Source organism: Rhinatrema bivittatum, unplaced genomic scaffold, assembly GCF_901001135.1.
Source record: "Rhinatrema bivittatum unplaced genomic scaffold, aRhiBiv1.1, whole genome shotgun sequence".
Lineage (NCBI taxonomy): Eukaryota > Metazoa > Chordata > Amphibia > Gymnophiona > Rhinatrematidae > Rhinatrema > Rhinatrema bivittatum.
Window position 1 is genome coordinate 133687 of NW_021820795.1, and position 50526 is coordinate 184212.

General features: G+C 45.2%; 1 protein-coding gene across 3 annotated transcripts; it reads left to right on the forward strand.

Annotated features, from left to right (window-relative positions):
* Positions 1-11264: 11264 nt before the first annotated feature.
* LOC115082141 (protein C-ets-2-like) lies at positions 11265-40204 on the forward strand. Of its 3 annotated transcripts, none has more exons than XM_029586402.1 (8): positions 11265-11392; positions 12576-12651; positions 15941-16057; positions 21325-21405; positions 21956-22150; positions 22903-23103; positions 24146-24267; positions 39795-40204. In XM_029586402.1, exons 2-8 carry the CDS (start codon positions 12576-12578, stop codon positions 39864-39866), a joined length of 864 nt encoding a protein of 287 aa, XP_029442262.1. In that variant the 5' UTR covers positions 11265-11392; the 3' UTR covers positions 39867-40204. The 3 variants fall into 3 exon arrangements, with proteins under 3 accessions (XP_029442262.1, XP_029442261.1, XP_029442260.1); XM_029586401.1 differs by lacking the exon at positions 39795-40204 and adding an exon at positions 26478-28039 and having other exon boundaries at positions 24149-24267; XM_029586400.1 differs by lacking the exon at positions 39795-40204 and adding an exon at positions 26478-28038.
* Positions 40205-50526: the final 10322 nt, after the last annotated feature.

Genomic DNA, 50526 nt, shown 5'->3' on the forward strand with positions numbered 1-50526 from the left:
TTGTTTAAGTCCTTCTGGTTGACTCTCAGTGATCTTGATAAGAAACCCTTTACATGTCCACCCACCACCTCAGTGCTGGGAGGCTGCAAGCTGCAATTCCCCTCTACTTCTCAAATCTCACTAATGCAGGGTCAGCATCCTACCCCACCCAATTTCTTACTCTGTGTTTAGTTAAATATCCTTCTTTCTTACATACATTTTTTGCATAAATCAGAGTATGATTATTAATTCCCAGACCAACCAATGAAAAGCTTGATGCTAGAAAACCAGGCATAGTGGTACAGGAGAAAATGAGTAAAGCAGCCTTTACTAATAGACATCAGTGCTACCGTAAGTGCCTGCTCTGTGCTATGCACGGAGTTCATCAGGTAACCAGAGACCAAGAATATGGGGGCCTCAAGATACAGAAACTGTCCTCATTGTTTTGGGGGCATCATTACCAGATTAAAAAGAACTTTTAAGCTCGCCTTGAATCCTTGCCTGTATAAATGACGTTACACTATGCCACACTTCAGAAAGCAGCTCTTTGACCCAATGCAAGTAGTAAGAAGGACATTAGCAGTAAATGTCAGGGAGTCAGATCGTCCCCAACCTGCTGGACCCTGGCTTAAGAGTGAGGTTCATTCTCGTCATTGTATTTGCAAAAATACAACAACAAGCCCTGCACCTCCAGTTCTGTAAAGGTGTACTCTGTATCCACCCCCTACCCAACACACCTTAAACACACACACACACTCACACACACACACACTCAAACAACACACACATACACACACACACACACACTCACACACACACACTCAAACAACACACACACTCACACACACACACACACACACTCAAACAACACACACACACACACACTCACACACTCAAACAACACACACACACACACATACACACACACTCACACACACACACACACACTCACACACACACACACTCAAACAAACACACACACACACACACACTCACACACTCACACTCACACACTCACCACACACACACACACTCAAACAACACACACACACACACACACACACTCACACACACACACACACACACACACACACTCAAACAGTCGGGACAGAGCAGGATATTTTCCCCTCCACCTCACCATACAAAAGAATTCTGGTGTCATTTAAATAACAGAAGCACAGACTTTCTCCACTACTGGGCACATTGTGAAATGTACAATAAGCCAAAGCGTTCAGGACATATGAGACAAATCTGCCATACCATAACAACATTAACTCTCAGGAGTCCACCTCTGAAAAGGCAGCACAGCAAACATTACACTACGACCTACCACACCAATGCACTTCCTGTAGGAGAAAGCTAATGAACGAGATTGCTACAGATCCCTAAATACCAGCAGACTATCCCAGCTTGCTCACCCTTGCAGAACCCAGAAAGACCTTTATAAAACACAGAATGGTTGACCACGAAGTACAATCAAAAACTGAAATGGAAACCCCTATGAAAGCAGACGCTGGATGCAGGACAGAACTCGACAACCCATGCTGTCTTCTCACACAGCTCTGCACGTCTCGTGAGGCCAGGGTGAGGCATGCAGAGAGAAATGCATGCGTCCCCTACAGAGAGCAAGCCGGCCTGGAGGAATCCACTGCACCCCAGCACTTCTGGAAGCCAGCCCACGGGCCCGGGTGGCCCACCCGCGCTCCGACACCTATGCAGGAATGGACTCCTTGGTTAGGAATCCTCTGGTCCTTCTCTACATCTTCTCCAGCTTCCAGATCACCACACCCTGTGCGCCTTGTGCAGAAGCACTGGCTCTATCCCCTTCAAAGAGAAAACCACCGCCCCTGTTGAGCAATGCTCGAGCAAAACTCACTGAACTTTTCTTGAACTTCCTTTGCAGGAAGAAAATAGATCTATCTCTGGAAACTTATCTATGTTAAACTAGGGGACCTGGTGGTCATGTAGAGTCCCTGGACATAGAGTTGGCTGCAGTATCCCACCTCTGTGGGTCAACCTTATTAATAGGATATTGTGCTGCTCAAACTGCTCCTTGGCTCTTCCCCTCATCTTTTCCAGTTGGGTTTTCAGGATATCCAGAATGGATATGCATGAGATATGTTTTCATATTTTGCAGGTGGTGCACGAAAATATATCTCATGCGTATTCATTAGGGAAACCAGAAAATTATATTGGTACAATCAGAGGGTATTTGCACTTTTATTGGAAAAAAACAAAACACTCAAAGGAATTGCTCTGGAATTCTTTTGGTCCTTATGTTATTAAAGGTCTCGGGATTGCACTTGAAATAAGAGGAAGCTCTTCATGCCTTGCCCCGAGGTCTGCGGAGGGGAAGGATCTCTTATTGGGGGGGACGATGGGTTCTGGCATTTACTTGTGGCAATTACTGGGAATTTAGGAGCAAAAGCGGGATAAAACAGTGGGAAATGCCTTCCCGGCTAGTGAGCTGTCCAGCTTGGAAGCCGCACATATTGAACCCAGATTTTTCTAGTGCCAAAGATCGTACGGGACTTTTCCTCGAGTCTCAGCTTCTAAGCCTCTAACGCTTACTGCAGAATCTGTGGCTTCCTGATAAAGCACCTGCTAAGTCATACTCCTGCCAGCAGACTGATTCTCAGATTTTGCATTTATTTCATGCTTCTTTTGCTGAAAACGTTTTTGGCTCTCAGCATTGCAACTTTATAACAGAGTTGCTGAATATTTTTTAGAGCGTTGTAATATTTAATGACGGCAGAAAAAGACCAAATGGTCCATCCCATCTGCCCAGCAAATTTCCTATGGTAGTAACTGCCGCTCCGTGCAGGTTACTCTCAAACCTTACGTTAAGAATAATAATACTTACAAGCAAAACCAAGCAACTATCAAACCCACAACAAAATCACTGCTAGCAACATTTTAACGGGGCGAGCAGCCTTCTTGATGATTAAGACAATGCTGCTTGAATGTCCTTTGCTTTTGGACTTGCTTCATTCCTAATGTCAGCGTGTCAGTTCCCCAAACCATAAAAGTAAGAGCCCAGCGATAGCTGTCTTAGCAATCCAATACCCCTTACCCTCACCCCCCCCCCCCCCCCCCGCCCATCCTGCCATCAAAGCAGAGAGTGATGTCGCAGTTGTGTCAAGGCTAATTGGATAAGGGTAGTAATCCCCATGCCTTCTGTTAAGAGAAGTAACTGCCGCTCCGTGCAGGTTACCCCCCATGCCTTCTGTTAAGGGCACTAATTGCCGCTCCGTGCAGGTTACCCCCTGCACCCTTTTCTTCATTGTCATCCACAAACCTTTAGGGATCCACAGTGTTTATCCTATGCCCGTTTGAATTTGTTTACTGCCTTTGTCCTCACCACCTCTTCCTGAAGGGCATTTCAGGCATCCACCACCCTCTCCGTGAAGAAATATTTCCTGACATTGGTTCTGAGTCGACCCCTTGGAGTTTCATTTTATGACCCCTAGTTCTACTGTTTCCTTTCTAACGGGAAAGGTTCGAAGTTTATGCATCGTTAAAACCTTTCAGGTATCTGAAGACCTGTATCCTATCTCCTCTGCACCTCCTCTCTTCCAGGTATTCATATTTAGATCCTTCAGCCTCTCCTAGGTTTTCTGATACTGACCCCACACCATTTTTGTTGGGTCTCCCCTACCTGCTCCGGTGCTCCACGGACCTCCTGCCTGCCAGCACGGCACGCTCCGACTCAGTCGGCCACCGGCATGGCTCCCACGCGGTCCGAGGCTCCACAATCCCAACAGTTTGCCAAGGCCATGGACCCGGCGGACCTGGAAAAGCAGAACATCACTATTCCTCAAAACAATACAATCAAGCCATATAAATCAATCAGAACAGTAAAACCATACTAAAAAATTATATATAAATATCAAAACAGATGATGAATAGAATTACCAAACACTAATAAAATATTTCAGAATAACAGATACATCACATCTAATATTTAAAACTAACAAGGATAAAAAAAATATCTTGCTCTCCATACCTGGGAACTTTAGATTTCCAATCCTCCTGAGATTGTTGTGGATTGGAGGAAAGTGTAAACATTTTAACCCCTCTCACACACATAAATAGAGGCACAGGCACACTCTGTCACAGAAACCCACATGGGCACTTACACACACACAGGCCCACTTATATATATACACACACACACACACAAAGACACCCTCACACGTACACACACCCTCACTAACACACACACACACACTCATACTCTCATACACACACATGCCCACCATCTCACTCATACTCACACCCTCTCATACACAGGCACCCTCTCATACACACACACACTCATACCCTCTCATACACACGCACACACACACTCTCATACACAGGCACCCTCTCATACACACACACACACACACACACACACACTCTCACTCATACACAGACACCCTCTCATATACACACCCACCCACTCACTCATACATACACCCTCTCATACATAGACACCCTCTCATACACACACACTCACACCCTCTCATACACACACACCCTCTCACTCATACATACACCTTCTCATACACACACACACACTCACACCCTTTCATATACACACACACACACACCCTCTCACTCATACATACACCTGCTCATCACACCCACCCTCTCATACACCCCCCCCCCCCCACACTCATACACAAGCACTCACTCTCACAGGGCTAATCTCTTGCCCTCTCACACACATTTTAGACCTCTTCTTCGGCGGCTGGTTGCATAGCAGAGCTTCTTTATCTGCCGCCAGCTCCGGGGAAAGGCCAGCGGCACAGCAGGGTTTCTTCATCTGCCACCCGCTCGGAGGAAATGTTGGCGGCACAGCATGGCCTCTTCTTCTGCCGTGGGCTCTGGGGAAAGGCTGGCGGCACCACAGGGCCTCACTTTTGCTGGTGGGGAGTAGGAACCCCTCCAGCACATTACTTATGTGCGTCGCCGCGAGACCATGGCAATGGCATCCCTCTCCCTGTTAGCACCCGGGATGGACTGGCCTCTTGCCACCCCCACCCCTCCACCCCACACACTTTAGTACGCCTCTGTGTCTCCCTGTTGTTCCACCTCTCCCATTTTCTCCCAGTCTCCTAGTTCTACCTCCAGGGACGGCCCCATTTTCACAAAGTCTGTGTTTTTGAACTTCAAAACTCAGGTCTTCGAGTGACTTCTCTGTATCCTGTTTGCAATATCAAACCACACTGCCTGATGATCATTAGTGCTCAGGTGGGCACCTACCCGGATGTTGGAGACGCTATCCCCATTAGTGAGCACTAGATCGAGGATCACACCCTCCCTCATGGGTTCCATTACCATTTGTCTGAGCAGAGCCCCCTGCAGGGCATCCACTATCTCTCTACTTCTCACAGATTCCGCCGAAGGGATCCTCCAGTTTACATTCGGTAGATTAAAATCTCCAAGCTTCACTTCTCCCTTCTTTCCCACCTTTCGGATGTCTTTGATCAGATCTCTGTCCATTTCTTCTATTTGAATCGGAGGCCTGTAAACCACACCAGTAAAAACAGATGCACCATCTTTGTTTTTTAGGACGACCCATAATGCTTCTTCTTTACCCCTTGTACCTTGCAGTTCAGATACTTGGATATTATTTTTTGATCTTTCTCTGCTTTAAACTTTCAAAAAGTAATTTAATCTCCCAAAAGGGTATCTTGTGCAGATGTTTTATGACATTTTTTCAGAACAAGTTTTTTTTAAAAAGCAAAAAAATTTTTTTTAGCTGAAGAGGAAAGTTTCATACCATATTTTATCCCCACCGGGTGATATCTCTTGTAACCTCCACCAGCCAATGTGTTTTTCTGTGAAGTTTTATGTGCGTGAATTAAAAATCTGCCATTTCATGAATATCTCCTTTCAAGGCTTCTAACTGTACATTTGCTCCTTGCAAATAGATCTCACCAACTTATTGAATGGATTAAACATATGCTGATTTATCTGTACAGCCTTTCCAATTACCAACAGTTCTCGCCAACTTCTTAATTGAGATAAACATATGCCGACTTATCTGTACAGCCTTTCCGATTCCCAACGTGGCCGCGTTTCAAATCCTACACGGATTTTTCCTCAGGGGTTGTAGATCTTTCATTACACGAAGTCAGAATCTTCCTTGTCCAACCAAACTTTAACTCATGCGGCAGTTCTATTGGTATTCTAAATTTTGTTCCACGGTGGCACAGCCATCTGTTTCTGCCCACTTAAGCCCAAAAACTCCAACTTTGCCACGATGTTTTAAACCACGATGATTCTAGTTCTTCAACCAATCTCCAAATTCTCTGATCTAACGTCATCACGTCCATTACGGAAGTTCCCTAACAAGTCCGTTCTTCCATCTCCATTGACAACATCCAGTGTTCTATCAAATCGATTCACCGCTCTTCAATCTGACGTCATCACGTTCAAAACAGCAGTTCACTAATACGTCTGACCGTCCATTTCCACTAATAGCATCTGATCTTCTATCAGGTCCATTACGGGAGTTCTCTAACAAGTCCGTTTTTCCATTTCCATTGACAGTATCCAGTCTTCTATCAAGACGATTCACCGCTCTTCAATCTGACATCATCACATTCAAAACGGCAGTTCACTAATACGTCCGGCCGTCCATTTCCACTAATAGCATCTGATCTTCTATCAGGTCCATTCATCTGGTGCAAAGCTTTTACAACTGTAATATGTACGTTCCCTACAATGTATTCAATCAAACAATGGCACTCCAATCTAACTCTTCATTCAGACCATCAGTTGCTATTAGTGGAAATGGTCTGAAAATGAAGAGTTGGATTGGAGTGCCTTAGACCTTCTGCTCTAGCCTTGCCTTGTGGCCTCTCCAGGGCTGCTCTGTCCCAATAGGTGAACTAGGTGGTTGCCTGGGCGCCAGCCATTAGGGGGCAGCAAAGAGCAGCCGTGTGGGGCCACAAGCAGCGCCCATCCTGCTCGCGGCTGAGAGAAGCAGTGGGCCGCGAGCGGTGTCTCTATTTGTGTGTGTGTGTGTGTGTGTGTGTGTGTGTGTGTGTGTGTGTGCGTGAGAGAGTAATGGTGTTAGTGGGAGAGATACTCCTGGGGGAATTCTGTGCAAAAAATGTAAAATTCTGCAAACTTTATATTGGTCAAAATAACACAAATTACATGGCATTTTAAATTAATACAGAAAAAAGTTATTACTTAAAGATGCAGAATTTTAAATATTTTGAGCAGAATTTCCCTAGAAATTCACTGTAAGAGTGTCCCTTCCACTCCCCTGGCCACTTTGCTCTCTCAGGCCCCAACTCCTCCACCTACCAGTATCTCTCCTCTCCACCTCTAGGCTCATCCCCTTCCACTCTATTGCTGTTCCTAGAGTTTGACCCCATTCTCAGTATTGCTCTTCACGCAGGCTCCCTTTGTCCCTCCCTCTCTCACACACATGCTCCCTCTCTCTAGTACACATACACACACCCTCATAACAGGCTCCCTCACTCTCTCGCACATACACATCCCCTCCTACAGGGTCCCTCTATCTTGCATACACACACACACAAGTTCCCTTTCTCTCTCACACATACATCCTCACACAGGCTACCTATGTCTCTCTCTCATGCAGCCCCTTCACACAGGCTCTGTCTCACACATACACAATCCCTTCACACAGGCTAGCACCCTCACATGCACACAATCCCTTTTTCACACACACCAGCTCCCAGTCTCTCACACACATACACACTCCTTCACAATCTCCTCATATAGGCTCCCTCTCTCTGGCACCTACACTCAAGCATCCCCCCAGCCCCCCTCTTATCTCCCATTCTCTCGCTCACACCCTCCCCTCCTCCACACCTCCTCCCCTCATATAGGCTCCCTCTCTTTGAAACCCACATTCAAGCATCTCCCCCCCCCCCCGCTCTCTTACCTCCCATGCTCTCCCTCTCTCTCTCTCACCCTCCCCTCCCCTCTCTCACATCCATTCTCTCTCACTGGGGCCTTCCATCTTCACCGTGAATGGCGCGCTGGGGCCTTCGTCTTCGCACTCTCCATTTGCAGCATGCCGGGGCCTCCTTTGCTATTTTCTGTGCAGAAATCGGCAATTCTGCTCGGGGGGGGAATTCTGCGCAAATTCTGTGCTCCGCAGTAGCGCAGAATTCCCCCAGGACTAGAGAGAGAGAGGGAGCTTGTGTAAGAGTGTGTGCAAGGAACCTAAGTGTGTGTAAGAGAGGGGGGCCTGTCCGAGTGAATGAGGTCAGGGCTGGAGCCGGGCTCTGGACCAGGGGGCAGGGAGGGCAGGCACAGGGCAGAAGGTTTGCCTGGTGCACCCAGTACCCTTGCCCCAGCCCTGGACCTCTCAGGCCTTCTATCCTGCATCTGAGAGAACAAGGGCTGGTGTTAGTCTACGCTGCTGCATGATTGTGCCCCTGACCTGGGGTGCCTGGGTGTGGGGGTCCTGGATTCAGATCTGCTGGGTCTGGGGTGCACCTGGGGACTCTTCCCTCCCCTTTACACTGACCTGCCCTGCCTGCGTTACAGCCGCCACCTTTCCTGATTTCTCTGCTTCGGTGCTGGCCACAGGCAGGGTCGCTTTTACTGGGCTAAAACAGTGCCTTACCCCACAGATCTGCCAGCCCGGTCAGGCTGTAAACCTCTGCTCCTGGGGCCTGGACTGAGCGGAGGCGACCTTAGGGCTGGGGTGGGGTTTGTAGTCACGTTTCTAATCTCCCCAGAGCTTTGCTCACGCACAATAGCAGCCGTGGCTGGACCTATGCACGTATGTAAGTTTGCTTGGAAAATTGGTGTAACTTCCACGGGTTTTAACTGCCTCCTGCAGGTGGGGCAGTTTGGGACTGGGCCCTTTCTGCCTGTCGGGGAGGCCTTTTCAGCGCGACGCACCACAAATCACGTCTCCGTGTGCTCCTCCTGCTGGGACCGATGTAATGAGCTGCGCTGGGGCCGTTAGCCGGCTTTCTTAAAACTCCCGAGGCATCTGCTTACTATCGGCTTCCCGCAATGGGAGTTAACCAGTCTTTCAGCACCGCTAAAGTTTAGCCACATTTTATTACATTGGCCCCTTAGTGTTTTAAGCACCGAGGCTTCCTGGATCTCCAGGGATGGTAGCGTTTAACCTTCTAGCACAGATAGAGGATAACTTTCAAACAACTCCGCATGGCCCCATAGAAGCGCGGTGTGAGGATCTACCACAGAATTTCCTAACCTACGCGTATCAGGTACATGCAGGTTCTAAAATACATGTACGTCTGTCCCCATCATACGCACTATGTATGCTTACGCGTGAAAACGTGCAGAGCACTGAACGCACGTACGTTTCCTGCCTATTTTAGAAATTTAGGCAAGTATATTTTACACACACCAAAAAATGCAGCTTGCATCATGTGTAAACTCCGAGTTATATGTGTTAGTTGATGTATTTTAAAACGTGTGCAGCTAATTGAAATGACCGGTTTTCTGATTCCTCCCAGTCCTTCTCCAGGTTATCAAAACCTTCCCAGTCTCCCAGCTCAAATCCCTCCAATTCACCCAGTCCTCCCATTCAACCAATAATTGTCAACAGATCCGTTTGCTATCAATCGTGTAATTAGCAGGTGCAAAATTGTGCTAGCATAAGCCTCTTAGACAATAGCATTTTAGAAATGTAACCCTGCTCTGTGTAGATGCGCGAGCTGAAGCGAGAACATGCACGTAGGTTCGATGTCTATAAAAGAGCGGGTAGATGTGGACAAGCTTTTTGCAAGCATATAAATTCTTTCAGCGTTCACCCCAGAGTCTTTGAGTCCTCGGGGTTTGGAAGTATTTACGGTTCTAGAATCGAGGATTTGGGAATATTTAGAGGTTCATTAATTAGAAGTGGACACTGATTTTGTTCCCAGACAATAATTACCCTGGGTTGTGTCAGCACTACTTAGCTGAATGTTAGGACTTAACCTGGCTAAGAGGCGGCAGCTGAAGATCCAACCCCGCTGAAAGGCAGATAACTAGATATCCGGCTACATGGTTTCCTGGCAGGCGGGCCAAGGCATTCCAGGGAGCAGCTCACGTACGGGCCGATGCAGTAAAGTACACTCAGGCTGAGCGCGCTGTTAGCCTGTGTTTGACCGCGTGTTTTCGACACGCTATTTTTACCCCTTATACAGTAAGGGGTAATAATGCGTGGAAAACGCACGGCCAACCCCCCCCCCCCCCCCCCAAAACTAATAGCGCCTGCAACAGGCAAATCCATGTTGATGGGCCTATTAGTAATACCCGCGCAATACAGAAAGTAAAATATGCAGCCAAGCCACGCATTTTACTTTCGGAAATTAGCACCTACGCAAAGGCAGGAGTTAATTTCGGCCGGCACCAGGCACGTGTACAGAAAACCAGAAGAAACTGCTGAATATATGGGCTATATTAGCTGACTACGTTTATCCAGCTAAGTGAGCTGCGCAGCAGCTGAATATGAACTTCTGTGTCTTTTCCCCATTGAGAACAATCGAATTTTTAAATTGACAAATCCGAGACAAGTTTTGCATAGGGGCAAATCTGGTGCGAATCTTTACTAAAACAGCCCCACTGTGTTCTAGCACAAGGGGCTTCCTGATCCTCCAAGGCCATCATCATCGTCGTTTATTTATAGCTCACCTTTGCAGCCAAGGAGTTCAGGACTTGTTCCATACGGAAATAATGATATGGTTCATTGTGGCAAGTGTGGGAGAGTTCACATGAGAATGCAGCCAAGTGAGATGTGCAGGGTATAAGGTACAGGCAGTGATAGTAACATAGGGAAGCAAAAGAATTGAAGAAATGTGAAGAATATCTCGCTAGATAAATGGGCAAGGAGTATCCTAGCACATGTGGAAGACACAGAAGCATAGGCTTGGTAGTATTTAGTGTCCTGGCACTGATGGTCCCAGGCTATGATCCTAGCTTTATGGTGAGGTTTATCACAAGTTGAGGTTTGCCAGCTCTGATTTCTCCTGTGTGCACCAGGTCTCTTAATGCATTCGGAACTCCTTTCCGGTTCACCCCAAATCCGGGAGGGGGGCATGTAGGGGGCTCTCTTGAGGATTTATCTCTGCGGCTGGCAGGATGCGACGTAAGCAGCCCCCCATCTCCAGTTCTGTTTTATTTATTTTTAATTTCAAAGCAATCTGAGCCTTCTCTCTCCTTGCCCTCCTGGGGGCCGATAAAAGGGTAAACCGAGCCTGATTTATGAGCTTTCCTGGCCCCCCTCGTGACGTCACGGAAACTTATTCCCAGAGTAAAGTCTGGCGGCAGGGATCGCGTCATCAGGCTGCCGTCCAATAGGAGAGCGGCCCGCTGTGTATGAAAGGGGCTGCCCGGAGGGGGGAGACCCTGAGCGGGAGCGCGCGCGGCAGCTGTCAAAGGCGGAGGAGTCCCGAGCGCAGGCAGGACCGAGGAGGTAAGAGGCTGCCCCCCCCCCCCCCGGAGCATTAATACTCTGAGTACCGGGGCAAGCTCGGGCACTCTCCTAATCCCTTCAGTCAGTGTCCCCCAGGAGCATTAATACTCTGAGTACCGGTGCAAGCTCGGGCACTCGCCTAATCCCTTCAGTCAGTGTCCCCCTCAGGAGCATTAATACTCTGAGTACCGGTGCAAGCTCGGGCACTCGCCTAATCCCGTCAGTCAGTGTCCCGGCCCAGGAGCATTAATACTCTGAGTACCGGTGCAAGCTCGGGCACTCTCCTAATCCCTTCAGTCAGTGTCCCGGCCCAGGAGCATTAATACTCTGAGTACCGGGGCAAGCTCGGGCACTCTCCTATTCCCTTCAGTCAGTGCCACCCCCCCCCCCCCCCGCCCAGGAGCATTAATACTCTGAGTACCGGGGCAAGCTCGGGCACTCTCCTATTCCCTTCAGTCAGTGCCACCCCCCCCCCCCCCCCCCGCCCAGGAGCATTAATACTCTGAGTACCGGGGCAAGCTCGGGCACTCTCCTAATCCCTTCAGTCAGTGTCCCGGCCCAGGAGCATTAATACTCTGAGTACCGGTGCAAGCTCGGGCACTCGCCTAATCCCTTCAGTGTCCCGGCCCAGGAGCATTAATACTCTGAGTACTGGTGCAAGCTCCTTCACTCTCCTAATCCCGTCAGTCAGTGCCCCCCTCCCCCTCTCCTATTGCACTTCAGGGCCCTTTTTTTATTCTTTGCAAAAAATGCAATGAGGGGAAAGGCTAATGATAGCCAGGAAGAAGAAGAAAATGAATGAAAAGATCAGGGAAAAAAAAGAATAGCAGGAGCGAGAGAATGAGAAGCTAAGAGAGAAAAAGTGAAAGCATGAAAGAGTGAGGAAAGGAAGGCAGGATGAAAAAAAAACCCGCTGTAGGCAAGAGTGAGGAAAAGGAAAGAAATAGAGACACCGGGAAAGAATTAAAAATGAAGAGTAGGAGAAAGAAAAGGGAAAGGGATGGGAAACGGTTAAAGTGAGCCACAAAAAAGCAGGGAGCGCAGGCAAGTGAATGGGAAGGGAGGGCGGAATGAAACGAGAAGGAGGAGAGGAAGCTGAGCGGCAGGAGCGGGGGGGGGGGGGAGGGAGCGCTGCTGCTGCTGCTGGGGGGGGCCTTATCTCCTCTCCTCGCTCTCCCTGCAGATGGAGCCCCCCTGCCTCCTGTACCCGGAGGACGCGGCTCTTCAGGAGGTGCCCACCCTGGAGCGGGCAGGGCTGGGTGAGTAACCCGGGCTCTCTCCCCCTCTCCTGTCTAAAACTTCCCCGCACAGGTTTCTGTTCTCCGCGCATTTCAGCTCCGCAATCACATTAAACCCTCCCCCCTCTAATGCGCTCCCTTACAGCAAATCGGCCGAGCTAGCCCCCTACTTTCCCGGGGAGAGGTCCTGCAGATATCGCTGCCCAGGCAGGATAAGCCTGGCTTAAAGCTGCAGCATGAGCAAACCATCACTTGTAGCTAATTCAGTTCTTAATTACAACAAACAGAATCATCAAGTCTGCACTTTGTTTATTTAGAAGTTTTTATACCGAGGTAGAGCAGAAACTGCCTTCACTCCGGTTAACGTTTACAACCACCTCTTGCATCTAAAGCATTGAACTGGAACTGGTTCCGAAACAGCAGCTTATTACAATCCAGATCTGCAATATAGTGAGATGCATATCTGTGCTCAAATCATGCACAGGGAATGAATAGATACTGGGTGATAATCGGAAAGGTTTCAGTGAGTGCCTGATAGTGCACTATATGTAATATAGTGCACTATATGTAATAGGTGAGATCTTTGAATGCTTGACTGGAAAAGCCAGGTTTTGAGTTCTTTCAGAGCCAGGCCCGCCTGCTTTTTAATGCTTTTTTTTAGCCCAAATCTTGGTTTCTGTTTTGAGCACAGAATATGTGGAAATATATTTATTTTGGAAAATTAATTGGCTACATAAGTACCAAACGTTTTGCTTTATCATAAATTGGAGGTGGGAGAAGGGGGATTGTATCTCCCGGAATCTCCTGTTAAAATGAATTATGTAAGATATTCCCTGATTCATTTTTTTGGCTGTATTTAGTGAGAACATAGGATATGATGGCAAAAAAACTGCCACTCCCATCCAGTCTCTGCCCATTTACTACTGCTATACCTTACAGCCTACAAAATCTCCTCCAGTTTTATCCCTCATTCCCACCTCTGCTAAGGATCCTCTGTGCCTGTCCCAGGCTTTACCCCTCACTCCCCCACAGCTAAGGATCCTCTGTGCCTGTCCCAGGCTTTACCCCTCACTCCCCCACAGCTAAGGATCCTCTGTGCCTGTCCCAGGCTTTACCCCTCACTGCCCCCACAGCTAAGGATCCTCTGTGCCTATCCCAGGCTTTACCCCTCACTCCCCCCACAGCTAAGGATCCTCTGTGCCTGTCCCAGGCTTTACCCCTCACTCCCCCCACAGCTAAGGATCCTCTGTGCCTGTCCCAGGCTTTACCCCTCACTCCCCCCACAGCTAAGGATCCTCTGTGCCTGTCCCAGGCTTTACCCCTCACTCCCCCCACAGCTAAGGATCCTCTGTGCTTATCCCAGGCTTTACCCCTCACTCCCTCACAGCTAAGGATCCTCTGTGCTTATCCCAGGCTTTACCTCTCACTCCCCCACAGCTAAGGATCCTCTGTGCTTATCCCAGGCTTTACCTCTCACTTCCTCACAGCTAAGGATCCTCTGTGCTTATCCCAGGCTTTACCTCTCACTCCCCCACAGCTAAGGATCCTCTGTGCTTATCCCAGGCTTTACCCCTCACTCCCTCACAGCTAAGGATCCTCTGTGCTTATCCCAGGCTTTACCTCTCACTCCCCCACAGCTAAGGATCCTCTGTCCTTATCCCAGGCTTTACCCCTCACTCCCCCACAGCTAAGGATCCTCTGTGCTTATCCCAGGCTTTACCTCTCACTCCCCCACAGCTAAGGATCCTCTGTGCTTATCCCAGGCTTTACCCCTCACTCCCCCACAGCTAAGGATCCTCTGTGCTTATCCCAGGCTTTACCTCTCACTCCCTCACAGCTAAGGATCCTCTGTGCTTATCCCAGGCTTTACCTCTCACTCCCTCACAGCTAAGGATCCTCTGTGCTTATCCCAGGCTTTACCCCTCACTCCCTCACAGCTAAGGATCCTCTGTGCTTATCACAGGCTTTACCCCTCACTCCCTCACACCTAAGGATCCTCTGTGCTTATCCCAGGCTTTACCCCTCACTCCCTCACACCTAAGGATCCTCTGTGCTTATCTCAGGCTTTACCTCTCACTCCCTCACAGCTAAGGATCCTCTGTGCTTATCTCAGGCTTTACCTCTCACTCCCCCACAGCTAAGGATCCTCTGTGCTTATCCCAGGCTTTACCCCTCACTCCCCCACAGCTAAGGATCCTCTGTGCTTATCTCAGGCTTTACCCCTCACTCCCCCACAGCTAAGGATCCTCTGTGCTTATCCCAGGCTTTACCCCTCACTCCCTCACACCTAAGGATCCTCTGTGCTTATCCCAGGCTTTACCCCTCACTCCCTCACACCTAAGGATCCTCTGTGCTTATCTCAGGCTTTACCTCTCACTCCCTCACAGCTAAGGATCCTCTGTGCTTATCTCAGGCTTTACCTCTCACTCCCCCACAGCTAAGGATCCTCTGTGCTTATCCCAGGCTTTACCTCTCACTCCCCCACAGCTAAGGATCCTCTGTGCTTATCCCAGGCTTTACCTCTCACTCCCCCACAGCTAAGGATCCTCTGTGCTTATCCCAGGCTTTACCCCTCACTCCCCCACAGCTAAGGATCCTCTGTGCTTATCCCAGGCTTTACCCCTCACTCCCCCACAGCTAAGGATCCTCTGTGCTTATCCCAGGCTTTACCTCTCACTCCCTCACACCTAAGGATCCTCTGTGCTTATCCCAGGCTTTACCTCTCACTCCCTCACAGCTAAGGATCCTCTGTGCTTATCCCAGGCTTTACCTCTCACTCCCCCCACAGCTAAGGATCCTCTGTGCTTATCCCAGGCTTTACCCCTCACTCCCCCACAGCTAAGGATCCTCTGTGCTTATCCCAGGCTTTACCTCTCACTCCCCCACAGCTAAGGATCCTCTGTGCTTATCCCAGGCTTTACCCCTCACTCCCCCCACAGCTAAGGATCCTCTGTGCTTATCCCAGGCTTTACCCCTCACTCCCCCACAGCTAAGGATCCTCTGTGCTTATCCCAGGCTTTACCCCTCACTCCCTCACAGCTAAGGATCCTCTGTGCCTGTCCCATGATTTGTTGAATTTCAAACCATTCCTTCCTTCACCACATTTTCTATGAGGTCTGTCCATGCCCTTGTACCATTTTTCTTCTGATTGTGCCTTTTCTCAAAACGTTTATAGCTTGCAGGTAATTGAATACTTCATTCATATCCCTCTAGGATAGAGGCGCTGAATATTACTTTATCACACAACAACCCCAATAATTGTTCTTATGTTTTCTTTGTAATCTCTTGCTTGCCTTTCTCTTGTTTGAAGATTTTGATTTTGACGATGGCGCCTGCCTCCTGGAGAAGGTGGTACCGAGAAACAGACCTTGTCTAGAGAATCTGCAGAGATTTGGGAAAGAGACTCAGCTCCAGCGCAGAGTAAAAGGTAAAACGGCAAGGCAGTGCTAGACTAAGCCGCAGTCTCCTTCCCCTCTCTCAGAGCAACTCTACCATTGTTTGCCTGAACGGCCCAAGGGGGCAGGCTGACTCAGGCCAATGCCGCCGTGCCTGTTGGGACTTGTAGTTCTAATTTACTTAAATGGACTACAAATCCTAGAGGACTGGGAGGAGATGGACCCAGAACTGGCTCAGCCTACCCTTGTTGATTTGTCCATGTGACTTCTAATTTCTGTGCCAACCCCAGCGCTGCCGAGTGGCTCCTCTTCCTGGAGGGGGGACCTTCAGGCCTGTTCTGACTTTTTCACATTCCTACTTCTATTGCATTCACTCCCTCTAGTGATCATTCCCAATGGGAGACACAGGGGGTGCAAATTCAAAAACCAGGGCTGAGGCAAGGTTTCCATCCAGGAACTGGGCCACTCGTCAGCACCAGCTAAACAGTATGCAAGCTACTGACTATCCCCCCGAGACTTTCAAAATTAGGTTGCATCTTAATAAAACTCAAAAATCAATGTATTTGAGGCAAAGACTTTAGAGAGAGGTCCTCGGGGTACAAAGATTTCCAAACGATTCCCTGCTTGTAGCTGAGATGTTTCCAGGTTTGTCTTGCTGTTTCAGAGTTTTGAACCCACAGTTTAGAAAGCTTGAGCGATCCCAGGATCTCTGACACCACATTCACATGAGCCCTTTACTAAAGCTTCTCTCAAGCCACTGTCTCACAGGAGGAACACCACTGGCATGGTCTGCTTATCTCATTGCATCTGATATGGCCACGAGAGACAGGCACAACCGCTCCCTGCAGGCAATAGGGCGAAAGCAGGGCCAGAGGACCAAGCTGTGATGGGCAGATTCTGATTGATTAGGTTAAGGCTGAGCCAGGTCTGCTTTTAACCCCGAGTTTGTCCTAGAGAAGCTGGAAGGACAAGTCCCTGGTTGCACTGACTTGGGGCCAGCAGATGCATGGTCAGCAGAGCCCTGCAGCTCTGGAGTCCAGCACAGGATTTTGGGCTGTGCCAAACAAAGCTCCAGTGCTGCTGCAGCGGATTTTGGTTGGTTTTCTTGTAACCTCTTTACGCAGTCAGAGTTGCCCCCAGTATAAATGAGCAGATAAATTGAACCAAGGGTACAGAAAATTAAATACATTTACAGGACCATAACTGAATACTGATTTAGTCTGAAATCAGAGAGCCATGCCAGGAACAGTCTGGCTCTCATAGGACAGGATTATTCTACTTTACCTCTCTGTACTCTAAGATTTGTTACCAAAAATCCACAGAGAAAAGCAATAGCAAACCCTGTGACTAGTAACTGAATTAATTGATGATTAATTTGTTATGATTAGAATAGGGGTGAGCAATTCTGGTCCTCGAGGGCTGCAAACCAGTCTGGTTTCAGGATATCCCTAATGAATATGCATTAAATAGATTTGCATACAAATCACACTCATCAAGCATTTGCATATAGTGGGAATGTAGATACCTGCATGACCTCTGGCTCTCGAATAAATCCACAGTTATGGCTCTCATTGGTCATCTCGTCTCAGAGGTGGCCAACTCTGGTCCTCAAGAGCTACAACAGGCCAGGTTTTCAAGATATCCACAATGAATATGCATGAGATAGATTTGCATACAATGGCGACAGTGCCTGCAAATCTCTCTTGCATATGCATTATAGAGATCCTGAAAACCTGGCTTGTGTGTGGCTCTTGAGGACTGGAGCTGGCCTCCCTGTCTTCAAATCCAGGGGTGAGCAATTCCGGTCCTCGAGGGCCACAAACCAGTCGGGTTTCAGGATATCCCTAATGAATATACATGAGTGATTTTGTATGCAAATCTATTTAATGCATATTCATTGTGGATATCTTGAAAACCTGGCCTGTTGTAGCTCTTGAGGACCAGAGTTGGCCACCTCTGAGACGAGATGACCAATGATAGCCATAATTGTGGATTTATTCGAGAGCCAGAGGTCATGCAGGTATCTACATTCCCACTATATGCAAATGCTTGATCCCAATGACCCATAACCCTTCCAGCAGACAGGGCCAGAACTGCTGAATTTAAAAAATAGGGAAAATCTGTGTTTTGTTCAGATCAAATAAACTAGATTATATCATGCTTGATCTCTTTTTGGCCTTATGAGCTGAGGACAGTCTTTTGGCTGAGAGCAAGAATCTGGGACAAGAGGGAGTTGGGTTAATACCAATGGGGACACATAATAAAATAGTAATGTCAGCAGGAAAAGACCAAATGGTCCTTCTAGTCTACCCAGCAATTTGCTTAAGGTAGTAAGCAATGATAATATGACCCTTCTCAAAACAATGGATGCCTTAAACGATTGGTTTAAGAACAGTAGGGTAGTTATTCATACTAAAATGATGGAGATTGTGTGTATGGGGAAGCAGGAGATATTATCATTGGACTCCAGAATAATGTGGGATGGGGTCTCTGTGAAATCTGTAACAGATGTGAGAAACTTTGGGGTCAAGCTTGACATTATTCATACAGTTGCAGGTATCTGTGCTGCTTCAGCAGGCTTTTCTATAAATTACATCTGATCAGGCAATTGCAGCCTTCCTTCGATCACCGTGCACGCAGGTCTGTATTACATACTCTAGACGTTAGCTCCATTGACGATTATAATGCCTTATAAGTAGGTTTACCATCTAAACCTTTCCACAGGTTGCACATATTGCAAAATGTAGCAGCCAGAATGGCCACAGGTAGTGCCAAAAGAGCCAATTCCATCAGTTACGTTAGCTGCCAGCAGTTGCGAGAGCTACGTTCAAGCTCTTGCACTTGCTTTTCAGGTACTGAGACATAAGGGACCCCTCTGAGGGTTTCTTACTGAGCATATACCCCCTTTGAAACGTACGAATGTCCTGCAATAGATCGGGCTGCCTACAGAAGCTCAGCAGGAGTTGAATCTGAATACCTTTTGTGAAAGGGCTAAGGCATCCCTCTCTCCAGCTCATTTGTGACGTCCGCACTAGCGACTGTGTGCAGTGTGGATTTAACTTGAAAGTCTTGTTACCTGTTTAGGTGATGTTACATATTAATTGGTTATACTTTATTTTTGATTGATTTGACAAACGTTGCGCATTATTTCAGAGAAGCAATGTAAAAATGTTTAAATACATAAAAAATAACAATTAAATCCCCTTAAATGTTTTGTTTTTCTATTTTGGCCTAGCCCTTTTCTGCTTCTCCTTTGCTCTTCCAGCTCAAATGGCTTGAGCCCCTATTAGGGGCACCATTAGGGGCAATGGTGCCATGGCTCTTCCCTCACAGCTACCTGGAGACTTTTCTCCTATGTTTATATCTTGTTTCCAACTCAGCCCAGCCGACAGAGCAAGTGTCTGCTGCCAGGGGTCATAGACTGCAGCTCCCGCTGGATCCCCACTAATAGGGACCCTACGTCTGGCCCCTGGATCCATGCGTGTGCCCCGCCACCCCCATGATGCTGGACTGGCAAGAGGAGTAGAGCAGCAGCGCCTTGCACTCACCCTCACCCTCTTTCTCTTCCGCTGGGGCACGTGCTCATGCTTTGACCCATGCACACTACTCTAGTGCTACGCAATTCAAGGCCTGAGTTGGGGCCCCGGGGGCACAGGAAGAGGAGGTCTCTCGAGGGGGGGGGGGATGTTCTGGTTCTGGTGGGATGGGAAAGGGTGAGAAGTGCTCCGCTCATCATGGTGAACCTTAAAAGCCCGAAGCGCGCCTCAATCAGGAGTTGCACGAATACGCCGGGCTGCTGCCTGCCGAGATTTTAGGAGCCGTCTGGATCCGCCCGTATTTCCCCGCAGCGCACGCGTCTTGGACCTTCTTACAAAGGGGCGGGGCGTGAGCTTGGGCTGGGAAGGGCGGTTTGAGACTTTAACCAGACATTTGCACACAAATGCTTATGCGATGCAGCGCAGCCCGAGCTCCCCTGCCCTGTAACTGTCCTTCTGCTAGAGCGGGTGTCAGTAAATAAAATGAGCCATTTCGGAGGGGTGTGGTGTGGTTGGAGGACCCAGCTGGGAACTGGTAAAAACAGGCACGGACATCAGTGTGCGTTCTCTTTAAATTTCCCCACTTATATGGTAGAAGCGGCTTTTGCGCACGACTTAAAACCTTCCGCAGAATCGGGCTATTTTGTCGCATGCGTGCATATACAGGCGTGTGCGAGAGATTAGCCAGGTCTCTGCGTGTGGGCCGACTAATGCGTGCACCGGTTTGAAAATGACCGTCCCCGTGCGAGGCTGGAGAGAGTGGGGCTCAGCCACTGGGGTGGGGGTGTCAGGAACGGGGGTGATAAAGAGTGTGAGGGGCAGCAGGGCCAGAGTTAGTGACATTTCCTTCTCCCCTATCCAGATTGTTCCCCCAAGATCCCAGAACCTCCCTCTCCCTTCCAAGGATCCTAGAGCAGCCTCCCTCCTGGTTTTCCCTTCATCCCCAACCACTCTCTGCGTCCCTCATCCCCTGCTGCTGTACCTGAGATTCTCCACCCATTTGTAGGGGTTGAGGGTTAGGGGATTAAGACCCCATCACACCGCCTGCCGTGGTTTCCCATTGCTTCCTTTAGCCCTCAGCTCCTGATCTCCCCCTGTCGTCCCCCATCCAGGAAATAGCCAGGCTTAGCGCCCGATATACGATTTCAGGGTATAACAGAGCTCTACCCCCTAAAATCAAGAAATTAAATTATATCTACAGATTTGTAGGGCCTCTAGGGATAGGGGGATATCTACAATATCTGAATGCAATCCCCTCTGAGGTGCCTAACAGGCAGAATATAAATCACATACATACTAATACACAGAAGCAAGTGGAAACCTTTATAATACAAAATACATTGACATTATGTGCAACGTGACGCAAATTTGCCTCTGCATTTTCTAACTCTTGCTGCAGAAACCCGGGGGCTGTGTATAACTGCGTTTGAAAAAGGGATTAGACACATTGATGGCAGATAAGATCAATACTGATCAAGAGTCACAGATCCCGTCCCATTCCTAAACTCAGACTCCTGGAAACTGGAAGGCTCTGCTGGGGATGGCCCGGGCTACAGGACCAGTTCTTCACGTTTCCTCTAAGCCCCTCCCTGCTTAGTCGGGATCTGGGCTCAGTGGACCTTTGCTCTACCCTAGTTTAGCAGGTCCTTCTGACTGCAAGAGGTTTATTTTTATGGATCAATGTTTTATTAATCACTGGTAGATACAATGGTAATCCCGGATCGCAGGTGTATTTTTAACTAGTGATGTTCTTTCAATTTCAGGTGCCCAGGCTTTTCCCAGCATGGTGGACTTTCTCATATCCCCGCATCCGGAATCTTCCACTTGGGCTTCGTACGAAATGGGTAAGACTGGACCCCGCTTTTAACATCACTTGCTGACCGACGCGCCACGTTCGCCCACGATTCCACTATGGTGTTGACGTGCAGTGGAAAAGCATTTGAACGTTTTCTGCCATTTTTTGTAAAAATTAAAACACTTCTTTATTAAGCGCCCTGCCCGTTCGCGCTCTATACTAACTTACTGTACGGCGCTCATCATGTCAGAATTGCAGCCTGAGCGTGGCACGTGAGTCTGTGCTTGATGCTCTTGGATAAGAAGAGAGACTGAGGGCTACCTGAGGCCCCCATGCCAAGTGAAGAGCCCGAGCTGTGTAACACGGGTGCCGCATCTTTGTTTTCAATACAAAATATCCTGGAGATATTACATTTTCAGTGGTGTTTTGAACAAATGTATTTGAGCAGGTACTGCTTAGTGGCTAAGATGTCAAGAGATGGCCCTTCCCCTACAGTACACTTTTGAAATACTTTTCTGGCCTGTATTCTTTTCTCAGGCTGGGGAAGGAGTCTTCAGATGCTGAGTAGCACTGTTAATGATCTCTTCTTCCTATGCCAGCTGCCGGCCCAGTTTCTGCTCAGGGAGACTCCCTGGGTGCCGTCCCAGCCTATGATGTGTATGGCCAGTCCTATCAGACACTGCTGGGAGCAACCGCAGGGGATCAGGAGCCACACTCATTCTCTGAGCTGTACACTGACCACCCCAATGGCAGCTATACCTGGGAACAGCAGGAGGAGCATCCTCAGCAGCCAGGTAGAGAGCCCAAGGAACCACAGTAGCCATCTGCAGTGAAGAGTCAAGGGTGAAGGGGAGAACAGATAAGTCTAGGCAGGACCAAAGGGGAGATACGGGCAGAGTTTAAATATCATACAGTATACGAGGGGTAGGCAACCCTAGTCCTTGTGGGCCAGAAACAGGTCTGGTTTTTAGGATATCTACAATGAATATGCATGAGAGATATTTGTATACATTGCCACCATTGGGTGCAAATATGCATATTCATTATGAATATCCTGAAAAGCAGACCTGTATGTGCCATTTGCGGACAGGAGGAGTTTGTCCCTGGTATATTCTGATATGTGAATTTAGAGCTGACATCCAGTAGGACTCAGGGTGTTTGAGGTTTGAGATGTTGATTTCTTGGTTATGGAGGTAAGTTTCTGGGTGTGGGGATATGCTCAGAAGCTTGAGTATTTGGGCTCATTTTTCAGATGTTCTGCCACACAGCATAGGGAAGCTCATGGTCCTCCATGAATTTGGGTGACCAGCATGCACGTATGAATTGTGGGGAAAAGAGTAGAGATGGCAGCGGGGTGGGTGAGAAATGGATGTGAAGAATGGTCAGGGATTTAAAACCCACTAAACTGGGAGAGACTTGTGTATAGACTTCCTTAGATTGGCCAAAATGGGTGCAGAGTGAGACAGAATGCAATATGTTTTAGAAGGGACGTGGCTGTAGAGCTTATATTATAAAATCTGAAGAGACCTTGGCTTCCTCCTTCCAGACACCTTTGGACCTGGAGATCCGAGCTTCTCCTGGGCCTCTGTGAATTGGGAAGCATGGAATCAGAACCCAAGGAAAGGATCCTATGCATGGGCTGACTGCATGGACTACAATTATCAGTCCTATCCTCTGTCCACCACTACCTCCAGTACTGCTCCTAGAACCAGTTCTCAGACCTGCAGACCTAGGGCTGTTCACACAGGTAAGAGCAGCTTTGTGGAACAGATTATTCCAGAAGGGGAGTTATTGGTCTGTAGTAACAAAGATGGCACTGGCACCTTTATATAATACAGTGGTTCCCAAACATGTCCTGTGGGACCCCCAGCCAGTTGAGTTTTCAGGCTATTCACAATGCACATGCATGAGATAAATGTGCATGCATTGCCTACACAGCATACAAATCTCTCATCCATATTCATGGTAGATAGCCTGAAAACCAGAGAGGATGATGTCCCTCAGGATCGGTTTGAAATCACTGGACTAAGATTTTATTGTAGCATAATCCTTTGAGGACTGGAGTCCACGGCCTCAGATTATCCGAGGCAGCAAATTCTTACAATCCAATCATAGACTGAAAGTAGCCTGTCTGCCATGTGAGGCCACTTGAATAAAGCGCACACACATCTGATCATAGTGAGTAAAGCCAATGCATGGTATTGAGAACAAGTTTCCAGGACATGGTCAGCCAATGCTAGCTTTATCCCACAGCAGGCAAGTTTGAATTCTGCTAAGAAAAGCAGAATTGCAAGTCACAGTGTGCAGGCCGCCTGTCCTGATAAAAATGGAGCCAATTGGCAACCCTAACAAATCAATTTAGGACACGAGATGTTTGCCACCATGGGCAGACAGCCAATGCTACTTTTAATCCTCTCTGAATTTATAGATTTATTTTACAAGAACTACAAATTCCTACATGCAATGGGATAAAACCATAAGACTGACTGAGCTTGTCCCTGATGACCTGCAGGCGCCTAACCAGCAGCCTAGGCATTGAAGAAAGTCAGCAGTCATGTTTCCCAAATGTTTTCAGACTTGTAGAAGAGGTTTTTCAGGAATTGTATTGGAGGATGCCCCGATTTGCATGGAAGGGGCTGAAACACAGGAGATTCCATTGAAGTTGTGGACACCTTTATGTGAAAGACACTCTACTACTCTTAGTTTCTGTGGTGCACATTGACTCCGTCGGACTGGGATTTCTGTCTCTACTCCCGATACGTCATACCTCTCATGCCTATTTCCCTCAGTAGGTTCTGGACCAATCCAACTGTGGCAATTCCTGTTGGAGCTTCTCCAGGACAAAGCCTGTCAAGCTTTTATCAGCTGGACTGGAAATGGCTGGGAGTTCAGACTCTCTGATCCTTCTGAGGTAGGTGCAGGGAGAGAAGCCACTCCCGGGTCACATGGGCAGTATCTCATCTGAATAAGATCGGGGTTGCGGGGCACAAGTCTTAAATGGTTTAAATCACACTTGTCTGATTGTTCTCTGTAATTCACGCATCTCTGATCGGTTTCCACTGGTGTTCCTCAAGGATCTACTCTTTTCAATCTGTCTTAGTCCAGTTTGTAAGTTACTGTTAGGCTTTGGTGTGAGGTACAGATTATAAGCTGACGACGACCAATTCTTTTCCCAGGTTCCATCCGACATCAAAACCACTTTAGGCCCAATATTGATCTACCCGCATTCAATTAAAATGTGGTCAACTTACACCAGGCTAACTTTGAACGTAGGGAAAACTGAGATCAGACTTAGCAGATCTAATGAACCAAGGGGACCCACCCATTTAGAATTTGAAGGCTTTTCAATTCCACTTATGAAGAAAGCAGAGAATTTAGGAATTAGCTTTGATGACCAAGTCACACATTGGGCAGAGTTCCTTCTTTAAATTAGAAATGCCTCCTCCTTTAAAACCTTTTGTTACGGCCAAATGCCTTCTGTCCAGTCCTTCAGGCCCTTCCTTGGAGGGGAGATGGATTATTGTGATTCCATTTATTTGGGTCTTTATCCACCTTGCAGGTAGCCCAAAATTTGGCAGTGCAGGTTCTTACGGGTGCACACGTTTTCATGGCACTGGTTACCAGTCAGATGGAGAAGAACTTTTAAAATATTAATGTTTATTCAAAAGGCACGAGGCGCCCCTGTATATAAGTTCTTTGTTAAAAAAAAAAAAAAAATAATAATAATAATAATTTGAGATCTGTAGGGCAGTGACTGCGTGATGCGCTTACTATTCGGATGGTGCAGCTTTCTGCAGCTTGGGCCTGATGTTTCACTGTCCCAGTCTTCCTGAGCTCTTGTGCAGAGAGGCTCCTTTTAAAACTTAAATGCATCTCTAGTCAAGCATTTTAGTGGCACATTGGATGGCTTTTTTTTTTTTTTTATAGGGTTCTGTAACTGCATACGACCTAAGGCCATGCAATATCGTGCACACAGGTTAATCCACAGTGGGACCCGCGCCCATTCCCCCTGATGCAGCAAGGGGATCAGCGCATAGCTAATAGCGCTCATCACGTGGAACTGCAATGTTGTTGAGGCAGTTCGCTAGTGCCCCTGATGTAAAACGTCACCGTATACCCAAGACATCTTGAGGTGCCCCAAGCTCTGAACAGAAAAGCAGAAAATACTTTTTCTGTGGTTCCTGTGCCTTATAGCGTCACGATACTAAGTAGGAGAAACCACAGAAAACAGCAACATGAAAAAAACAAGTCTTGACAGCTGTCAGGTGAGGAAAATGGATGCTTAATTTATGAGCGTCCGTTTTCCTAACCTGCGCCCAGTGCCAGGGACACAATAGGGACACTTAATTTATCGCTAGCACGTCCTTTTCAGCGCAGCGGCTCATTTGCCTATTGCATTGGACACCAAAGAGAAGAGAATGTGAGCGTGGTAAAAAAAAATTGGCACCTGGTTTGGACTCCCCTTTGTTTGCCTGATAGTTTTAGTATCGTGGTTTATGTTTAAGGTTTATCTGATTTGTGTACATTTAGCATTGCTTTAGTATTTTTTGTACCTTTATGTATGTTTTAGAGGCAGCCTAATTAGAATTGTGGATTGCATCTAGCAATGTTTTTTAATAAATACATTTCAGGCTCAAGAACATAAGAAATTGCCATACTTGGTCAGATCAAGGGTCCATCGAGCCCAGCATCCTGTTTCCAACATCTCTCCATATAGATTACACTCCTTATATCCTTTTCTGTTTGCCTCTCAATGGCATTTATCAGAGATTAATATGTGCTCATCAATATTTGATGTTTGAAGATAAAGGAGACCCATCAGCTTATACCAAACAGTATTCACTTCCATAAATTAAGATAACTCTGTCATTCATATCCCTCCTCATGCTCACACAGAGGCCCATTTTCAAGTTTCTTTCCTATGACTGCTCCATCACCTAAATCCCCAATGCTAGTGACAGCTCTATTTATTTCTCTATAGCAAAGTTCCCTACCAAATAACAGTTCCATTATCCAGTTCCCTATGACGTCCATTACATAGTTCTCCAAACTCTAACGTGATCATCCGTTTCCTCATGGCTCACTCGTGTCAGATCCACTCAACTAAATCTGTCCCAACAGGTGGCCAAGCGCTGGGGAAGAAGGAAGAACAAGCCAAGAATGAACTACGAGAAACTGAGTCGTGGCCTGAGGTACTACTACCATAAAAACATCATTCACAAGACAGGGGGACAGCGCTACGTCTACCGCTTTGTGTGTGACGTACAGAACCTCCTGGGGAAGACGGCAGAACAGCTGCTCCTGGAGATGGGTGTCCCAGTCCCAGGAAACTCTTAAAGCGTGTCTGAGGCCACCCATGCATGGACACATTCTCAGCATCCAGGAAAAACAGGGACAGGATTTCCACGATCACCTCATCCATGCACACCCTGAGAACACAGGGGGTCACCATCCATGGACAAGGGCCTTCTCCCAAGAACAGCAAAGCAGCAGAGCTCCGAACACAACAGGAGCAAAGAGAGAAAAAGCACTTCGTGAAGACAGAATGAAGGCTAAAGCCAGAAGTACAAGAGATCCGATCGTCCCTAAGCCATATCACAGAAACATTGACTAAGAGAGCAGATAAGGAGCCCTGGTCCATGCAGTCTGCCTGGATTCACGCCTGGTACACCACAGTTGATCTTCACAACAAGAAATCCTCTCCATGCTAATTCCAGGTTGTTCTGGTCTTCACCATCGTCTGGATTCACTGTCCTTGTATGCAACAATCATTGAGACATGCTTTGCAGGCCTAACTGGATTTAAAGACTCAGAGAATGGGATCCCCTCAGTGCGCACTCCCAGCCAGCTACCTCCAAGAGAGCAGCACTTAGCTCATGGCTCCCAGGAAGGGCTCAGAGTAACTTCACTCCAATCCTGTCCAGCTCCAGGAGACTGAGCCGGCTTTGTAATCCAGAACTTCAAACTACACCCACTTTTTACACATGCTCTTTGCCCCCAGTTATGAAAGGGACGGTGAAGGTGGAATTTGGGTTTGAAACATGCAGGCATAGATGCAAAAAAGCAAACTACGCTTGCAGTTTTCAACCCCTGCCTTACAGATGTGCTGGGCCTGCCTCCTCCGCACGGGCTGGAAAGTCGATGTCTGGTTCTCCTAACCGCATGCAGGGTGGGAAACTTTCCGACGGGCTAATGTACAATGGTTTTGGATATAAAACATTTCCATGCTTAAAACTGTGCTTTACCCACAGAAATGGATTTTAAGAAAATTGCCCACCCGCTCTGTGCTTAAGTTTCCCCACATTTGAGCAGAAGGGCGATCCCGGGAGTGGGATTAGGGAGACGTTTGCACACAAATTAGGAGGCCTAACTGTATGTGCACACGTTTGGGGGAATCATTTTCAAAGAGAACGTATACTTTCCCTTTGAGAATTGGCGCAGACGTGTGGGTATTTGACATCAAGTTTATGCTAACAAAATTACCCCCAAATACCTAACTCCCTACTTTTTGAATGACTCTGTACCTGTACCACTAGTACCTGGCACCTCCTGAGAAACCCGCGAGCAATGAAGAACTTCCACTTCTACCTCATTTTGTACTCTTTTTGTAAAAAAAAATAAAATAAAATAAAAATAAAAATTTAATCATGTGGGGTAGTGCTGGTTTGTATTAAACTATTGAAAGAGGTAAAGAGAGAGCAGTGCCAGGGTATTTGATGCCCTAGGTAAACCCCACAACCTTGCACCCCCTACCCCCACTCACCCCACACACAATTAAAAATTACGCATTTAATAACAGATTTTACATGAGAGAATATGCAAGGTTCAGTCTTTTGAGGTAAAAATATTACTTATGCCAGAAAATCCTTGGAATCCATATGGTATTAGGACTATTGTAACGCATGTTGGATGTGAGCTTGGCTTAGATTAATTTGTAATAAGCGGTCTGTAAGCCATGAGTAAACAGGATTACGATTACAATATAAGCAACTCCCATTTCAAAACAGCACTAAGTGCCAGCAACAACCATACATATAAAAAAAACAACCCGACAGCACTGCAAATATTACACCAGGCCAGTGACCGAGCCAGAACTGAATTTTTGGCTGGGCCCAAGGTTATTATGGGTGGGCTCTAAGAATATACATCTGAGCCATGGTAGCTATACTGTAATTGATAAAAACTAGCATGCACCCAGAAGAAATAACCATCAAACAAAATCAAGAAATAATGAATCATAATAAACCCATACTAATATGAATAAATATTTCAAAACATCTGATAATTAAAAAGTTATATTTCCCAAAATACCAATAAAATATTTCAAAACAGCAGAAACTTCAAACACTCAATTAAATCTGCTGAGGATTTTAAAAATTCTCCTGCCCTCGATACCTGGGCTCTTTTGATTTCCAGTCACTCATGGACTGGGAGAGGTAGGGTGGCACAAACTTTATCTTTTCTCTCTCACACACACATTCTTACATGTTCATTCTCTCATATACAGACTCTTTCTCCCTCATATGTACATAGGCTTTTTCTCTCTCTCACACGTTCATTCTCTGACACACTCCCTCTCTCATTCACATGCCCATGCAACAACTCTACCTATGAAAAGGCAGCACTGCAAATATTACACAAGGCACTGGAAAACAGAACAAGCCAGGCTGCTATAGATCACTACGCACTAGCAGAATACCTGACCTCAGTTACACATGCAAAATACATATAGAACCTCACCAAATACAGAATAAACACCAGAAAGTATAAACAGAAACATGCAGACAAAAACTGAAATGGACATCACAAGCCAGATGCTGTATACAATGGAAAAACAGAATAGCCACCATTTCTCATAAAACAATCATATTAATAAAAATATTTCAAAACAGTTGATGAAAAGATCATCCAATAATTAAAAACTCATATAAAAATATTTAAAATTGTCCCAAACACCAAGAAAATATTTCAAATCAGCAGGCACAAATAAAACCCAATAATTAAAACTAGTAAGGGTAAAAAGATTGGGCTCTCCATACTTGGGAACTTTTGATCCTAGTGACCCTAAGCCTTGTGGTTTATTTATTTGAGTATTCATATCCCGTCCTTCCGAATAGTTTAAGGCAGGTTACACAATAACATACATAGTAATCAGTCAGGGGTGAGAGGCTGTGCACAAAGTTTCTCCTCTCATGTCCACATGCTCACTAACACACTCGCACTGTCAGATGCTCACACACACTCTCATATGTGCCTCCCATACATGCACATGCTCTTTCAGATACAAACACGCTCCCACATACATGCTCTCAGATCCTCCCTGACACACCCATTCTCCCTCCCTCACACATTCCCATACAGGCTGCCCGATTCACAAGTGAGCTCTCTAATGCTTCTCCCCTCCAGAAAACAAAAAATATTTTTACTTACATTGGTGGTCAGGGAGGGAGGAAAGAGTAAACAACCAATTCACATTTAGCTGTTCCACTCATTATTTAATAAACCTCTATCATATCTCCCCTCACTCTCTTCCAAGCTGAAGAGTCCTAACCTCGTTGGCATTTCATCCCCTTTATCATTTTGGACACTCTTCTCTGTACCTTTCCTAATTCTGCTATGTCTTACTTCAGATGTGCACCCAGTACTCAAGATGAGGATGCACCATGGAGTGATACAGAGGCATTATGATATTCTCTGTTTTATTCTCCATTCCTTTCCTAATAATCCCCAGCATTCTGTTTGTGTATGATATATGAACACAAGATGAGGATGCACCATGGAGTGATACAGAGACATTATGATATTCTCTGTTTTATTCTCCATTCCTTTCCTAATAATCCCCAGCATTCTGTTTGTGTATGATATATGAACACAAGATGAGGTTGCACCATGGAGTGATACAGAGACATTATGATATTCTCTGTTTTATTCTCCATTCCTTTCCTAATAATCCCCAGCATTCTGTTTGTGTATGATATATGAACACAAGATGAGGATGCACCATGGAGTGATACAGAGACATTATGATATTCTCTGTTTTATTCTCCATTCCTTTCCTAATAATCCCCAGCATTCTGTTTGTGTATGATATATGAACACAAGATGAGGATGCACCATGGAGTGATACAGAGGCATTATGATATTCTCTGTTTTATTCTCCATTCCTTTCCTAATAATCCCCAGCATTCTGTTTGTGTATGATATATGAACACAAGATGAGGATGCACCATGGAGTGATACAGAGGCATTAGGATATTCTCTGTTTTATTCTCCATTCCTTTCCTAATAATCCCCAGCATTCTGTTTGTGTATGATATATGAACACAAGATGAGGATGCACCATGGAGTGATACAGAGGCATTATGATATTCTCTGTTTTATTCTCCATTCCTTTCCTAATAATCCCCAGCATTCTGTTTGTGTATGATATATGAACACAAGATGAGGATGCACCATGGAGTGATACAGAGACATTATGATATTCTCTGTTTTATTCTCCATTCCTTTCCTAATAATCCCCAGCATTCTGTTTGTGTATGATATATGAACACAAGATGAGGTTGCACCATGGAGTGATACAGAGACATTATGATATTCTCTGTTTTATTCTCCTTCCTTTCCTAATAATCCCCAGCATTCTGTTTGTGTATATATGAACACAAGATGAGGATGCACCATGGAGTGCTACGGAGACATTATGATATTCTCTGTTTTATTCTCCATTCCTTTCCTAATAATCCCCAGCATTCTGTTTGTGTATGATATATGAACACAAGATGAGGATGCACCATGGAGTGATACAGAGACATTATGATATTCTCTGTTTTATTCTCCATTCCTTTCCTAATAATCCCCAGCATTCTGTTTGTGTATGATATATGAACACAAGATGAGGATGCACCATGGAGTGATACAGAGGCATTATGATATTCTCTGTTTTATTCTCCATTCCTTTCCTAATAATCCCCAGCATTCTGTTTGTGTATGATATATGAACACAAGATGAGGATGCACCATGGAGTGATACAGAGGCATTAGGATATTCTCTGTTTTATTCTCCATTCCTTTCCTAATAATCCCCAGCATTCTGTTTGTGTATGATATATGAACACAAGATGAGGATGCACCATGGAGTGATACAGAGGCATTATGATATTCTCTGTTTTATTCTCCATTCCTTTCCTAATAATCCCCAGCATTCTGTTTGTGTATGATATATGAACACAAGATGAGGATGCACCATGGAGTGATACAGAGACATTATGATATTCTCTGTTTTATTCTCCATTCCTTTCCTAATAATCCCCAGCATTCTGTTTGTGTATGATATATGAACACAAGATGAGGATGCACCATGGAGTGATACAGAGGCATTATGATATTCTCTGTTTTATTCTCCATTCCTTTCCTAATAATCCCCAGCATTCTGTTTGTGTATGATATATGAACAGAAGATGAGGATGCACCATGGAGTGATACAGAAGCATTATGATATTCTCTGTTTTATTCTCCATTCCTTTCCTAATAATCCCCTGCATTCTGTTTGTGTATGATATATGAACACAAGATGAGGTCGCACCATGGAGTGATACAGAGACATTATGATATTCTCTGTTTTATTCTCCATTCCTTTCCTAATAATCCCCAGCATTCTGTTTGTGTATGATATATGAACACAAGATGAGGATGCACCATGGAGTGATACAGAGACATTATGATATTCTCTGTTTTATTCTCCATTCCTTTCCTAATAATCCCCAGCATTCTGTTTGTGTATGATATATGAACACAAGATGAGGATGCACCATGGAGTGATACAGAGACATTATGATATTCTCTGTTTTATTCTCCATTCCTTTCCTAATAATCCCCTGCATTCTGTTTGTGTATGATATATGAACACAAGATGAGGTCGCACCATGGAGTGATACAGAGGCATTATGATATTCTCTGTTTTATTCTCCATTCCTTTCCTAATAATCCCTAGCATTCTGTCTGTGTATGATATATGAACACAAGATGAGGATGCACCATGGAGTGATACAGAGGCATTATGATATTCTCTGCTTTATTCTCCAGTCCTTTCCTAATTCCATTTGCTTTCTTGGCCGCTGCACATTGAGCAGAGGATTTCAACATATTCTGCACTGACACCTAGATCCTTTTCCTGGGTGGTAACTCCTAACGTGGAGCCTTACATAGAGGTGAATTTTAAAAGCCGCCATGCACATTAAGTTAGGTGATGCGCAAAGAAGTTGGGCTCATGTGCAGGCCGAGCAGATTTTAAAAGCTGCCAAGATGCGCGCTGCTCTCCCCCGGCATGCGCAGTTCGAACATTTTTAAAAAGTGCATGTGAGTGGTCTGGGTGGAGCGAACCTGAGCTGTGCTCATCAATACCTATGCAAGCCCTGCCACATTACTTTACATCCACTATGGATGCCGCGTAAGTTACAAATGAAAGAAAACTGCAGGGGCTTAACTGGGGAAAGTAAAGGCTATCAAACCAGGAGGGAGGTTGGAGGTCTTCTTTCATAACTGGGGATGTCGTCGGCACGCGCCTTTCTTCAAATCCCCTGATTTAGGTGGCAGAAACATGATTTGCACGCATTTGCGAGCAGTGAGGCTATTTTTTATAACATGCGCGTGCGTCCCTGGGCACGGGCTGACGTATGTGAGCATGCGTGCCAGTTTGTACGTTACCATCCCCGTGTAGCTATAATTGCTGTTGTTCACTTTAAATTTCATCTGCCGTTTGGATGCCCAGTGTCCCAGTCTTGCAAGGTCCTCTTGCAGTTTCTCACAAACCTCTTGTGATTTAACAGCTTTGAATAATTTCGTATCATCCGCAAATCTGATCACCTCACTTGTCGTTCCCATATCTAGGTCATCGATGAATATGTTAAAAAGCAACAGTCCTATTACAGATCTATGGGGCACACCACTACTCACCTTTCTTCATTGAGAAAACTGAACATTTAACTCTACCGTTTTCTATCTCTTAATCGGTTCTCAATTTACAACAGAGCATCGCCTCCTATCCCATGACTTTTTAATTTCCTTTTGAGCCTCTCATGAGGGACTTTGTCAAACATTTTCTGAAAATTTAGATGCCCACCTTTATCCATGTTTATTCATAGCTTCAAAAAATGTAGCAAATTGAGATGGCAAGACTTCCCTTGGCTAAATCCATGTTGACTTTGTCCCTTTAACTATGTTTGTCTATATGTTCAGCGATTTTGTTCTTTACTTTCAGCTCAATGCACAATTAAACTCTGGAATTTGTTGCCAGAGGATGTGGTTAGTGCAGTTAGTATAGCTGTGTTTAAAAAAGGATTGGATAAGTTCTTGGAGGAGAAGTCCATTACCTGCTATTAAGTTCACTTAGAGAATAGCCACTGCCATTAGCAATGGTTACATGGAATAGACTTAGTTTTTGGGTACTTGCCAGGTTCTTATGGCCTGGATTTGCCACTGTTGGAAACAGGATGCTGGGCTTGATGGACCCTTGGTCTGACCCAGTATGGCATGTTCTTATGTTCAGCCATTTTTCCTGGCATTAACGTCAGGCTCAGCAGTCTGTGGTTTCTTGGCTCATCCTTTTTAAGAAAAGCAGCATTACATTGGCCACCCTCCAATCTTCAGTACCAGAGCTGATTTTAATGACAGATTACCAACAGTAGGTCTGCAGTTTCATTTTCCAGTTCTTTCTGCACTCTGGACTGCTACTCTTTAGTTTATCAATTTGCCCTACTACAGTTTACAGGTTCACCGAGATTTCTTTCAGTTCCTCTGAATCCTCACCTTTAAATATTACTTTTGGCGTGGGTACTGCCTTACATCTTCCTCTGTAAAACAAAACAAAGAATTAATTCAATTTCTCCACGCTGGCATTGTTCTCCCTTAGCTCCCCTTTTACCCCTTGATCATTTAAGGGTCCAACTGACTCCCTCACAGGCTTTTTGCTTTGAAGGTCCCTGAAAAGGTTTGTAAGAGTTTTTGCTTTCACAGCAAGCTTCTTTTCAAATTCTCTTTGCCTTCCTTCTCCATGCTTTGCATCTAATTTGCCATTGCTTATGACCTTCCCTTCATTTAGACCCCTCTTCCATTTTTTGAAGGATATTCTTTTGGCTATCAAAGCCTCTCTCCTGTCACCGTTTAACCACGTCCGTAATCATTCGGTCTTCCTTCCACCTTTTTTTCAATGCATGGAATACATCACGTCTGGGCCTCCAAGATGGTATTTTCAGACAACGTCCATGCTTGATGTAAACTCTTGACCTTTGCAGCTACTCCTTTCAGTTCTTTACTAAACATTTTTCTCATTTTATCCTAATCTCCCTGTTGAAAGTTAAATGCAATAGCAGTAGATTTCCTTATGTCCTCCCTCCAGTTATTAAGGAAAATTTTATTAGTATTGGCAAGTGGCATAATACCATTACCTCTTTCACCAAATTATTGTTCCACTAAGGATTAGATCTACCTTTTTTTAATTCTTGTATCAGCTGCTCCATGAAGCAGTCATTGATAGGTATGTGCATTAATTGGCACATACCTATCAATGGTTTAATTTCTTTTGGCAGTACGTGTGTATCTCATGAATGAACAGTAGACATGGAAAACCGATGGTATGCACATATGTAGGCGGCCACACACACATACGAGCATACCGTCAATTTTGCGCACCTACTCTCCATTTGCATGCGTACCGCCGAAACAAATGAATTGACCAATGAATGCACATCCCTAGTCATTTATTTCATCTTATCTCCTTAGTATGTCCTGCTGTGACATTTATCCAGTCAAAATGGGGGTAATTTAAATCATCCATTATTACTGTGTTGCTATTTTTGTTAGCATGACATCATCTGTCTGTTCATTCTGGCCAGGATCTTATGGCCTGGTTTTGGCATCTGTTGGAAACAGGATGCTGGGCTTGATGGACCCTTGGTCTGACGCAGTATGGCCTGTTCTTATGGCCAGGTGGACAGTAGTACACTCCCTTCTCACATGGAATTTCTAACCATAGATTCTGCAGTGCCTTTTGTTTCCTGTAGAATTTTTATTCTGTTTGACTCTATGCCCTCTTTAATACCTCAACCAATTTGATCCATCCTATCATTGCGTTACAATTTGTACCCTGGTAGTATAGTGTCCCACTGGTTATCCTCCTTCCACCAGGTCGCTAAGATGCCACTTATATCTACCTCTTCATCCAGCGCTATACACTAACTCTCCCATCTTATTTTTTTAGACTTCTAGCATTTGTATACAGACACTTCAAAATATGTATTTTATTTGAATTAACAAACTGCTTATCAGTTGACAGGGATAATTTGATATCTTACTCCTCTTTATTTAAAGGCACATAGGCTATTTTGGCATTTATTGCAACTTCTATATCAGGATGCCCTAACATCCCTGTTTCGTTAGTATCCTTCAAACGTACATCATTCTGAACCATCTGCTTCTGAGCAACTGTCAGCTTACCCCCATCATCAAGTTTAAAAGTTGCTCTCTCTTCTTTTTAAAGGTTAGTGCCAGTAGCCTAGGCCCATTCCACCAGAATAGACTGCCCCTTCCCCAGAATGTTCCCCAGTTCCTAACAAATCTAAAACCTACTTTCTTGGATAATTGTTTCATCCAGGTATTGAGACTCAGGAGCTCTGCCTGCCTCTGGGGTCCTGCGCATGGAACAGGGAGCATTTCTGAGAATGCAACCCTGGAGATTCCATATTTCAGTTTCCTATCTAAAATCCTAAAGGTAGCCTCTAGAACCTCGCTCCTGCATTTTCCTAGATCATTGATACCGACATGAACCATGACAGTCTGCTCTACCTAGATAGTGCATGAGGTCCACTACCTTTGCACGAGGCAGGCAAGTTACCAAACGATTCTCATACCCACCAGCCACCTTTCTAATAATTGAATCACCCACTTTAATGGCCATCCTAACCCTTCGCACCTGGGCACACAGATCACCTGGAAGGCAGATTATAGCTACAGACTTAATTAACATCTCAGAGAGATGGTGGAAGGAGGATAACCAATGGGCAGTGCTATTCCGGGGTACAAATGATATCGCAATGACAGAGAGGAGCATCTGGGAGGCAGAGTGGTGCTTTATGTCTGAGATGGCATAGAGTCCAACAGGATAAACATCTTGCATGAGACTAAATGCACAATCGAATCTTTATGGGTAGAAATCCCTTGGGTGTCGGAAGACTACAGTGATAGGAGTATACTACCGTCCACCTGGTCAAGATGGTGAGACAGACAGTGAAATGCTAAGAGAAATTAGGGAAGCTAACCAAATTGGTAGTGCGGTAATAATGGGAGATTTCAATTACCCCAGTATTGAATGGGTAAATGAAACATCAGGACATGCTAGAGAGATAAAGTTCCTGGATGGAATAAGTGACAGTTTTATGGAGCAATTGGTTCAGGAACAGACGAGAGAGAGAAATTTTAGATCCAATTCTCAGTGCAGCATAGGATTTGGTGAGAGAGTTAACGGTGGTGGGGCCACGTGGCAATAGTGAATTAATGACTGGAAGGGGGACCGTAAACAAATCCACAGCTCTAGTACTAAACTTTCAAAAGGGAAACTTTGATAAAATGAGAAAAATAGAAAAAAACTGATAGGACCAGCTACAAAGATAAAATGTGTGCAAGAGGCATGGACATTGTTAAAAAAAAAAATACCATCCTAGAAGCACAGTCCAGATGTATTCCACACATTAAGAAAGGTGGAAGGAAGGCAAAACAATTACCAGCATGGTTAAAAGGTGAGATGAAAGAGGCTATTTTAGCCAAAAGATCTTCATTAAAAAATTGGAAGAAGGATCCAACAAAAGAAAATAGGATAAAGCATAAGCGTTGGCAAGTTAAGCTTGCCAACACTTGGCTAAGAGAGAATTTGAAAAGAAGTTGGCCGTAGAGGCAAAAACTCACAGTAAAAACTTTTAAAAATATATCCGAAGCAGAAAGCCTGTGAGGGAGTCAGTTGTACCGGTAGATGATCGAAGGGTTAAAGGGCACTTAGAGAAGATAAGGCCATCGCGGAAAGATTAAATAAGTTCTTTGCTTTGGTGTTTACTGAAGAGGATGCTAGGGAGATACCTGTTCTGGAGAAGGTTTTCATGAGTAATGATTCAAATGGACTGAACCAAATCACAGTAAACATAGACTATGTGGTAGGCCTGATTGACAAACTGAAGAGTAGTAAATCACCTGGACCGGATGGTATGCACCCCAGAGTTCTGAAGGAACTAAAAAATGAAATTTCAGATCTATTAGTAAACGTTTGTAACCTATCATTAAGAACATAAGAAAATGCCATACTGGGTCAGACCAAGGGTCCATCAAGCCCAGCATCCTGTTTCCAACAGTGGCCAATCCAGGCCATAAGAACCTGGCAAGTACCCAAAAACTAAGTCTATTCCATGTAACCATTGCTAATGGCAGTGGCTATTCTCTAAGTGAACTTAATAGCAGGTAATGGACTTCTCCTCCAAGAACTTATCCAATCCTTTTTTAAACACAGCTATACTAACTGCACGAACCACATTCTCTGGCAACAAATTCCAGAGTTTAATTGTGCGCTGAGTAAAAAAGAACTTTCTCCGATTAGTTTTAAATGTGCCCCATGCTAACTTCATGGAGTGCCCCCTAGTCTTTCTATTATCCGAAAGAGTAAATAACCGATTCACATCTACCCGTTCTAGACCTCTCATGATTTTAAACACCTCTATCATATCCCTCCTCAGTCGTCTCTTCTCCAAGCTGAAAAGTCCTAACCTCTTTAGTCTTTAGTCATTAAAATCATCCATTGTACCTGAAGACTGGAGGGTGGCTAATGTAACCCCAATCTTTAAAAAGGGCTTCAGTGCCAGGAAAAATAGTAGAAAGTGTTCTAAAGATCAAAATCACAGAACATATAGGAAGACACGGTTTAATGGAACAGTCGGCATGCCTTTACCCAAGGCAAGTCTTGCCTCACAAATCTGCTTCACTTTTTTAAAGGGGTTAATAAACATTTAGATAAAGGTGAACTGGTAGCTGTAATGTATTTGGATTTTCAGTAGGAATTTGACAAAGTTCCTCATGAGAGGCTTCTAGGAAAAGTAAAAAGTCATGGGACAGGTGGCAATGTCCTTTCGTGGATTGCAAACTGGTTAAAAGACAGGAAACAGTAGGATTAAATGGGCAATTTTCTCAGTGGAAGGGAGTGGACAGTGGAGTGCCTCAGGAATCTGTACTGGGACCCATGCTTTTCAATATATTTATAAATGATCTGGAAAGAAATATGACAAGTGAGGTAATCAAATTTGCAGATACAAAATTATTCATAGTAGTTAAATCATGAGCAGATTGTGACAAATTGCAGGAAGACCTTTTGGGACTGGAAAATTGGGCATTTAAATGGCAGATGAAATTTAATGTGGACACGTGCAAGGTGATGCATATAGGGACAAATAACCCATGCTATAGTTACACAATGTTAGGTTCCATATTAGGTGCTACCACCCAGGAAATGATCTAGGCATCATAGTGGATTATACATTGAAATCATCGGCTCAGTGTGCTGTGGTAGTCAAAAAAAAGCAAACAGAATGTTAGGCATTATTAGGAAGGGAATGGTGAATAAAATGTCATAATGCCTCTGTATCGCTCCAGGGTGAGACCATACCTTGAATACTGTGTGCAATTCTGGTCGCCGCATCTCAAAAAAAGATATAGTTGCGATGGAGAAGGTACAGAGAAGGGCTACCAAAATGATAAAGGGGATGGAACAGCTCCTCTATGAGGAAAGACTAAAGAGATTAGGACTATTCAGCTTGGAGAAGAGACGGCTGAGGGGGGATATGATAGAGATGTTTAAAATCATGAGAGTTCTAGAACGGGTAGATGTGAATCGGTTATTTACTCTTTTAGATAATAGAAGGGATAGGGGCACTCCATGAAGTTAGCATGTGGCACATTTAAAACTAATCGGAGAAAGTTCTTTCTTACTCAACGCACAATTAAACTCTGGAATTTGTTGCCAGAGGATGTGGTTAGTGCAGTTAGTATAGCGGTGTTTAAAAAAGGATTGGATAAGTTCTTGGAGGAGAAGTCCATTATCTGCTATTAATCAAGTTGACTTGGAAAATAGCCACTGCTATTACTAGCATCAGTAGCATAGGATAGACTTAGTTTTTGGGTACCTGCCAAGTACTTGTAGCCTGTATTGGCCACTGTTAGATTCAGGATGCTGGGCTTGATGGACCCTTGGTCTGACCCAGTATGGCATTTTCTTATGGATCATTTCCTGCCATACCAAGATGATAGTCTCCTGTCAGGTGACCATGCTCTTCCAAAGCAGCACAAGGGCTGATTGACTGGAGTTGGGACTGCTCTAATATGTCCCTTAAGGTCTTCTCCATATTCCTGTTTCAGCTCCTCCAGGTCTGCCACTCCGGCCTCCAGCGATTGGACTCGTGCTCTGAAAGCCAGGAGCTCTTTCCATGAGTTCACACATACATCTCACCAACAGGCAGATAATCATACATGTGGCACTCATTGTAAAAGACTGAAGAGCTTCCACCTTGCTGCTGGACTGTCTGCATCTTCATTTTATTGCTAAAGATTTAAAGCTGATTAAGGAGTAGGTATGTCTCCCACTTTAAGCGGTTTTAAATTATTTGGTGCCTTTTAAATTCTATAAGGCAGATTTGAAAATGCTGTGCACCCAAAAAAGACCAAGTGAGTGTAGAAGAGCATATGTGTGAGTAAACAGTATTTTAAAACCCACTACCTACATGTGTAACACAAAGACTGCGAGAAGCTTTGCATCTAGAAAACAGGGGTGAACCGGGGTGGGGTGTTCTGGGAAGGGGCCCACAACTACGCGTATAAGTTGCTTTTTTAAAACCTGTTAAAGTGATGTGGGCCAGTCTTTTACCTGCATATATTTATTTCTGCTCAATATCAAATGTGATTATAAATGTCATAAAATGATTGGGGGAGGGGTCTGGGTAAACTGGGAGGAGCGCAGGCTGAAGAACCAGAGAGGTCGGGATGACTTAGACTGGGCAAACAGGTGGACAAATTGGCAAAACTGGTAACGTTCTTCACATGCACTTGTTTTAAAATTGTGTTCACTTGCCTGTGTAAAAGCTGACCAGTCTGAAGGAAAATACGAGAATAACCTTTGCTCATATAAATGCTGAAAATTAGGAGCACACTCAGTGTGTTTTAAATGGCGTGTGCTATATAAAATTCAGGAATGCGTGTGCCTGTATGCTTATTTTAAAGTTACCATCGATGCAACTGAATCCCCAACGTGAAGGCCTCCCCAGAGAGATCGCCATCGTGTTCTGCCTCTGCCCCCATCACTGCCCCCGTAGTCCTCGAGACCTGCAGCGCGGGAGATTCCAAAATGGCTTCTGTCTCTGGCAGATGTGTGGCACACTGCGTGTCAGGTCCCTCGCAGATTGGCGGCGAAGCAGGGGCTAGGCCCACCATCGAGCAACGGCCAGAATTCTCTCCCCCGATCAAGTGCACGCAGGGTAGACTGGGCTACTGCTCTGTAGCGGCCCAAAGGAGCCCATGGGGTTCTTACCCCTTGAAACCATGGGTAGACCTGTCCATCATTTCCCTCCATGCTGCAAAGACCACCACCAGCAAGGCCCTCCCCGTACACTTCTTCCCCACTCTGTAGTAGTCTCGACTGGCCCAAAGCCCCTGACAGTGCCTATCCTATACCACAGCAAGGCAGCAACTGGGGATCTCTGTTTGTGTCCGCCTTTGTTCATTTTTTTTTCATTTCCCTGCCGCTGAGCCCTTCAGGTAGAGTGTGTGTGTGAGTGAGTGTGAGAGAGAGAGAGTGTGAGTGTGATTGGGGGGGGGGTGTGACATATGAAATCAGGAGGAAACCACCTCTCAAGTAAACACACAAGAGAGCACTTATCTGGCTTTTCAGGCTTTCCCTTCATTAAAAATATTTTTATACCACCTGTCTACAATACTAAGCAGTTTACAATAAAGCATTCATAAACACTTCAATATAAAACATGTTAAATAATACATATGCAACTAAAATCTTACAATCAAAAGACAAGATAAAAAACAAACTAAATATTTTAAATGATCACTTGCTGCGTTTAAAACACATGTTCAGCCCCCAACCCATCAAGAAGAGAGATTACTAAAAGCTATTTTTAAAAAGTGAGCTTGAACTCTCTTACTACATTTTAACAATGGTTTACTTTTGATGCTTCCAGGTAATAAGTGCCACAGTTCAGGTCCTTGAACACAAAACAGGTGTCCATTTTTTCCAACGCTGTTCTCCCACCAAGCTCAACCAGGGGCACTAAAGGGTCTGGGAGCTACAGATGGGCTCACACTGCTGACCTAAGCCAGTGGCCTGGTCAAGAGCCAATGTCGGGCTGCTGCACCAATCCAGACTTAGCATCACTTGGAGGCAGAAAATACTGGCTTCCTGCTGCTAGCACCACCTCCTAAGTAGTGGCTGTGCTGTCACGCAGGAAAACAGTTTTATTTGTGGGGGGAAATATTACCCACTTATGGCGGGACTGGTGGAGCTGGAAGATCCAGTTTTGTGATCCTGGTTTGGCCTCAGCTCTCATAAGCGGCAGTCATCAGAACATAAGATATGCCATTCTGGGTCAGATCACAGTGGCCAATCCAAGTTGCAAGTAGCCGGCAAGTACCCAAACATTAAATAGAGCCCATGCTACTGCTGCAGGTAACAAGCAATGGCTATTCCCTATTGATTAATAGCAGTTTATAAACCTCTTCCAGTAACTTATCCACATTTTTTTTTAAACCCAGCTACACTGTCTTAACCACATCCTCTGGCAATGAATTTCAGAGCTTAATTATGCTTTGAGTGAAAAAGAATTTACTCCAATTTGTTTTAAATGTGCTACTTGCTAACTTCATGGAGTGCCCCCTAGTCCTATTATCTGAAAGAGTAAATAACCAATTCACTTTTACCCATCCAAGTACTTTCATGATTGTGTAGACCTCTATCATATCCCCCCCCCTCAGTCATCTCTTCTTTATGCTGAACAGCCCTAGCCTCATGCTCTTTATCATTTTGGTTGCCCTTCTCTGTACTTTCTCCAGTACAACTATCTTTTTTTGAGATGCGGCGACCAGAATTGTACACAGTATTCAAGGTGCGGTCTCACCATGGAGCAATACAGAGGCATTATGACATTCTCTGCTTTATTTACCATTCCCTTCCTAATAATTCCTGTTTGCTTTTTTGACTGCCATAGCACACTGAGCCAACTATTTCAATGTGTTATCCACTATGACACCCAGATCTTTTTCCTGGGTGGTAGCTCCTAATATGGAACCTAACATGTAATTACAGCATGCCTTTTTCCCTATATGCATCACCTTGTCCATTGGAACGCCTAATTTTCCAGTCTCACAAAGTGCTCCTGCAATTTATCATAATCTGCTTGTGATTTATCTAATCTGCCTAATTTTGTCTCAGCTGCAGATCTGATCACCTCATTCATCGTACCCCTTTCCAGATCATTTATAAATACATTAAAAAGCACCGATCCAAGTGCAGATCCCTGAGGCACTCCACTGAAAACAGACCATTTAATCTTATGCTCTGGTTCAAGTTTGCAATCCACAAAAGAACAGGGAAGTTCATGTTGCCAGGAGGTGGGGGAGAAGGGTGGAGGGAGAGGGAAAATGATAATGATGCCAAGGTGATGTCAGGGGGTGGTGGGAATGGGAAGAGGTGATGCAAGCAGGTGGGGGAGATGGAAGATTGGCGTCAGTGGGGGAGAGGAGTGGAGAGAGATATTGCTAAAGGGTGAGGGAAGATATGATGATGCCAGGGAGGGAAGAGGTGATTGGCATGGGGCGTGGAGGAAGAAAAAAAAAGTGATGATGCCAGGGAGTGAGGGATAGAGGTGGAGGAAGAGGGAAGATGATGCTAGGGGATGGAGGCAGAAAGAAGGTGATAATGATGCAAAGGGTGAGGGAGAGGGGTAGAGGGAAGGAGATGATGTCAGGGGAGAGGCATGGATTATGATACTGAGGGAAGGGAGGAGGTGATCCCTAAGGTTGGAGGAGAGGGAAGAGAACGTGATGATGGGGAAGTGGCTGGTATACCTGTGCCATGAAACCAGACGTTTGGGAACCACTGCATTTCAGTATAAGGGACAACTTTAAGAAGCGTGCAAAATTATGGCCCAGTAATACATTTAAGCAAGTTTGCTGCACAGTTTTGAAACTGTGCGTGTTTTGCCCAAGAATTTGTCTTCCTACAATGACTGACAAGGGAAAAAAAATCTATAGAAAAAACTGAAGGCATTGGGAGAGTTGCATCCAGGGCTCAAGTGAAAATTCAGCAAAAGCCCTACAGCTCCTTTTGCACTTTTATCTTACTTGAAAATTATGGAAGCAAACCGTCTTGCCCGCTTTATGCCCTGATTTTCTCCAAACCCAAATCTGTTCCTTAGTGTCCTCCTTGTACACCATCAATAATCTCACAGTGAAATGATCATGAAAAACCCAGGAATCCACAGAACGCTGCCTGAAATGGAGCCAAGCATTTTAGAAGTCTGATAAAAAAAGAACAGGAACCCGACGCTTACAGATGTTTCCCTGGGTATGTAAAATAGATGAAAACAACAACTGGTGAGACCTTCTCTTTAAGAGTATGAAATAAAGTTACTGTATTAAAAAAAAGACATGGAGAAGGGACCTGTATGGTGTCACTCATGTACATTATCATGGCAGCAGAATTCCAATGTTGGCTCAAAAAAAGATATAGGAAAACCGGTTCTTAACTGCTAATTTTCGTTCCTGCAGTACCACACATCAGTCCAGGCTCCTTGGTTTTGGCTCCCTACCAGCAGATGGAGGCTGGGAAGGTTTCACTAACACTATATATAATCCAGTGTGCCACCTGTAGTCCCTCAGTATTGATCTGTACCCAAGTGAAGATGACAGCAACAACCATACATTTCTAAGCAAACTCGCTGATCTCTGAGCTGGAAGAAGGTGGAGTTGCCCAAAAAGACAATGGAAAACTCTTTTCCCAAATTTAACATAAGTGATCAACATCGAAAACTAACAACTTTGCATTACATACAAAGTAACAGTACGAGCGGCGGACTCCCCCCCCCCCCCAGTAAATGGGAGGGTCTCTGGCCTGATAGGTGGTACTACAGGAATGAAAATTAGCAGGTTAGAACCAATTTTCCTTTCCCTGTATGTACCCGGATCAGTCCAGACTCCTAGGATGTACCTATACTCCCCTTAACTTGGGTGGGACATGGAGAGTTCCGCTCGTAGCACACACTCACTAAAGCACATGGAAGCACACTCACATCCAAGCAATAATGCCTAGCAAAAGCATGCAACAACTTCCCCGTACTGCCCAGCAAATTTCATGTGGAGACGCCTGTTGTGACTCAGCCCAGGAAGTTGCCCGAGAACGCGTCAAGTGCGCCCCTAAACCTCCAGACAGCGGGCACCCTTTAGAAATGTAAGTCAACTCAATCATGTCCTTCAGCCACCACATAATTGTAGCCTTAGATGACTTATTTGCCTTCTTTGAACCACTCCACAGTACAAAGAGGCGATACGATTTACAAGGAGGTGATGTGATCTACAGAAATCATAAGTGATCTTTAGATACCTCTATAATGCATGGCTCCAATCTAAAAGCCTAAGCTCCCCTGTGTGAGGCGTAGACGAATCCAAATCCATAAAAGCTGGAAACTCTACTGTCTAAGATGGAACACAGACTACCTCAGGCACCATGCATAAAGATACCCCTGAATCAGACATCTGTAGGAAGGGATCTCGACATGCCAGTGCCTGGAGCTACGAAATTCTCCTGGCTGAACAAATAGCCTCCAAGAAAACCAATTTAAGAGTCAAGTCCTTAACTGTAGCTCTCTTTAGTGGTTCAAACTGAGCCTCACATAGAAACATAGAAATGACGGCAGAAGAAGACCAAACGGCCCATCCAGTCTGCCCAGCAAGCTTCACATTTTTTTCTCATACTTATCTGTTTCTCTTAGCTCTTTGGTTCTATTTCCCTTCCACCCCCACCATTAATGTAGAGAGCAGTGATGGAGCTGCAACCAAGTGAAATATCAAGCTTGATTAGTTAGGGGTAGTAGGGGAAGTAACCGCCGCAATAAGCAAGCTACACCCATGTTTATTTGTTTTACCCAGACTGTGTTATTCAGCCCTTATTGGTTGTTTTTCTTCTCCCCTGCCGTTGAAGCAGGGAGCTATGCTGGATATGCGTGAGGTATCAGTTTTTCTTCTCCCCTGCCGTTGAAGCAGAGAGCTATGCTGGATATGCGTGAAGTATCAGTTTTTCTTCTCCCCTGCGGTTGAAGCAGGATATGCATTGAAAGTGAAGTATCAGGCTTATTTGGTTTGGGGTAGTAACCGCCGTAACAAGCCAGCTACTCCCCGCTTTGTGAGTGCAAATCCTTTTTTCTTCTCCCCTGCTGTTGAAGCAGAGAGCTATGCTGGATATTGCGTGAAGTATCAGTTTTTCTTCTCCCCTGCCGTTGAAGCAGAGAGCTATGCGTGAAGTATCAGTTTTTCTTCTCCCCTGCCGTTGAAGCAGAGAGCTATGCGTGAAGTATCAGTTTTTCTTCTCCCCTGCCGTTGAAGCAGAGAGCTATGCTGGATATGCGTGAAGTATCAGTTTTTCTTCTCACCTGTCGTTGAAGCAGAGAGCTATGCTGGATATGCGTGAAGTATCAGTTTTTCTTCTCCCCTGCCGTTGAAGCAGAGAGCTATGCTGGATATGCATTGAAAGTGAAGTATCAGGCTTATTTGGTTTGGGGTAGTAACCGCCGTAACAAGCCAGCTACTCCCCACTTTGTGAGTGCGAATCCTTTTTTCCACATTTCCTCTTGCTGTTGTAGCTTAGAGTGATGTTGGAGTCACAGTAACCATGTGTATGTTTATTGAATAAGGGTATTATCTCCAGGCAGTAGCCGTCATTCTGGCGAGCCACCCACTCTTTATTGACGGCCTCTTGATTTATGGATCCACAGTGTTTATCCCACGCCCCTTTGAAGTCCTTCACAGTTCTGGTCTTCACCACTTCCTTCGGAAGGGCATTCCAGGCATCCACCACCCTCTCCGTGAAGAAATACTTCCTGACATTGGTTCTGAATCTTCCTCCCTGGAGCTTCAAATCGTGACCCCTGGTTCTGCTGAGTTTTTTCCTATGGAAAAGGTTTGTCGTTGTCATTGGATCATTAAAACCTTTCAAGTATCTGAAAGTCTGTATCATATCACCTCTGCTCCTCCTTTCCTCCAGGGTGTACATATTTAGATTCTTCAATCTCTCCTCATAAGTCATTTGATGAAGACCTTCCAAATGACATAATCTTCTAAGGACAAGATTCAGATTCCAAGATGGACAAATGTTCCGCACCTGAGGATGTGTGGACAGAGGATACCCTTGCACTTTACCCCAGAGACAACCCAGTGTCGCTACCTGGACTCTCAGAGAGTTAAAGGCCAGTCCCTTGACCAGAACCTTTCTGTAGAAAAAGCCGAAAGTCAAAATATGCGACACCATAGCCTGAACAGACTGAGGATGCACTGCGTCCTGCAGACCAAGACTCGAAGATCCTCCAAATTCGCACATACGTCAAGGATGTAGAAGGTCCCCTAGCCTGCAATAAGGTGAAAATAATCACTTCAGAATATCCCCTCCATCTCAGTCATTTCCTTTCAGAAGCAAAGCCACGAGACAAAAGTGAGCCACCTGACCCAAAAATATTGAGCCCTGGTGGAAAACAGTCGCTGATGTCCGAATCTCAGGGGCCCATTATGGCCATGTTGATCAGATCTGGGAAGCATGGTCAATGTGGCCACTCTGGAGCTACCAGGATCAAGTTGCCCAGATGTTTCTCTATCCACCACAGTTCCTTGTCCACCAGAGGCTTTGGGAGGGTAGACAAAAAGATCCCTAGAGTCCACAGCAGCACCAGAGTTCCGATTCCTTTGTACCGTGTTCTGTTCAGTGGCTGTAAAACAACATTTTGGAGTTCTTTGTTCGGGATACCCCCATCTTCTGTGAATGAGACACATTGCTGCCTCAGACAGCACCCATTCCCCGGGGTCTTTCTCCAACTGGTAAAATCCACCTGAATGTTGTTCACTCTGGCGATATGAGATGCTGCTAGCCACACCAAGTGCTGCTCTGCCCAGAGAATCAACTCCCAGGCCTCACTACCTGATTCTGGTTCTGCCTTGAAGGTTGATGTAGGCCACAGTTTTTGCATTGTCTGATAGGTTCCATACTGGATGGCTGCATAACTTTGGCATACAGGCAAGCACATGAAATGCACTGCTCTCATCTTAACCAACTGATAGGCCATGAGGCCTATTTCAACCATTGGTCCTGTGCCAACTGATCTTGCCACACGGTCCTCCAGCCAGAGAGCCTTGCATCAGTGGTGACTATTATCCAATTCGGAATCTCCAATACCACACCACGCTTGAGACTGGTGCATGTAAGTCACCATGAAAGACTGTCTCTGGCTTCCCCTCTAACGGAAGAGGAAGATGAACTCTTCCAATAATGGATTCCAGCAGGAGAGAAGAGCCTCTGCAGAGGCCGCACAAGTCTGAACGCCCAATTCATTAATTACATCAATACCATAGAACCCAGGACCTGTAAATAATCCCAGACCCTGGGCACCAAAAGCTCTAGCAGAATTCTCATCTGACTGCAATTTCAACAATCTCTCTCCATGGGAAACACTCTCTCCACCAGTGGGTCAAGCTGAGCTCCGAGATTCTCCAGAGTTTGTAAGAGGACTAAATGGCTTGTTGCTAGATTTACCACTCATCCTAAAGACTTAAAGCACATCTGTACCTTTTGTATCGATTGTTGACAGAAGTCATCTGATTTTGCACTAATGAGCCAATCACCCATATACGGATACACCAATACACCATCCTTTTGCAATGCGGCTGCCCCCATCACCATCACCTTGGTGAAGGTACATGGAGCCGTTACCAGCCAAAGGGAAGGGCTTGAAACCGAAAATGTTCCCTTAGGATCATGAACCTCAGTAATCTCTGGTGCGCTGGCCTGATGGGTATGTGCAGATACACCTCTATCAAGGCGAGAGATGCCAAGAAATCTCCCTTGCATACTATCGCTATGAGGGCCCTCAGAATCGGACTTCAGAGTTTCCATGCAGAAACTGAGAACCTTGAGAGCCGCATTAACCTTCTTTAAATCCAGTGTCTCTTGAATTGGATATGGGGAGGGGTGGGGGAAGAAACAGGATAACTTAAAACTGACCTGCAGCCACACTAAGTGTGTTAAGGGTCTGAGCCAACAAACTCAGCAAGACATCTCTGTGAAAAAAGAATCCAAAGTAGCTCTCAATCATATGCTATTTCTCCCTCTTCTAGAGGTGAGAAATCCAATTCCCCATCGGAATCCTCCAATGTCTCATGATCCACACCCCCTTGAACAGTACCAGGGACATCCTTCCTACGGCATTTGCCCGCTGTGGCTAACATCCTACATCCAACGCAATTCGGATTCAGAAAAAACCTAAGCACAGAAACACTACTCTCACTTAATGACATCATTCTCAGATTTTGACACTGGTCACAAATACCTACTCATCCTCTTAGACCTATTAGCAGCATTCGACACGGTTAATCACACAATACTCCTGGACTGTCTAACCGAAATAGGACTAACCGATGTAACCCTACCTAACAGAAACTACCAAGTATCAATTAACAACCTCTCCAAAAAATAAACCTGAATACTGGAGTGCCCCAAGGATCCACCCTGTCCGCTACCCTTTTCAACATATACATACTGCCAATATGTCAACTTCTAAATAACCTTGGAGTAACTCACTTCATATACGGACGACATACAAATACTTCTACCAATTCAAAATACACTGGAAGAAACCTACAGGAAGACAGCCACATACCTAGCCGCAATCAAACTACTAACATGCCTGAAACTCATAATAAACATAGAAAAAACCGAAATAATAATCTTGGAACGTAAACCCACCCCCTCACCACCACCTCCACTAAAGCTTGAAAACCAATTAGCCACAATCTCCCCAGTCACACAGACCAGGAACCTAGGGTATCATTGTCAGTGAACTATCCTTCAAGAATCACAAACAAAATCAAGGAAGGATATCATAAATAGTTAACCCTAAGGCATCTAAAACCATTCCTAACCTCACAAGATTTCAGATCTAATCTTCAACTACTCATTTTCTCAAACATCGACTACTGCAACTCCACTCCAGAGATATAATGCTTTTCAAAAAGCATTCCCAACCACCACCTAATATCCCTTCAGATGCCACCATACGAAGAGACACTAAGGACTTACAAGTTACATTTCAATACTCTGTATTAATACAACAAGACACCCCATAAGCCACATTGTCATAAATGATCAAATTAATGTCATCTACAAGAATTAATGTCAAAGCTGCAACTACAAGATTTTATTTATTTTATTTACATCTTTTTACTATGCCGACATTCAAGACGAAAATTCTTATCACATCGGTTTACATCGAACCCAAACCTTGTAAAAGTTACAAACAACAAGTATCATCGAACCAAATCTAGGAAAAACTTATATAAATTATAAAAAATGAAATGTATAACAATGTATAACAAGGGATAATCAAGATAAATACAGTAAGTACAGTAAAACCTCGTAAGAGGATATAGATAACTTCAAACTTAACTCAGCACTTAGCTCGGATCTTATGGAAGGACAGGGCTATCAGGGAGGAGGGACTATGCGAGGTGGGGGGAGATAAAGCAACTAGGGGTTGGGTGAGGGAAAGAAAGTAAGCGTTATTACAGCAAGATTTTGAGCGATAACTGCATCAGGAGTCCGTATTTGTGTCGCAGGTAAGGAAAAGCTTGTATGAATAACCACTGAGGACATAATGGCAACACTGTCTCAGGTGGATCCTTCCAACCTCCTAACAAGAATTAAGTTTAAAATACAATGTTAAATAAGAATTAATCACAGTGTTATATAAGAGTTCATTACAATGTTAATAGGAACTAGTTACAATGTTAAATAAAATCTACTGAATGTTGTAATGTAAACCTAGAAGAAAGTTTA

Coding starts and splice junctions, on each gene's coding strand:
- LOC115082141 (XM_029586400.1), top strand. CDS start 12,576: ATGGAGCCCCCCTGCCTCCTGTACCCGGAGGACGCGGCTCTTCAGGAG. Junction 21,406..21,955: donor TTGGGCTTCGTACGAAATGG/GTAAGACTGGAC, acceptor TTCCTATGCCAG/CTGCCGGCCCAGTTTCTGCT. Junction 22,151..22,902: donor GGAGCATCCTCAGCAGCCAG/GTAGAGAGCCCA, acceptor TCCTCCTTCCAG/ACACCTTTGGACCTGGAGAT.